The sequence below is a fragment of the Nuphar pumila genome, chromosome 4 (genome assembly GCF_984573655.1).
Source record: "Nuphar pumila chromosome 4, dmNupPumi1.hap1.1, whole genome shotgun sequence".
Taxonomy (NCBI): Eukaryota; Viridiplantae; Streptophyta; class Magnoliopsida; order Nymphaeales; family Nymphaeaceae; genus Nuphar; species Nuphar pumila.
The window spans coordinates 117027181-117088128 of NC_143252.1; the positions used below are offsets into that span (position 1 = coordinate 117027181).

General features: G+C 37.1%; 2 protein-coding genes and 2 pseudogenes across 4 annotated transcripts; 1 reads left to right on the top strand and 3 right to left on the bottom strand.

Annotated features, from left to right (window-relative positions):
• Positions 1–2249: 2249 nt before the first annotated feature.
• Positions 2250–3157, bottom strand: LOC149840762 (cytochrome P450 CYP72A616-like; annotated as a pseudogene).
• Positions 3158–16744: 13587 nt separating this feature from the next.
• Positions 16745–24326, bottom strand: LOC149840763 (protein NBR1 homolog). Of its 2 annotated transcripts, none has more exons than XM_090003304.1 (7): positions 24037–24326; positions 18903–20140; positions 18691–18811; positions 18362–18601; positions 18031–18189; positions 17153–17941; positions 16745–17025 (listed from the first exon to the last, which is right to left on the bottom strand). In XM_090003304.1, the coding sequence occupies exons 1-7, from the start codon at positions 24058–24060 to the stop codon at positions 16930–16932; spliced, it is 2667 nt and encodes an 888-aa protein (XP_089859430.1). In that variant the 5' UTR covers positions 24061–24326; the 3' UTR covers positions 16745–16929. The 2 variants fall into 2 exon arrangements, with proteins under 2 accessions (XP_089859430.1, XP_089859429.1); XM_090003303.1 differs by having other exon boundaries at positions 17153–17950.
• A 13106-nt stretch (positions 24327–37432) lies between these two features.
• On the top strand, positions 37433–39007 carry LOC149840764 (pentatricopeptide repeat-containing protein CRR2, chloroplastic pseudogene; annotated as a pseudogene).
• A 983-nt stretch (positions 39008–39990) lies between these two features.
• LOC149840765 (plant intracellular Ras-group-related LRR protein 3-like) lies at positions 39991–45454 on the bottom strand. 2 transcript variants are annotated; one of them, XM_090003306.1, is made up of 5 exons: positions 44965–45454; positions 44401–44736; positions 41032–41198; positions 40849–40939; positions 40649–40739 (listed from the first exon to the last, which is right to left on the bottom strand). In XM_090003306.1, the coding sequence occupies exons 1-5, from the start codon at positions 45349–45351 to the stop codon at positions 40731–40733; spliced, it is 990 nt and encodes a 329-aa protein (XP_089859432.1). In that variant the 5' UTR covers positions 45352–45454; the 3' UTR covers positions 40649–40730. The 2 variants fall into 2 exon arrangements, with proteins under 2 accessions (XP_089859431.1, XP_089859432.1); XM_090003305.1 differs by having other exon boundaries at positions 39991–40939.
• Between the last annotated feature and the right edge of the window lie 15494 nt (positions 45455–60948).

The window sequence follows — 60948 nt, forward strand, 5'->3', positions numbered from 1 at the left end:
GGAACCCCTACCTGCCTCAATTTTAATGTCCACCACTGATGCTAGCGTAAAATTTAGTGGGACCTCCATTTTAACTCTCGCATAATTGAGCCTTTCCTTGTTTCAGGTATAGACATCCACTCCAACGTATTTACCCTCCTAGGGAGTCTATAATTCCCTCAAAGACGTCCTCCGACCATAGCTCTGCCGACAGTTTGGGGATTCTTTATCCATATTAGGGTCATCACGCTTTCTTCCAGACGGAGTGCCTATTGAAAAAGTTTTAAAATGTAGCATATTTGTAAAGTTTTTTGTGATTTGTGCCCACCAAAAGTACTTTAAAAATGTTTAGTCTCATATCTAAGAGGGAGAAATTTTTCGGTTGGTTTAAATAAAGTGTTTGTTCTCTATTCTTTACTTTTATAAACCTTGTGTGTTAGGGTGACTTGCGAACATTAATGCACTTTGCACAGGAATGGATGCATTGTTCGCACACACACGCGTGTATGCAAGGGTGCTTGAGGCGCAATGTGGCATTTTGACCAAGCCATTTTTTGACTTTTCATTTTTCGAATGGTCTCGCCGTTTGAAAGATTTTAAAAATGCATTTATATAGTGTTTATGGGCATTGTGACACTTAAACGATTTTGAAGGTCCTTGATCTCTAGTCAAAGGTGGATGACCGTTTAGGATCACTTTTATCTAATTTTCAAACCGTTGGATTTATGGCATTTAATTTTATTTATCACAAAAATGTCTTGGCCTTCCTAAAGTCTATAAATTTCTTCATTTTTTCGTCTTTTGGCTCATCAGATTTTCTAATTTTCAAGCTTTCTCTTTCTATTCTTTTGTTCTCGATTTGGCTTGCCAAGTTAAGTGTGGGAGAGGTCACTTGATCTTGCGAGGCAGTGATCGTTGAAGTTCAAGCCTAGTTGTATCCTGAAAATTCAGTTATAACAAACCCTTTTCGCATCTTCAGAATTCTCGAAGTGGGGCGATTGAAGTTCTAAAGATAGCGATTTTAAGAACGAGCCTCTAGGCTTGGGATCTCAATTTTCCTAAATTCTGTTTTTGATCACCAATTGTTTCAAGAGAGGCTTTCATTGCATGGCTACCATAGTCCTCCCAGTCACCTTCCTAGCTCCCTTCCTCATCACCATTTTTATATGGTATTGGCATTGGAGGCCATTGAGACCTCAGAGCTTCAAACATGAAGCTATACTCCATGTTTTTCGCGGTGAGACCTCCAGGAAATCCTGCTAGCATCGATTATTGCATCGGGGCCATCATGTTCATACCTTCTTATCGGAATGCAGACTTTCAGCTGATCTGATGCTTGTTCCTTTAGTTTAGTAGTGATTGGGTACTTCTCTCTCCAGGATCTTCCACTAACCACCTGGGCCCATGAGGATTGAGTCGACCCAATGTTCTCTCGAATGGGATGTCCTTATCGTGGGCTCTGGCCCATTAGCATTACCCTTGCCTTCAACTGGTGAGCGACTGAGTTCTCAGGCTTTGTTGGGTGGCCATTAGACTCCTGCTTGGAAGCCCCTGGAACTTGCATCACCTGGGCCTCCCATTCAGACGATGATTCTACCTTGTCTCCCTGCGTTTCTACCTTCATTCCACTCTATTTAAGATGGTAAACTCCCCATTGAAAGGTAAATACCATTGTTTCTGGTTTAACTCAATCTCGACCTACACCTAATCTGATAGGATCCAGGTTTGGTAATAAATAAGTTCAATCAAGAATTCAGGTCAGATTCATTGGCTCCGCTTAGTATACAAAGCTGACTATGGTCTATGAAAGTTCATACAAGACCTAGGTCCAAGATCCAATTAAGATCAGCAATTTTTCAATGTTAAAAAACATAAGAAATATGAATTTGCCAGGGTTTACTGTATACGTAATCCTTACTAGAAAAACGGCCCATCCTCACGGACGGGTCACAAATTTCTGCATTAAGAAAGCAAACCTTATTACAAAGTTATATGATGAATCATGTCCTCACCGAAGCCAATTTTGTTCCTTCTGCACTTCATTTTTCTGATCAGATATGCACTCCAAGTTATCATGAAGAATAACTTGGCTATCAGTTATTACAGTTGGCCTTCCTTGAACTGGAGTGATCTTTGTATCCTTCACTTCCATGATAAGATCTGCAGTAGGTAAAGACCCAAACTGTTGGGCCACAATGATGACTGTCTTCGAACTGCAAGTAAACAGAGCTGAATAGTGCCAGCATAGACCAATTTGTCTTATAGAAACAGTGGACTACATTGCTTCCTATTTGCAATAAACCATGTACATATATTTGTTGGTCCTTGGCATACTATTGTCCAGAAAAACTGAGGAATTTATGATAGTTTTCTCAAACAGCATGCAAGATTATTGGAGCTCCATACTCTGGATGCAGTGTTATGACTGTATGTGGAACATCAGTGTAAGATGGCAAGAGCTCGAAGGAGAAGTGCTGCAGGATCATGGCAAGTGCTGTCTTAGCGTCGATTAATGCAAATGTCTGACCAATGCAAATTTGAGGATCTCAACTAAATGGAAAGAAGGCCAGTTGATGCTTCAATGCATTTGAAGCGCCTGCTGAGAACCGCTCTAGATTGAATTCATCTGTGTCGTCGACCCAAAACTAATGATTGTGATAGATCTGGAGTATTGGCAACACCTAACTGGCTCATGCTGTGAGAGTATGACACCTCCCACTTTCATTTTTTTGTGTGTCTAATCTTAAAGGTTGCAGGTGGGTATAGCCTCGGAACTTCATATAGGATCATAGTGACCTGTATTGCAGATGAACACTGTCAAAATATCAAGATAGCAGAAAGTTATTGTGTGCTTAGTTAGTCACATGGACTTATTCAAGACAGGGCTCATCTAATTCAAATCATAGCATAGTTTACTGCATGCTTTGGCTTTTTTTACCATTTTGTTTCCACAAACAAAACTTCACAAGAAAAGAGAACATGCAGTCTTTAGGTGGTTTATTAAACCATCAAAAGAGGGAGTGTTCTTCCCACAAACTTGAAGAACCCCATCTTTCACACGCATCTGCCAGCTTGGATGCATGGAAAGCAGGATCATGGTCCATCTTAGAAGCACTGCAGTTGTCTCCTGGCCAGCAAAGTAGAACTGTTTTCATTCCTCTATGGCATCTCTTTTCATCCCCTTGCTTCCATACTCATGGTGGTTCTTATTTTATTCCAATAATATGCCCAACAAATCATTATTTTTGGCGATCCCTAACATTTCATAAACCATACCTGGTTCTGTGTGCATACTCAGAAACATCATAGTTCTAGACCGAATAGCTAATCTGGCTTGTTTCATCATTGCTGAACCAAGGACTCATCAGATTTGATTTGGGTCAGAATTGATTCATACCCAACCCCTTAACATGCCTACTCATGAAATTAGCAATGAGTCAAGAAATCATGCTTGCATATTCACAGGGTGGGATAAGGTGGAATAGAGGTGTCTTATGTCTTTTAAAAGCAATAATTTCATCCTCCACCTATAAATGAAGTGTTGTTAGCTGTCATAATCCCATATTTTCAAATCAAACTATAGTGATAGCTGTTAAAATACATGTAATCTATATATATTTATATATATAGTCTAATATACCAAATAGGGGTATTTTCAGTCATTTCACAAGTACCCGATAGGGGTACTTGTTATTTTCCTCTTTTTTGTATTTACTTTTTGCAATTTTTTTTTCTTTTTTCTTTTGTTTTTTACCCACATAAGGGGCCCCACCATTGAGTCGATGGGGCCCCCAACGGTCACATTTGTGACCGTTGGGGGCTCCCAACGACTCCATGGGGAGCCCCCTTTGTGGCTCTTCTTTTAAGGCCATAAGGCCACCCCTCACTCTCTTTCTTTTTGTATATATAGGGGTGAACCCCTCTTGTATTCTTCACTCTAGAGAGCTCTCTCTCTTTTCAATAAGAGACATTTATATTTTTATGTTGTGTTGTCCCTTCGTGGATTTGGGTGTCATCTCTTTTGTTTGTCCATTGGTGGACATTGTAAGTGCTTATAGCACTCTTTGTTTTTCCGCATATCTCATTACAATAGCCCCAATAGAATTTGAACTCGTTAGGACAAAAACATCAAAGGCTCGAACTTTGACCTGGACTAAACTTGAAATTAGGACATGATCATATATATATATATATATATATATATATATATATATATATATATATATATATATATATAGATAGATAGATAGATAGATAGATAGATAGATAGACGAGAAAAAAAAAACACAAAACAAACATCATTAGGCATAAAACAACTCTCAAAAGGGGCCCCACCATTGAGTCAATGGGGCCCCCTTTGTGGCTCTTCTTTTAAGGCCATAAGGCCACCCCTCACTCTCTTTCTTTTTGTATATATAGGGGTGAACCCCTCTTGTATTCTTCACTCTAGAGAGTTCTCTCTCTTTTCAATAAGAGACATTTATATTTTTATGTTGTGTTGGTCCCTTTGTGGATTTGGGTGTCATCTCTTTTGTTTGTCCATTGGTGGACATTGTAAGTGCTTATAACACTCTTTGTTTTTCTGCATATCTCATTACATGGTATCAGAGCCTTGTGTATGCTCTTGATTCCTAATATAGCTAGTTAAGTAGTTATATATTGTTTATTTTGTATCTTTCTTTGTTTGTCTTCTTGTGAGAGATTAAATGGAAGAAGAACAAAAGATTGATCTCTCCTTCAAGCTTAATGGCTCCAACTACATGATGTGGGCCGCCGCCATGGAGGACAACCTCAAAGGTAAAAAGCTTTGGGGATACGTTATGGGCACCATTCCGGAACCACAACTCAACTCACCAAGATGGATGGTGATCAAGAAAAAACTCTTGAAGGAAATGCCCGCATGAAGGCCATTGAAGATCACCAATCTAAAGTGAAAGATTGAGAAAGTAAGCATGCAAAGATTCGTGCTTGGTTCATGAACAATGTAGAGCTCAAAATTTGCGCCAACATTGCTAAATTTCAGATGGCTAATGAAGCATGATTCTTTATGAAAGGTATGTTTACTCAAAAAGACCTTGCTCGTCAATTCTTCCTCCAAGAAAAAATCTGGACTATCAAGCAAGGAGAAATGAGTGTAAGGGATTACTTTAGTACTCTTGGACCCTTATGGGATGAACTATCTTTACTAAAACCAAAGTGGGTTTCTAGTGTAGATATTGAACTAAAAAGAGAACAAATGAAAAAAGAACATTTTTTCCAATTTCTACATGGGCTTAGGCCCGAATATAAACAAGTTAGATCTTCCCTTCTTCGTAGATCTAAGTATCTTCCCTTGGAAGATGCCATAGCCGAAATATTCCAAGAAGAAACTCGTCTTGGCATGATTAAAGGAGGAGATAACGTTTTGGCCGTGTCTAAACCTGACAACTATGTAAAATCCTATAAGCCTCCACACTTTGGGAGGCAAAATAACTATAATGACAACTATAGAAAAGCCATTTTCCATCATTGCCAAGAACCGGGTCATATAAAACCTAATTGCCCTAAGTTGAATGAAGCACCGAAGAATAAGGTTGCCTCCGTTGAAAAAGCTACTCAAAAGGAGGAAACTATCAAAGAGAATGAGTCTTTTTCTCTTGCTCAACTATCGGAAGCACTACAAATTCCAAGGTTTTAAAACCCCTGACTCAGAACTTGACTCGTTCTTTATTGACTCGGCGGGTCAACTCGGTGACTCGGACCAGGTTTTGTTAACTTTTGATTTAAAAAAAAAATATATATAATTTGTCTCAAACCATGTTTTTCAGTAAACATATAGTCTAAAGAGTTGACAATAAAAAATTGCAAGTTCAGAGTAGAAAAAGTACAAACTTCTTCATAACAAGGTCACATGGAAAGATCAAGTTACATGAAGAAACTTCTTCATAACAAGCATGTCTTTGGTATTCAATGAAGGCCCCATGTAACTGAGTCTAGAAAGTTAGAAACATACTTAAACTCAAGTTTCTAAATAGAATGGTTTAGGAATTTCAGCTAAACTTCTCCAGAAGATACCCTAGCTTTTGCTAGCTTTCCTTTCTAGTTATCTCACCTCATTGAGAACAACAACACATCATCTTGCATAAAAAGCCAGATTGAATTAGTTGCAACAAGGTAAAACAACAATAAGAGAATGAATCACCAGAAGAAATTCCAATTATGACCAAGGGAAATGCTGTCACATGGATACATGTACAAGCATACTGTACAAGATCAGCACAACTGGTATCATATGGGTGTTTCAGTCAAAAAATAAGGATGACAAGGTACAGATTGTTATGCACAGGTGTGATACAGACTTTGTACAAAAATGTATTTTTATATACAATGAAGGATATGATATGTGTTCATAAAACAACACTCAAAGGCACCCAACACCAGAACATGAAGTACAGGCATCGATACGTGTATGCTTCACTTTTTTGTTAGATCTTTGAATCATTTTTTTGCCAATATGTTTAATCAACACATAAAGATTGATAGATTATTGTATCTTTGAACTGGTTTGTCTTGTAATTTATTGTTTATTATTAAACTGTTGTTTTGAAATACCCAAAAAATCAAATTTCAAATATCCCAGAACTCGGCCGAGTCAGACCGAGTCAAGGCCGAGTCAAGGCCGAGTAAAGGCAAGCCGAGTTTACCCTGCTGGGTTGACTCGCTGGAGGGCCGAGCTGAGCCGAGTCACCGAGTTGACTCGGCGAGTTTTAAAACCATGACAAATTCTACTCAAGTCACCATCAACCTCGGGTGCCACCATAGCTTCTTCCTCTCCTCCAGGTATGTCCTCTTGGATCATTGATTTTGGAGCTTCCTTTCATATGACCCCTATTGAAAATGGGTTTTTCGATTTGTGTAATAACTCTAAAAACTCCTATGTTTCAACCGCCGATGGTACATCTTTACAAGAGTAAAAAGTTTTGGAACTTTAAATTTTTTCAAAGATTTCTTTGTGTCAAACGTAAAAGTGGTACCTCAACTTAATTTAAATCTCCTCTCTGTTGCTCAAATATGTGATTATGGATGTGAAATCTCCTTCTCAACTAAGGATTGCTCTATACAGGATCTCCAGTCCGGGAAGCAAATTGGGCAAGGCCATAGGAGGGGAGATCTCTATTACATGAGCAACTTGAAACTTTCCACTAACTCTTTTTGTAACCATGTCCAAGATAAAAATATTGAAACTTGGCATCAAAGACTTGGACATCCAAGTTTCTCAAAAATGTATTCCTTTCCTTTTGGAAAGAAATTTTGTAATGAGAAACATTTTGTTTGCAAGAATTGTATTTTTGGCAAAATGAAATCCACTCTTTTTTCAAATCGAACTTTTGTATCCAAAATACCTTTTGAGTTAGTCCATTCGGACGTTTGGGGCCCTTCTCTGGTCATGTTTAAAGGAGGATACTCCTATTATGTTACTTTCATTGATGACTACACTAGATATGTGTGGATCTACTTTCTTAATTTAAAATCCAAAGTCTTTGACTTCAAGAAATTTCATATGATAGTCAAAAATCAATTTTCAAGTAATATCTCTACTCTTAGATCCGATTCAGGTGGAGAGTATCTATCAAATGAATTTCAAAATTATTTAGAAACAAATGAAATTTGTCATCAAAGATCATGTCCTAGGACTCCTCAACAAAATGGTTTAGCCGAAAGAAAGCATAGACACATCTTGAAAACCACTAGGACACTTCTTATCTCCAAAGAAATTCCAAAAAGTTTTTAGGCCGAAGCTGCCTTAACCTCAACTTACTTGATAAATAGAATGATATCTTCATCCTTACAAAATACATCTCCATATGAAAAACTATTTGAAAGAACACCCAATTTCAATAGATTAAGAATTTTTGGATGTAAATGTTTTGTCCTTACACATAAAAGAGACAAATTATCTCCTAAATCTATTAAATGTATTTTCTTAGGATATGGAGAAAATCAAAAGGGTTTTAGATGTTTTGACCTTAAAAATAACAAGCTCTATGTAACCTTTTTGGAAAATGAAAATGGTTTTGAGAAAACTAAAAATATTGACGAAAGCGAATATGCTTTTTTATTTGATCTTCTCTCTCAAGAAGATGAGACTCCTCAAGAAGAGGAAATCTCTAATGATTTGTTGAATGATCTAGAGGATATTCCTCTTAACAATGTTGAAAATGAAAGTGATAGATCCATCCAAACCAATGTTGGGCGTGGTCAACAAGCTCAAATGAGTGCCTTAGAAAAATACTCTCAAGGTTCCAACATAGAAGAAACCTCTTTAAGGAGATCCGGCCGAATCTCCAATCATCCTAATAGGTTTGTTTCCTATGAGTCTCTAACTCCAAGGTATAGAGCATGTCTAATTGTGTTACACTCATTTCATGAACCTTCACATTATAATGAAGCCAAAAACATTCCCTAATGGGTTGAAGCCATGAACTTAGAACTTAGTGCCCTTGAAAAGGCAAAAACTTGGAAAATAATTTCATTACCCACTGGAAAGAGATCGATTGAATGTAGATGGGTCTTCAAAATTAAAACTAAAAGTGATGGTTCATTAGAACACTATAAAGCCCGATTAATAGCAAAAGGATATGCTCAAGAATACGGTATAGACTATGAAGAAACTTTTGCACCCGTAGCTAGGATGACTAGTGTTAGGACTCTTATTGCCGTTGCGTCAATTAAAAAATGGCATATTTATCAATTAGATGTTAAGAATGCATTCCTAAATGAGGAATTAAATGAAGAGGTTTACATGGATCCTCTACAGGGAGTATGTATTGGTAAAAATAAAATTCTCAAACTTAAAAAGGCATTATATGGTTTAAAGCAAGCCCCAAAGGCTTGGCATGATAGATTTAGCAATATAATGACAAGTTTGAATTTTCATTCATGCTATACTGACACTGCTTTGTTTGTGAAAAGTGCAAGGCCTTCAGTAGTTATTCTACTACTTTATGTTGATGATATGATCATCACTGGAAGTGATGAGCAAGGAATTAATGATATTAAGAAAGTTTTAAAAGAACATTTTGACATGTCTGACCTTGGTTTCTTAAGATATTTTCTAGGAATTGAAGTAGCGTACTCTCCTCTGGGGTACATTCTCTCTCAGATGAAACTTGTTGTTGACATTTGTTCCAAGTCTTGTATCTCCGATGATAATAAGACAGAAACCCCTGAAGTTATCAATGCAAAGTTAAGGTTGGAAGATGGAACACTCCTCGAGGATCCTACTCCCTACCGCCAACTTGTTGTGTCTCTGACCTACTTATCCATCACTAGGCCTGACATAGCTCATGCCATGCACTCAGTCAGTCAGTTTCAACATGCACCTACAACTGTGCACATGAGTGCAGTCTTAAGAATCGTTAGATACATCAAAAACACCATAACTATGAGAGTTTTTCTTTCCTCTTCTTCATCACTTGATTTAATTGCCTATACTGACGCTGATTGGGGAGGAAATCCCAATGATAGAGTCTCAACTACGGGTTTTTGTGTTTTCTTAGGTGACTCTATGATTTCATGTAGATGCAAAAAGCAACACAAAGTATCATTGTCCTCAATAGAAGTGGAATATCGTGCTATGACCACTACAACCATGGAGCTTGTATGGCTAAGAAGTCTCCTCAGTGATATAGGCATTGTCATCTCTACTCTTTCGAAGATGTGTTGTGACAACAAAAGCGCAATCTATATCGCAAGCAATCACACCTTCCATGAACGTACTAAGCACATCGAGATGGACTGCCATTACGCGTGTGATGAATACCTAAGAGGAACCATAGCACTACCTTACGTCACATCCGAGTACCAGTTGACGGACTTCTTCACTAAAGCCCTTGCCGCTCATTTTATATTTCTCTTTAACATGCTTTCGGTTATATCCCTGTAAAGCTTGAGGGAGGGTGTTAAAATACATATAATCTATATATATTTATATATATAGTCTAATATACCCAATAGGGGTATTTTCGTCATTTCACAAGTACCCGATAGGGGTACTTGTTATTTTCCTCTTTTTTGTATTTACTTTTTGCAATTTTTTTCTCTTTTTTATTTTGTTTTTTACCCACATAAGGGGCCCCACCATTGAGTCGATGGGGCCCCCAACGGTCACATTTGTGACCGTTGGGGGCTCCCAACGACTCCATGGGGAGCCCCCTTTGTGGCTCTTCTTTTAAGGCCATAAGGCCACCCCTCACTCTCTTTCTTTTTGTATATATAGGGGTGAACCCCTCTTGTATTCTTCACTCTAGAGAGCTCTCTCTCTTTTCAATAAGAGACATTTATATTTTTATGTTGTGTTGTCCCTTCGTGGATTTGGGTGTCATCTCTTTTGTTTGTCCATTGGTGGACATTGTAAGTGCTTATAGCACTCTTTGTTTTTCCGCATATCTCATTACAATAGCCCCAATAGAATTTGAACTCGTTAGGACAAAAACATCAAAGGCTCGAACTTTGACCTGGACTAAACTTGAAATTAGGACATGATCATATATATATATATATATATAGATAGATAGATAGATAGATAGATAGACGAGAAAAAAAACACAAAACAAACATCATTAGGCATAAAACAGCTCTCAAAAGACAAACAGAACAGTATAAACCATAGGTTTAAATGAACAAACACAAAAAAATAGCTACTCTAGTGAAAAACACAAGAAAAGATTAGAAAAAACACAATATAATAGAAAACATATAAGAAAATATTAAAAAAGCAACATAATAGGAAGAACAAACCTCAAAAGCCAACATCAAATATGTTCTTTAACTCCTGTCCATATGTACCAGCCTGTCCGTTCCTATATATTGCACCTCAGCAGTAGAAAAACACAGAAGAAAAGACAAAAAACAACATGATAGGAAGAACAAACCTCAAAAGCCAACGTCAAATATGTTCTTTAACTCTTGTCCAAAGGTACCAGCCAAAAGAGCCACCAAAGAAGAAAACTGAAAACAAACCTGTTCGTTCCTATACCTCAGCAGTAGAAATTAAGGAGCCTTTCAAAATAGATTTGGCAACCTTTGGCCTCTATTTTCTTGTATTTAGTTATATAAAGTAGTATAGAAAAAAAGGTAACTTACTAATAGAAAACCAAAAGATGCAGGGGCAAGTTCTTCCAAGAGTTATACATAAATCAAAGGCGAGTCTTTCCAAATAGATTTGGTAACTTCTTTATAAAAAGATGATTCTCTAAATAGAAGACCAACAAACTGAGGAGTTCTTAGGAATTTATGAAAATAGAAGATGAATGTTTCTAAAGCGATTACAATTAAAAAAATGCATACAAAAACTTATTTTTCGGCAAAAAAGAAGCCAACAAAAAGGGAAAAAATACCAAATTGATAGTTTTCAAAAGAAATGAATCCACCGAATGAAGTCAGCAAATAAAATTGAAAAAGAAAAAAAGCAAATTCAATTTACCCTAAGAAACCACGACCACAATCATGAAATCTTTCCAATTTGAGACTAAGTATTCCTCTTAAAACAAAAAACAGAAACACCAACAAAGTTTCTGAGATCCACCAAAGTTGGAATCGAACATTAAAACGGATGAGTTACCTTGTGGGTTTTCATCTTGTATCCCTTAGCAGCAACTATGGTGAGTGGCAGGCAACTGAGGAGGCTTGGAAACGAGAGCGAAAGCAAACATATTTGAATTCGAGAGAGAACCGGTTCAACCAATTTTCTGTAAGCAAAATATCCATCCAAGAACAAACCGCTCAACCACCCTTTTGAGAGAGACGGTTCCTTGGGGGTGTTTGATTTCTTGTCCAACGATTGAACGAATATAACAAATAGAACACATGTTATGTAACAAACTGTACTATGTCCAGCATTTGTTTCGACTGGACAAGAAGTGTTCCTTGGGTCCGGCGCATAGTGAAAATATAACGAGGTTTACGAAAATCTCATGATAATATCAAGAGAAATTACTCGAACGTTTTAAACCGCAATTTTTTGTGATATATTCAAAATATCGTGATTTAAACGCGATACTTACGCATTTAATGGCTATTTATCGTGAAAAAACTGTGTGGTTTTTATTTTTTTAAAAATTTATTTATATTTTCTTACAAGTAATTTTTTATATTTTTAATTTATTTTTTGTTATAGAGATTTTGCCATAAACATGAGATTTTAAAAAACCAAAATCTTGTGAGTTTTGAAATGCCTTAAAAAACGTGTTTTTAACTTTTGTCACTATGGTTTGGCGTTTGATTTTTACATTGTACAAACATCTTGAACATATATAGATAATGGGTCTGATAACTTCGTTTTAGATCATACAACTTGATCTACCCCAACCATACGAGTGTTTTAACACGTTTATTATGGATTTTTGCTCCAGATATGGCGGATTAGATCTAAAAACCAAAAAATATTTGAAATTTGAGTATTAAAGGCTTTAATTAGTGTCATATTGGATCTAATTATGAAAGTTTATAAAAAAATTAAGGATTTTAGCCTTAATATGGATCTCAAACCGGATCCAAGTACAAAAAAATGTTTAAATTTTGGATAATTTTAGAAAAATAAGAATTCCTATTTTTTATATACAAATACAAAAATCATAAAACTCTAAAATACAAAAAAAATAAATCATAAATAAACCATAAATAAATAAATAAACTCCTAAACTACAAGAAAAATAAACCATAAAATCAAAGAAACTGTAAATAAATCATAAAATTAAATATAAAAAGCCCTAATTCAAACCCTAATCAAAGAAAACCAAAGAAACAGCTAATCAAATTAACTATAAGAAGCCTAATTAAAGGATTTTGATTTAAATCTCTAATCAAATCAAATAAAAGCTCTAATCAAATTAAATATCAAAAACCTTAATTAATGATATTTGATTCAAAACTCTAATCAATGAAAATAAAAGAAAAAACTCTAATCAAATAAAAAACCCTAATCAAATCAACGAAAAACTTTAATCAAACTAAATATAAAAAACCCTAATTAAAAAATTTTGATTCAAAACCCTAATCAAAAGATTTTTTTATTCAAAACCCTAATTAGATGAGGAAAAAAAGAAAGGAGAGAGAGAAAAATTTAAAGAAGAGAAAATAAGAGAGATAGAAAGAGGGTCTGGGTTAGACCCCCCTTCTGCCCAATTTTTTTTAAGCAATGTTCCCTTTGATCCGTTCTCAGCGTAATTGGGGAAGGGATTAAAACAGTATTTTATTATTTTACGGACCTGGGATCAAACACACCCCGAAAGAACTTGCAGAAAAGATAAACAAAGGCGGGTTACATATTTTGAGAGGTGATTTACGTACAAGTGAAAAAATTGACTTTTTGTTTTTTTACCAATTGAGTTTACGAATTTATCATGGAGTTTATGACGGGGTAATTCCACTAAAAAAACAAATTCATAAAAGACATGTAACCCACACTGTATGGCATTGTCAATTTAAAATTGTTAAAACTTTCATATATTTTTGTCCTTTAATGCCTTTCTTTCTTCCTTTATAAGTATTATAGATAAGAGCCAAGGATGGTCTTTAGTCTCCTGAGATGTTGCACTTTCCAGCAGATGTGCACTCTGTTAAAGGAAAAGGGAATTTGTCCAGCATTGGGTTTACATACGAAGCCTGTTAAAAATTAAATAAGAGATTATGAAGGAGAAATGAAAAAATGTGGTTCGGCCAAAGACTTGAATCCATGAGAAAAAACTTTCACACCTTTTTTTCCCTCTCTTTTTTTTCATTTTATTCAACCTCTCAACTATGCAGGTGTCGTGATTCAGATAAATAATCTTTATCTGCAACTAAATAATGAAGATGGGACAAGGATGAATGATTGCCAACTTCATGTTCCTGCAGATCTTACAGTCATCACGGGTTTCTTTTCATATTGACCATGCTATGTAAATTCATACAATCTCATTTCCCCCCTCACCTTAGTATGCATTTTTCACACATGGGATGGCCTTTCCATCAAGGGATGCCTTTCTCATGAAGTATTTTCTTATTGGTGGGAATGAAACAAACCACCCCTTGATGATTCAATGTCCAGTGGCTGTGCATGTATGAAGAAGGATGGTGCAACTCCTTTTTCTTTTTTTTCATAGGCAACCTGGGGTTAGGCAGACCCCCACCAGTTATACAAAGTACCATTGGGTTTAGAACTTACAACGTTCCAACACAAGGTGACATGCACTCACAGTTCCTACCAAACAAGTGGAGCCCCCATTGGTGATGGTGCAATTCTTTAGTCAAAGTTCCCCACCATGAACCTTAGGGATTCACTAAGCTGGTGGGTAAAACATAGATTCAAAGTAAAAGAGTTGCAAAACGCATGGGTTATAACATTTCAAATACATTAGAAAGTTATAGGAGGTGCAAAATAAGATAATTTTTTAAAATGCTAAGATGATCTCGATTCAGATTGTGACATTTGATTTCAACGAAATTTGTATTAATTTGATGAAGATGTGTAGTGGTTGGAATCATTCTGTTTATAGAAGATGGTTATATGCAGGTAGATGGTGTACTCCTCAAGAGGGATGGCTTAAAATTAACGTTTATAGCATATATTTATAGTCTTGGAGAGGGGTTTACTATGACATCACCAGGACTTGCAGAATGAATGAGTAGGTTGGATGGACATATTGAAGCTCATTCCTTAGAGCGAGGTCATTGTTGAATCGTCAAGAAGGGATATTGTTGGAGCAACGAATAGAATGTTTGAAGGAGCTCCAAAGAGGATGCATAGCGAGGTGGCTAACATGTTATTCAAATTTGAAAGCTTTCGTTGTCATCTAAGGGGCAAGGACGATAACTACACAGCTTAGAGTCTTGCAAGAATGAGTATTGGCTTCAGCCATAGGTTGTGGAAGGATAAACCGCCTGATTTGTTCCCCACCCCTGCTGATATGTGATGGAATTTATTAACTTAACTGGTAGGGATCTGCCTAACCCAGCTTGACTATCAAAGAGAGAGAGAGAGAGAGAGAGAGAGCTTTTAGAAAATAGGATCATCAAGTGCGGCAAAGGGCTCTGCACACCTGGTTAGGTGGCTCAGCTTAAAGCTTTCAAGATGAAAAATGTCAAAAGAGTTTGATACACAGGGTGTGTGTCTTTTGCTATGAGGCTTAAGCTAAATACAAAACGATCTCCTGTGAGCGTGGGGAGTACTCACGGAGTTGTACACTGCAGACAATGATTCAAGTCCATGGTTGGCCGCTAACGGAAGTTGGTGGCTCTTTTTCGGATAAGCCCGGCCAAAGATTAATAGGAAAAAACAAAATCTCCATCCTCAAAAGGATCTTTTCCATAAGTATTCAAAAGTCATTTGGTTGAGGATACACGAGGCTGCTATCCCAACACTCCTGTAGAGACGGTTAATAAATTGTTGGATGTCTCTATTCTTTGATAGTTAGCCTGAGAATTGCTATTGGTAAGAATTATTTGTTTGAAAAGTGACCATCGGAGGTCAACGGAGTGACAAGTGTGAAATCCCCACTTCCAAAACTGTTTGAAAGTTTGAAAAAGAAGAAAAAATAAGAATTGTCATGACCTTTGACAGTTCCAATTCCTCATTTCAGCTACAACTACGGTAAGGTGGTAATTACCAAAAGCTACACCGGCGACCTTTTGGTGAACTTTTGAGTTCATTTATGAAGGTAAAAACCGCATCCCAAAGTGGGGAAACCCTAATGGATTATAAAGACAGATCCCAAATGACTAAGGATTTGCTAAATCAATGACCATTATGGAATCCATTTTTTCAACCCAATAGGCAGTTTCCAAAACTTAATCCACCTGAATTAAGGGTGAAAATGAATCAGATTTGCTCAGACCTCTCATCTGACTCAAATACGACTCATTAATATTGACCTAAATATGTGTCTGGATTTGATCAGGACTTTCTCAATCAGAACATCTTTTGACTTCAGATAAGATTGGGATCAGTATGTAATGCGAGATATATGCTAGGATTCACATCAAATTCAAGTGAAAAGTATAAAGCCTATGGCGTTCCTCTAGAACATCCAGTATTAGCATTTACGTTTGAGAAAATTTGAAAGGAATGCACCTCCGTGCGCCCACCTTAAACCATCCAATCAAATGATCAAATAATAATCATCGGATGGTCAAAAATACAAAGTTCTACCTAGTTCGTTCAATAAAAGAAAGACAAGCTTTAGACCATGTGATTGTGAAGTACAAGACTGGTTTCAAGGGCAAAAAAATCAATCACCTACAATGTTGGGATGGGCCTTGGCTATCATATGGGTTGTCAAGGTTCAATTCCTGTGGACGTCACCTTCCTGCACAAGCCAGACGATCAGCATACCCCCCGGAACCCTGTTTAGATCTATGATCTACCTGCTACCAGGCTTTGGGTTTCTCGATGTAACCAAATCAAAGAAAAAGTTTATATACTAGCAAGCTATTGCTATATAGAACATAACTTGAACAGCTTGAGAAAAATGTTGTTTGAAGTGCACACCAGTGAACGGTTCACACCCACCAATCACGCATACATCTGAAACAATCCCACTTCACTGGATCTCATTCAGAACTGGACCCAGATTCAGAACTAACACATATTTAGCTCATATTCAAGTTTGTGAATCAAGCATGACCCGGCATGTTTCCGTTCAGTTTGCAACCTCAAGTGGTAAACCAGGGTTCTGAATCGGTTCAAAGGGAACCCTATAACACTGCCACATGATGCATGATTAATGTTAAGCAAAATAAGAAAAGATGATCCACATCAATAATTTCACTATATACTAACCATTCACAAACCATAGCAGAGCTAAATACAATCTCAAAGTTCCATCAAACACCAAAGCAAATCAAGGTTCACACTCTCAATTATCGCATCATATCAGTATAGTTCTACCAAAACGTCCAGGAGTACTGGATTATTTATGTAACATCCCAGGCTTAAATCACCCCCGAGATGAGGTCCAGCACAACCCACTTGATGCTTCCACCATTCTTCTTCAGCAACTTCCTGTTGGTTTCTTCATCACAAAACCCCTGGAGATAGTATTGGTGTCAGAACTTATTCACACGTGTGTCAAGCAGGCACGCACACACACACACACACACACACAAGAGAGAGAGAGAGAGAGAGAGAGAGAGAGAGAGACGCATAGCTGCATACCATCTCTTGAAGCTCCTCCAGAATGGTATCCCATTCAGATGCACTGCAAAGATCATTCAAAGACTGCTGCAAATCATACTCGTTCCTCCTCAGAACCTCCTTGTTCAAGTCTATCTGATTGAAACCCATATCGCCCAGCTCCTTCAAGAGCCCATCTTCAGCTTCATTTGTGGTCTCCACGTTGCTTCTTACTTCAGGAGCAGCAGTAGCAGCAGCAGCTGAAGTAGGTGCAACAGCGCCATCGGCAGGAGAACCTTCAGCAGAGACATCAAATAAATCTACAGCAGGGTAAGGCACAAATTGAGCAGTTGGTGGACAAGAAGTGTTCGGGATGGATGCAGTATCTACAGCAGGGTAACGCATAAATACAGTAGTTGGTGGACAAGAAGTGTTCGGGATGGATGCAGTATCTACAGCAGGGTAACGCATAAATACAGCAGTTGGTGGATAAGAAGTGTTCGGGATGGATGCAGTATCTACAGCAGGGTAACGCATAAATACAGCAGTTGGTGGATAAGAAGTGTTAGGTATGGATGCAGTATAAGCATTAGCTTTATTCAACATATGAACCCTATAATCAAGCACGGGTGATTTAGCAGGCTGCACAGGCACAGAGCTGCTGGGCAGATCGATGTCAATCACATCCTTAGGCTGAAGAAGGGCTGGAAGGTACACATCCATTAACTCCTGAACATTTTTCGGCTTGTGGTCTAGGTATTCGGGTGGAGGGGCTGGTAGGTTTAGGTTCAAGGCAGCACCAGAAGCTTCAGGCACAAGTTCTTGAGGGAACTGTTCCACCTGCAGCAGATAAGCATATAAAGGGAATAAGTAAATCTCATATAAATCAAAAACTGATAGAAGAGCTGCTAGAATGCAACCTGTTCCGCCTGAATAAGGACCCAGACTCGCTGTCCAAACCTCTGACCTGTAGGAGAAGCCATTCTCCAATATGAAGTATACCGCCCTATGCGTGATGGCGTCACAAAATCAACTGCAATTTCAAGTTCTTCATCCACAGGAAGCCCATTCTCTGGTATCTGTGAAAGAGTACGATTGGGATAACTAGTGAATCGCTCTAAAACTAATAGACGACAAAACACTAGAAAGCTGCTGGACTGAAAGCCAGCAGACTGTACAAGTTTATTAAAAGAAACAACTGACATAAGGAATAGTTGGGTGTTGAAAGAACATAAAAGCATAAGTGCCAACCTCCAATTCAACAGAAGTCACAGCTCCAAATTGATCGCCACCAATCCATACAAGTTGTGTGCGAGGAGGCCATGGAATTGTACCACTGTTACGCATCCGCCATATCTTAGTGAAAGGAGTATTTGGAGCAACAAGAGTTCCATCTAAGATGGTTACATCTTGAATGAAGCGGCTATCAAGCTTTGGTTTGCAGTGCTTGAAACCAGGAATTTGACCATGATGGCCACCATAACTAGGATGCTGGGTAACATAAAAAATGAAACTGATAAATATTTAGCCAAAAATAGAATACATCAATAAGAAAATGCACATCTATCTGGTTTTCTTACATTTTTATAGAATTCCCTCAATAGTTGTGGTGGTCGGTAGGCAGCACGTTTGATTCTTGTGTACTCAGCCTCATTTCCCATCTGAGAGAAGCATATGCTGCACAAATCATAATCTTCCTTCCTGCATGGATGATTTGAGACAGGCAGTTGTTCCATGAGTTGCAAAAATTGGAGGTAAAAAAAAAGGATGAATAAAAAACTCAGTTCCTTACACTTTGGATTTGAATCTATTGCCTACTATTGGGTGCATGCCACAACCATCACATATAACACCCCTGTGGAAACTTCGAAGCATGCCATCACACTGAATCAAGTCATTAGTCAACAGAGGTCCATGATCGGGACCAAAAACCTGAGAAGGTTGGCCATCAGAAGCATCTAACTTCATGTTACTGAAAGGACAAACAGACACAGTAGCAGGGGATGGTTGAGATACGGGCAATCCTGCAACAGGTTGAAGTGTAACACCTTTTTGACCTTTTTCATTCCTATTGTTTCCCACAGAGTGAGATTCATTAGGTAGCAGAACAGGCACTGCAGGACCAACTGCTTGTGGAGCACTTGGAAGTTCCACATCAAGATACATCAGAAGATCAGGAGGGGGCGCAATGGTCACAGGCACTGCATCCTTTCTAACAGGTCTCAAATTAGGAGCACCACATAATATTTCAACATCCATGGCTTTTGCACCAGATGAAGAGCCAGTTGCTTGTTTGAACTTTGGTAGAGAGGAACTGAGGCCAGAGACATTTCGAGCAGCATGAGGAGCAACAGGTGCTGAAGAAGAACCCACCATATTCTCACCATGTTGTATACCTTGACTAGTTAAATTAACAATAGCAGGGAAGGTAGAAGGAGCATCCAGATTCTTTGCAGCATCAACTTGGACAGAAACAGGAGTTGGGATACAAGGATCGACCACTGCTGCACCATCTCTTGCCTGAGAAGGTGATCCCAGATGACTCTGCCCAATTTTTGAGATATGCTCAATAAGCTCATTAATTACTAAAGCAGATGCTGAAGCTTTTGTTACCAGATGGTGGGATAAGTTAGCAATGGCACCAGAAAAAGGCTCTGGGATAGACTTAAGGTATTCCTCCAAACTAGACACAACTATAGAAGATGGATCTCTCTGAAGCCTTGGAGACCTCAAAGGAGTTGAGGTCTCGCTATGTGTTCTTGGCTCTGATCGTCCTAACTTGGAGGTATTTAGTGTCACTTCCAATCGTAAAGGATTAAGCCTCTGCTTTATGGCATCAGAAAGATCATCATCATTGACCAGTGTCACAACATCTCCATCTTCATCTACATAAGTAGTATTCAGATTGGCATCAGGATTGAATTTGAAGAGACTAGTGATCTTAGCCTTAAGCCCATCCATGTCCATGTCCATTGTGTCATTTTCATTCACATAAGCATTAAACCGCCTGAGAGTGTCCCCATATTTGACCTGCAAATAATCAAACCACAGGAGAAAGAAAAAAGGAATAAAAGTTGTAAGTCATAACAGGCCCAACCAGCTCATAGAAATGAACAATAATTAAGACCTCCCAACAACGGCTATCACTAATTAGCCAGGGTTACACAACATAATCATAAATTACTTCATTCGCAAATAAACTATCAACTTTAGATCTTGTGCTCGCCAGTAAACTATCAAAAGGAGAAAATATCATGTACCCTGCACGACATTCTAAGCAACAAGAAATTTAAATATAGACAACAGATTCATGCTTAAATTGGTTGACCCAGAGAATGTGCACACTGAAAATCTATGCAACAAATATTGGTGATATCTAGAAAATATTGTGATTTTTTATTGTGATGGCTTGACATTACCAAAAAATGACATTTTTGAAATCATCTGTTTTAAAATATTGCATTTTTGTCATCATATTAACACAATTAAAACACTTCTATTATTTATATTTTCTATTTAATTACAGTTATATATATACACCTTCAAATTTTATAACAAAACCATATGGAAAAGCAGTAAATCAATGAAACTGCATGAGATACGAGGCATGACAAAGCACCCCAAGATTACCTAGTTTATCATACAGTACATGCCCTTACATGCTATATAGCAGGGTAGGCTAATATATATATATATATATATATATATATATATATATATATATATATATATATATATATATATCAAACTCAAACTCAGTTAGAAATTGCCAATGAGAACAGGCCCAAGGGAAAAAAAATAGCAAAAGAAACTGTATTTCATAATGCATCAACCATGTCACCTGGTGAAAGGCCCTGCAGACACCACTATAAGCTATGCCAGGATTGTCTTAATCAGAATCATTCAAAGACAACTAAAAAACACTGCCAAAGGAACAGGTTGGAGAAAGAATGAAAAAGTATAGAAACGGAAAGAAAAATATACTAGTGAAGATGTATGTTTCAAACTTCTAAAACAGGTGAAAACAGATCCCGAATGGAAACAAATTGTAAAATAGATATCAAAATAAATCTCAAACAAAAGCATATATTTCAAGCAATAGAAACGACTATTCCACCTAAGCTAGGGCTAAGATCTAGATATTATTTCTATTTATAAATTACATCTCAAATTATAACCATTTTCCTACCTGCTTGTGATCATGAGGACGAAATAGACCATCCAAAGACTCAAAACAAACTTGCATAATAGCAACAATGACAAAAGCAAACTACAACATCCCAAAGAAAGACTATAAAAATAAATCCTCCTCTGAAAGAGAAGAAAGCATACGAAGCACCCTATACAAGAAGCTACCTAAAACAACAGAAAGGGAAAAAAAAGGGAGTTGAATAAAAAGTGATGCAAACTTCCATGAATAATAACATATAAAAAGGCAGAAATTTACCAGCCATTGCTTTTCGTGTTACATTATCAATTTGTTTATGTTCGTAGAAACACGGGAAGGGTAGAATGAACAGAAATTTGCCAGCCATTCTACATTATTAAATTCAGATCCTCAACATCTAAAGTACTGTTCCCATGCACACATGCAGTTATTCATAGAAGACATGCCCACTTCTCTTCTTCTATTTCAAAAGGCAGAAAAACCGATGTTGTAAAATTGAAGTCTTCCAGTTTTTCCTGTCACATGGATTATGTAATATATTCATATAGTAGCACACCCAGTTCCAACATGTTGAAGTACCTATGTTCGACAAGCACATTGGGGATATTGAATGATTAATAATAAAGTGTCCTAATTAGGTCACAACATGTTCAATGTGATTACATAAGTTCACCACGGACAAGGCATGGATGGGAATTTACTCTAAACAAATGTTTTATAAAAATCAAAATTAAAAAAAGAAAAATAAAACAGAATATGATACAGCAAAATTGAAGTAAAAGACAGACTCCTATTAGCATATTCCACTTCTGAATTCATAAACGAATGTGCTGAGATAATGCTGCTGTTAATATAAAAAATGAAACTTCCAAATTATTGCAGATTGTTGTCATACTAAAACAAAAGAATACACAGAGTTCTTCCACAGCCAAGAGTTGAAAAAGCTGAAAGAATTGACAAAAATACATGGTAGGTCACTAGTCTAAGTGCAGAACTTTGAATCAAAGTCAAACAAAATTTCCAAAAGGGCGTGTTAATTTTACTAAGATGGTACAAGCTGAACAGAAGTGGAAATATTCTGAATTTGCAAAATAGACAAGTTCAAAATTTCAAGATTTATTTGAGAGAGAAAGAGATCACTTTTAGCACTTTTTCATTTATACAATCAACTTCATTTTTCATTGCCAAAAGGAAATAATCAAATCTATATAGTCCACACCAGCAATAAACTTTTTAAGACCCTCAACAACCAAATCAACAGAAATGGTAATCAAGTAATAAAAGGAGATTTCATAGAACTTGGGAGAAAATCGGAGCATGTTTGACATTACTTGTAACTGGGGTCAAAAATGTGCAAAGAGCAACAAAACATGTTTGAAAAGCAGTAACCAAAAAAGTGTAATGATTTAATGTTGTGTGGACAAAGTGATGCACCAGAACTCAACTTTTTGATAAGAAAAAGAAAAAGAAGCATAGCGAATGATTAACAAAAAAAGTCAATCTTACCCTTGCTGGAAAGGGTGCAATTGCATCTTCAATCTTAATTTTTGGTTTTCTCAAGATTTTTTTTCTTTTAATTATCACATTTAAGCTTCTGTCATCTATTTTTCCCAAACAAAAATTAAAGGTGTCGATGTCCTGGTTAAATAGGCATAACATGACAATGCCGACCAAAACGGTACCATTCAATTGCATTGCAATTTCCAAGTCTTTATCTGACCATGAAATAGAGAAGCAGAAGTGACATGAATTATCCAAGAATTGAAGTAGATATAATATCAATGAATTTTCTACAGAACAGTTTCACAGGGTTCAGTCCATTGTCAGGGTTGTCGCTATCTCAATATTATAGTTGCATATCATAAAATTTAAACACCTTGTTACGCTACACCGATAGTTACAAGTATCATTCTGGGCAATTTCTTGCCTAGGATTTTCTCAGTTTTTTTTTAAAGTTTTTTCTCAGGAATATCTTGGGAAAGTTACAGAATTCTAAAAATAAAAAATATAAAGAATAATAAAAGATCTCGCTAAAATATAAATAAAAAAATAGAAAAGGTTTTAGAAAACAATACACACACATAGGCTAAAAACATATAAAATAAGAAAAAACTTCAAAAATATCATGCAAATATCAAAACTGATATCGCAATATTTTTTATGATGTTTTGAAAATATCGCAATATTTTTAAGATACATTATTGGCTGAATAGAAAAACCGATCGGTGACAAAAGCTAAACCTAATGCCTACGGATAATCAGACAGAAATGATGAATGACGCAGCGATCGTCAACACACAAATCGTGATTCAATATTACTCACAACAACAATTCAGTCCCATCATACGCTCGTCCACGCATGCCTCAAGAAATTCAATTGAACCGAGAGAGAGAGAGAGCATAATCGATTGAAACCCTAGGCTTTCTCCACTAAATATCGTGATTAACACAAATCAAGAGCAAAATAAAACATCAATATTCAGGCAAAGAGCAAAGAGCACAATCATAAGGAGAGAAAGAAGGGACATGATCATCTAAAACCCTAGCTTTTCCCCTATAACTATCGCAATTAAGAACAAATTAACAGCAAAAGGAACATAATCATCATACGTAGCGCATAATCATAGTAGGAAACACCAACAAAAGAGAAACTAAACCTAAAAAAAGAACTACCATAGCAAAAAAAAAAAGAAGAAGAGAAATTCAAGTAATGAAACAGAAACCGCAGAAGCTGAAGAAAAAGAAAAAGACGTCTGACCTTGATGACCAGTTCCTTCGGCATGTCTGCTCGTCAAAAAAACAACCTCAAAAGGAACGAAAATAAAAAGAAGAAGGAACTACAAAGTCGAGCGTTCCAGTGAGCCGCAGGAGAAACCAAGGCGATCAATCAAACACGATCGATCGACGAGGAGGAAAGAAACGAGCCTCAGAGAGAGCGGATTATCCCACGGGGATTGAAACTTTCAGCAACCGTGCACGCGAGATACGCGCGATACGCGCGAAACGAAAGAGAGGAGAGAGAGAGAGTGCGTCCCGGTAAGCCGCTCTGAAGGTCAAGGAGAGGGAGACGGTATTTATAGTGATGCCCCCCCCCCCCTTGTTATCTCACTCGCGAAGGATTCTAGGTATTTTTACCCACGAAAGCTTTCCTAATACGGTGTGAACTCATCGATTGGAGAGGGAGTATATACGTACATATACGTATAAAATATATAATTTATAATTATCTAAATATATATGAACTGTATGGTTCTTATTCTTACCCTACCGAAATAAGTGTTTTATGTGTATTTTAAGTAAAAGTAAACTTTTAAAATTATGCAGATCCGGGTTTGGAATTTCATTTTTGTGACCTGGCAAAACTCAACCCAAACATTTTATTATTTGGATAGGTTCGGGTCAAGTACTCAACCGGTTGACAACCCTAGTTCTATCTAATATATATCCAAGCCAAATGGAACTGAATCCAGTTTCTACCAACTCGTTTCATACCTGACCCGTTTTATAACCAACCCAAATGGTTCCCTACAATTTGTATACAAAATCGAAGTCGATTTTTTCTCAACCACTTTTCATAACCGGCCCAAGCCTATTTGTGCCCCAAACTAACCTTAGTTCCAAACCTGACGCAACCCCAATATGGGTTAGGATCTATCTAATCAAAAGCTTAATGTATGTTTTCTTCATATGCTCTTTATTGATAGCATGTTTTGGGAATTGCATGGTTCAAATGAATAACGAGTATGAGGAAAAATTGTTCAAGAACTTGTTGATCGCGAAATTTTTTGAATATCATAAAATATTGGTGTCTTTTTCATTATATGTTGATATAATTCCTTGCATGTTTAAACTTTTGCATACTTTAGCATAGTGATCATTAGCAAAACCAAGTTTCTAAGTAATAACTCAAAAACATAAAAAAAAAAATATAAAAAAATTTATTTAAAAGAATATACCCACTTTTTTTTAATAATTTAGTTTCATACTCGAAATAATTGGTAATTTAAATGCACACCTCATTTCATTTTATGTTTAATCAAAATAACACTCGAAGTTGGTTCCTAAATTGGCGATCCAAATATTTACTACAAATCTTTGTAATTTGAAAACTCTTTCCTTATTCTGGCATCTCCTTTGTCCTATTTTTTCCAACTTTGGATCGTATGATCTTAAATATTCAGTGCATGAGCTTCCATGTTCCACAATAAGGTCAGAGGCACCTCCTGCGCAATCCGAAGCTTGGCGACTCCATGGGTCGAAGGGTAAGCCATCGGAGTTTTACATTGCTACGACAATGACCGTAACTAGGGCAGGCAGAGTCATCGCGACTAGGTCTCTGTTCTTGGAGTGGTTTCTTAAGTAAAAATAAAAAAATTATTAGTATAAAAACTCATTTAAGAATGTCTTCACCTAATCTCATTTCATTTCATGAACCCGTTAGTATGGATGTAAACGGTTCCAATCCAGATCGGATGTGGTCAATACCAGATCTGATTAATTGGATGTCGTTGGATTCGATTCGGACTCGATTGGTGAAACGCTCATACCAAATCTGCTTTTTTACATGCACTCGGATTCGGATATCCATCAAATCCACATACCCATCAGATTCTGCAGCAAAAAACCAAAACCAAAATCATATTCACATCCGGTCATATTCGAATATGGTTCATCTGACTAAACAAACTCAGATTCGATAAGATATTGGATAAAATCTGATCCATTGACATCCCTGCCCGTTAGCTATTTCTTATGCAAAACAAAATGTTTTGCATGCATTGAACAGATTCAAAGCTAATGAGAGTAAGTTGGGTCAAGATTCTTAGCACTAGATTCGAATAATTTCAAAATGGGTCTGGCTCTAGTTCCAGATTTAGTATGGATATCATAGACTCCCATAATCAAATGTGATTTTGTAGGTTGGACTTGTGAAAAATTGGTCAAATTATATTGATTTTCATGTAGAATAGGCAAAATAAGTTAGTTAAGACTCATCCCTGACCTAGTTCCAAACAAGTTAGTTAAGTTTTTTTATTTATTTTGCATTACTTTTCCTACGTCTTTCTCTCTTCCAAACGTGCCCTTAGAGTATATTCACAGGAAAGTATACCCCGCTCATCAACTCGGTGATATTCATAAGTCGCCTTTACTGGATGCGCAAAGCCCTCTGAGCATTTTTCTGAGGCAAGGCTTGTCCAAGTTATTATAGGTGAACTTTCATAAGAATTGAAGTCATGTAGGGGGAAGTGTGTCATTAAATCCCATGAAAGTCTCTTTAATTGGGATCCATTTTCCCATTGACTTGGGATAATGGATCCCATATTTGATTTGTACTTGTTACATGAGAAAGTAGTCATTTTCATACAAAAATGGATACTTCCCATTTGGAGAGGGAATGCATTTCTTCTTTGATTTAAAGAGTTGAAATCCCACTTCTTACAAGTTCAGGCCGTTCACTTCTCTACAAAAGAAAAAATTAACTTTGATATATCAACTTGGATTTCCATAAAAGTTTAGGATTTAAGGCAAGTGTAGCCCTTAGATCTGGCTCGATTCCACCAAGTCTCAATTGTTGGTAACAATTGTTGAGGATATATCTCAAAATTAAGGTGGAATATTGACATCCCTTGATTATAGGGATAGAAAAACAAAAAGGAGTTATAAAATGATTAATGTACAACAAGGTAAGTAACAAACTTTTCAAATGACCACTAAGAGATTTTATGGGTTTATATGCTATTATGCGTCATCCTTATCTCTTTGACACTCCCTCTCAAGCTGAGAGTGTAGGTCCATGACTCCCAGGTTGTGTATAAGAAATTGAAATTGATCTCTTGGAATGCTCTTTATGAACACATCTTCAAGTTGTAATTTTGTTCAAACATATTTAGTGCATATGGTCCCTGGTTGCACTTTTTCACAAACAAGATGACAATCAAACTCAATATGCTTAGTTCAATCGTGAAATACTCGATTTTCTGTAATGTAAATGGCAGATTGGTTATCACAATGAGGTATCATTGGATCTTCATGAATAATTCAAAAATCTGCTAGAGGCGTTTTTTCCAAATGACCACTATGAGGTTTATCTACTATTATGTGTCATCCTTATCTCTTTGACACCTTCATTTTTCCAAGTTTTTTGGTGGAAAATCATTCACTTTTCAAAATGTTAAAAGGACTTTACATGAGTTTATATAAGGTAGAGTCATTTGAGACATGTCCATCGAACCTTGAACTTTAGCCTTGATTTTGAACTTGGATTTGGGTTTGGGTTTTGCCCTAGCTAGGCTCGGCTTGGATTTGTACTTGTTCATATGAATCTAGCTCGACCCTAAAGAGAGGGCATACAGGAATAGATAAAAGGGTGATTTTCAATTATAAATTACTTAATCATGCCAATGACAAAAGTACTAATCTCCCATCAACCAAGCACCAGGTAATTTAAATTTCAACCAACCATCTAAACCATTATACAGCCTTCGGGTTAGTAGGACCCACACGAGAGAAAGAGAGAGTCCCAAAAAATCCCCATCTTCCTAGCAGCCAAGACCAATGTCACAAGCCTCTTTATTTGGATTTACTTGGCAAAAAACAAAATCTGGTGATAAATTAAAAAAAAAAATAGTTTTCTTGAGAGAATCTTATAACTTAATGATATACTTAAATTGTAAAAATATAAAAAAAAAACATATAAATATATAAATTATAACAAAACACGATATTTTCAAAATAAGAAAGTATCCCATTTTTCAATATTATATCGGTTTTTGTAAATCTTGCCATAAAATCAGCAAACTTTCAAAAAACAGTCAATTTTTGTGAGCATGGTCAAGGCAAAGCTGCTCAAGATGGCACAAGCGGCAGCAACAATGTTACCTTCCATGAGCATGATTTTGAAGGCCCTTGAGTATGAGCAAGCGGCAAGGTCTCTAGAACCAAAAAGTGACCGACCATCCAAGAGCTAGCCTTCTCTTCGCCCCTCTTTGGATTTGGATGGTTGCTTTTGGTTTTTGGCAATTCGGTCTTTGGGGTTTTTATAACTGAATAAAGACTAGATCATGCATAGAGATGGTAGTGGACCAGGGCGGGTGCAGGGGGCAATCTCTCCACCCCTGCCCCGGTAGGAAGTAGAAACTTAGGGTTAAGTATATGTATAATATTTAACTGATATTCTATAATATAATAAGGGTATATTAGTAATTTCATTAACGAAGATGAGGGATGGGTTTGGGTGGGGTGGAGGAAAGAGTAAGTCCATCCCCGCATGGTTTTTTATTTTCACCTCCATCCCCTGTTCATTCTCTGTTTTATGTTCTCCATCCCTGCCCCAAATGGGGGCGGGTTCGGACGGATCCCCATTTCCCACTGGCCCATTGTCATCCTTAATCATGTTGTGATGTGGACCTTTTTTTTTTCTTTTTCGATGACGAGAAATCCTCGTCAAGAACTGGGTCACTTAATGAGTTGCCTTTATGTGAGTTATATCCCGGGTGAGGTCACCAACACCCAAGCCCTTACCAAGCCCACCAGTTAAAGACACTTACACACTTGATAGGAGTCAACCTGGGATGAGGGGTCAACAACTTAGGCCCCAGACCCTAGGCTTACTGCTACTCTAAAAAAAATGCCAAATTACCTTCATTTTCCACTGGTATACAATGAAATCTTTCCTCCAAAACACTATCAATTAATGACAGTCTTTCTTATAAGACGACTCGAGAGTCACTTTATGCCTCCATCTATTATATGCATTCTTACCTTCCTAAAACAAAGAAAGAGATTAATGCCCTACCACCTAGGAAAAACTAGGTTTTGGCAATCCTAGTTTGCCCAAAACCTAGATAATAAGGTGTTTGGCAATCAAAAACCTAGTTTTTCATGTTTTCTATTTGTAATATTTAAAAGAAAAAAAAAAAGGTGTATAACAAACCATTTTTCCACACCAACCATTGGCTGAAAAATGGTTGGGATGGTTTTTCCCTTAGTCAAAATGAACCATCCCAACCAGGGGCACAACCAGAAATCCAAGTTAGGGTGGATACACACACATATATATATAGCGTAACTAAAATATGAACTAAGATTTTCATAGGTTTTTTTATGTTTTTTTTTTATTTCATTGTATGGATGTGATCTAGATGTTTGACTTTATAGAAATAGACTCTTGGATCATCCAATTATGATGCATAAGGATCTTTTAATGGTATATATATAGTAATGGGTTTGTGCTAAACTACATTGGTGCTAAATTAGAGCTAAAGCGCATTGATTGTCCATTGTGTGTGTTGATGGACGGTTAGTGCGAAAAAAATGCAAAAATCACGTCAACAACGCAATTTTTTGTCCAAAAAAACTTTAGTGGCACACTAAAAGTGCCAGTAAAGGTCTCACTAAAGGTCTATGATATTTGTTGGTGCTTTTAGTGCACCACTAAAAGTCGAGCACATTTTTGAAAAAGTTCTTTAGTAGCACACTGAAAGCGCCAGTAAAGGTCTCAAACCTTTAGCGGGACCTTTATTGGGGCTTTTAGTGCACCAGTAAAGGGTTTATTACACAATTTTCTTTTGTGCGTTGACCGTCCATAAACGCACACAATGAACAGTCAATAAGCTTTAGCTTTGGTTTAGCACCAAATGGGTTTAGCATAGATCCATTATATATATATATATATATATATATATATATATATAGAGAGAGAGAGAGAGGGGGGGGGGGGAAGGGCACCCATGACCCAAACCCCAGGATGAGCACTTTCCCACCCTGGTTAGAGCTCCACCCTTAATCCCAGCCATTTCTAACCAATGAGTGCCCAAAAAAATAGTTTAAATGCACTTTTTTAACAATTTAAAAATTTTTGGTACAATCATTTCTTGACCACCTACCGGCCCGAAAATGACTGAAATGGTTTAGCTAGGGGTGGCAATCGGGTCGGGTTGGCGGGTTAGCATACCTCAATACAAACACAATAATTTATTAAACGGGTCAGATGTGGCAAACACAAACATGACCCATTTATTAAACGGGTAACCCGACACGACACGGTTAACCCGCTTAATAAATGGGTCTCAGGCAGAGATTCTGCCGCCGAGCTCTGCATGAGCCTCGCAACTGCCTTCAATGTCGGTCCCTCTGTCCGCCTCTCATACCGCCCCAACGACCCCTCCAATGCCTTTCGCCTTGTTGTCAAGACCGGCATCGGCCCCTTTGGCTCCCCCGCTGCCTCCCCACTCTCCATGAGTGTCGAATTCGACCTCCTCTGCAGCGGACGTGACCTCAAGTTCTTCATCTGGTTCAACCCCTGGGCCGGTGATTTCTCCATCAAGAAGACGGTCAAATCACTGCCAATCGGATTCTTCAATGATCCTGGCGCCTTCTTTGACAGAAAGATGGGCGGGGGTTTGAAGGTAAATGGCCTCTTAGAGGAGAACGGCGGCAGAGGATCGACCGATCATCTCTGGCTAGGGTTCGGCAAGAACGGAGCAGTGGTTGCGGCCTAGCAGCTCGACCGATTGGCGATGGCATCGAGATCGTTTGCCAGGGTGATCAATGGCCTATTCTCTGGTGTCGAGATCCGTGCGAGGAGCACCTTTCTGGTGAGGAAGCACGTCGTTGTCAGCTTCAGGTGGGGGATTAGGGTTCTGACGGGGCTGTCATCGGCCGAAATCTCGCTCAGAAACCTATTGGTCTTGGTGATGGGACTCGATTACCATAATAGGATTCATGTTCGTGTATTTGGCAGGACTCAGGTTGTGGGTTGACGGGTTCGTGTAAACGGGTTGACCCGCCCGCCTAACCCATTTATTAAACGGGTCAAACAGGTTGGCGGGTTGGCATACCCCTAACACGAGCATGACCCGTTTAATAAACAGGTTAGGCGGGTTGACCCGTTTACGACATGAACTCGTTTAAGCCAAACCCTAACCTGGCTAAGAAGCGGGTTGGCGGGTCAGGTCAGATTTTGCCACCCCTAGGTTTAGCCCTTGCCAAATGGAACTCTCCTAGCCATTGGGCTAAAAATGGCTAACTTCTAGGGTTTCTAAAAAAAAGTGTAATCATTTTCAACCAATTTTGGACCATTATCCGATCAGAACAATGGTCGTGATGGCTTCTAGCTCCTGGCCATTTATCAACTATCAAGATTAAAAAAAAACTATGCTAGAATCCAGCCATTTCATGAAACAACTGTGGGAGAGGGAAGGTCGTGGTGGTATGGAGACCCCCCACCCCTTCCCACTAAACCAAGTTTTGCAAACTTAGTTAATTGAAGAAATTGGGCTAGGTTAGTTTTTTCACAAACCTGGTTTTGGTTCAAAGTCAGGTTTGTGAAAACCTGGTTTTATCACCCAAACTAATAGAAAACTATGTTTTAGCCCAAAAACCGGTTTCCACAAAAAACTAGGTTTTCGGTAGCATCCAAATGGTATTTAAGTCATTAAATTTTTTTTGGCCACCCCTCTACCTACTAGGGAAACTGCTATTTATGCCCTAAAGGCAAGGAAACATGCAAGTTTTGACATCCTCCAACTTTGAACATATTAAAAAATAGAAAATAATCATATTATATGTAAAAAATAACATGTTTCCAAAAATGCCCCATAATTTACCAAATTTTTCGAATGGTAGGTTCTTAATTTTTATTGACATTTTTACCCCTCATAGGTGTAATTTTTAGATTTTCGCATGTCATGACGCTAAAATAATATACCCACAAAACTTGTCAACAAAATTGCATCTAAAGTTGTGATTTTCAAAAAAGATTATGAAATTACAAACAATTTATGAAACTTGTGTCGAGTTTCGTGCGATCACCTGCAAAAATCATAAAATTTGTGGAAGTCTGATAATTATGAAATTGTAGACGACTATCTCATAAAGTATTGTGAGATTCTAAAATATTTGGAAAAGGTTGATATTGTGAATTTCTTTTTTTTTTGCAAAATTTTATCCTATATAAATGTGCTTTTAGGTTTTTTGCTTCTTCTTGTTTGTATTTGGAAAAAATGGTAACCCCAATCCTCCTCTTTCTAGAACCCCAACCCTTTCAACGATTCTCGTGGAAGTTGTTCACTCCACTTTGTGCAAGGTTGTAGTATCATTCTTCTCAACTTCTCTAGTTAGTTATTAAGGTTGCATTATTTTTTTCTTTTCTTGTTTACCATTTAGGGTTTACGATCTTTAGAGATTTTTACATATAGTTACTTATTTTGGTCTATTGCTTGTGAATATTCAATGATTTTGTCAATATTTATCTTTGTATGATTGGGGCTAGGGTTGACTCTGTAGAAGCATCCAATTAGTTAGATATGGTTGGGGGTTGATTGTGCACAAGCATTGAATAGGGGTTAGTTGTGGGGGTATTGTGGGTTGTTGGTTGTTGGTTTTCAGAGCTGTTAACTGAGTGATATGTTATGCGGTTGGTGTAGGCATTTATGATGACTACTAAAATGGTATTTGTAAATTATTGTAACACTGAATAACCCCTTTGGAGATCTATAATGGTTTATAAAACTGCAGCTATAAGGAATTTGTAGCATTATTAATATCTCGTAAAACCAGATATATAGAAGAGTTAATGGTCCTCCAGTATAAGTGTACTCCAAAATTAAATGGTGAAGATATATAAATACATCTCTTAGACGACGATGATGTACAATCAATGTTATATAGGGGCAACATTTACTTAATTGCTAGTAAAACTACACTAATTGACAATATTTGTGAAGTTAAACAAGAAGTTCGATGATGCATAGTTAAATATCAAGTGGCAGTCCAAAGTAAATATGTAAGTATTCGATGTCACCAGCTTGGCCACAATAAGCGAAAACACAATTAGGAAGTAATGTGTGAGTATTCGATGCATTTTGAAAGTAGTCTATGACATGCTTTTTTATAATTTACATAATATTTTTTTAATTAAATGCTCATTTTGTTTAAGTACTCATTTGGTTTAATGTTGTATTGTAGGTTCATTTTTTTAGTATGGATTGGTTACATTATTTATATTGAATCGTCAACCACTATTGTGTAAGACATTCCTAAACAATCAAACTGGTAATTACTTTTGTTCATATTTGTTAACTTATTTTGTACATGTTTGTTCACTTAGTATATGAATGTTACAGGTAAGATTGTAGAATATATCTTATTTTGTACATGCAATGCTTGAGATTAAGTGAACCAGAAAATGAAGGTTGAGCTTGCAGTAATGAAAGTTGATGAAGAGTCCAAGCCAGAGGATGCACTTGCACTTGTGAATGAAAGCTGATGAAGGCGACCATTATGCTTGCTGCAATGTCAACTGATGATGAGTTTTATCATGTATATGCATTTGTTTATAAATGAATTATGTATATAATAGCGAATGTAGTTGTCTAATTCTCATTTTTTGAGGAGAATAAATTATGTATATAATAGGGAATGAAGTTTTTTCATTCTTGTTTTTTTAATAGAATGAATTGTTTATATAATAGGTGATTGATTTGTTTATGATAATGAATTGTGTATATAACATGGAATGGAGTTTTTTCATTCTTGCGTTTTTAGTAGAATGAATTATTTATATAATAGGTGATTGATTTGTTTATGAGAATGAATTGTGTATATAAAAAGGAATGAAGTAGTTTGACCTTGTTTTTTGTTTGATATATGTTGAGAATGTAACAAGTAATTGATTTAATTATGAGAATTAATTGTGTATAATATATATAATAGAGAATAAACATATGTTTCGCAAGGTATATGCAAATTTCAGTTTATTCGTTTTAAACCAGAAAGGAATTTCGCAAGGTGTGTGTGATTTTTTGTTCATTCTTTTTAAATCAGAAAAGAATTTCACAAAGTGTGTGCGAATTTTTGTTCATTCTTTTTAAATCAGAAAAGAATTTCACAAGGTACGTGTGAAAATTTGCAAAAGATTGATATTGTAAAATTTCTTATTAGCATCGCACTAGTATTACAAAATGCTCTTTTCTTGCAAAATTTCTTATTCGCCTCCACCATTCGCAGGGAATTCGTAGGAAAAATCATTAAAGGGGGGTCAATTTTTTGGGGTTTGCAAAAATAGAGCATTTGGATGCAAAAAAGGGGTTGAGAAATAAAGTGTCATTCTTTCACAAAATGAAGTCGCTCATACATTTTATTCTTTTACAAAATGAAGATTCTCATACATTGCATTCATTTAATTCTTTCACAAAATAAAGTCGCTCATACATTGCATTCAATTCATTTTTTCACAAGAATGTTGCTTCTTGCTACCTCTTTGATAGGGAGAAAACAGAGTATGTACATAGGTACTTTATCTCTTTCACCTCAATAATGTTGTATATCATTGCATCTTTGATTGAGAGAAAACACTACACTCTGTGTTGTTTTCCTTATTTTTTTTTATCTCACCTATACCATGTAATCGAATGCTAACTCTGAGATACATCGACTTTGTGTTGATGAGGAGAAAATACATCTATCTTGTTATCACAGTTCGTTAAAGTGGAGGTCTCTCATCGATTCCACATCATCATCGTTTATGATGAGAATGGGTTTCCAGATGATAACTTGCAGACTTTAGGTTTTTTGTTTCACCCACACCATAAGATGCACTTACCGAAAAAACTCACAGTTTGTTCAAGCGGAGACCTCAAGAATGCTGCATATCTCACCCATACCACGTGATCGAACGCTGACTATGAGATACGCCAACTCTATGTTGATAGAAAAATATATCATCATTGTTCTCGTTCTCTATGATGAAAATGGGTTTCTAATTTCATTTCTTATCTCACCCATACCATAAGGTGCCCTTATCAAAAAAACTCACTGTCGATGAAGCATCGTCGATCTTCTCACTGCCAATTCTTGGCCTTGAGAAAATGATCATAATTTCCCAATGTTTGGAGACCACCAAAAACCTAGTTTCTATGAAACCCTAACTTTGCTTTTATACTATGCTCATCCATAATTTTGCAAGAAAAAAGAATTTTGAATACTTCATGTGATACTTGTATGCAATTTTGCAATTATCGGACTTCCGCAAATTCTATGATTTTCATAGGTGATCACGTGAAACTCGTTTCACAAATTGTTTGAAATTTTGTAATCTTTTTTTAAAAATCACAACCTCAAATGCGATTTTATTAGCATCATGACGTGCGAAAAAAAAAATTTGCACTTACAAGAGGTAAAAGCGTAAAGAAAAAATTGACAACCTGTGATATTGTCCATTCGATGAATTTGGTAAATTATGGGTTGTTTTTTAAAATGCGACATTTTTACGTACAGGTCATTTTCCGTTAAAAAACTCACCTGACTAAGTGTACGAAACTGCCGTGAACCAAAACAAAAAGTTTTCCTATAAAGAACTTTGATTAAAATTTTAGTAAAGTAAAATGGGCTCATTGAACTAAGCTCTTCACGTATAATTTTTGAGCCAAAAAACACAAAAGTCCTTGTCATAGATGAAAAACATGAAACAAATAAGGTCGTGGGCTTATTGGTTTGAGCTTTCGCTTGATGTTTCTCAGTTCTTGTTTGTCGGAATGGCTTATTAATTATCTTTAAACTAAGAAAATCATATGGACAACCTAAACTCAATTACACACATGCACTTCAAGTAATCAAATTTGTCAGGCAATATGGAGTGGTTGCATGATTAAGGGCTTGTGCAATATCTCAATTTTATGAGTGATTGAGAAACAACTCAAGTCTATAGAAGGGAATCTACGTCTTCACATGCATATAGGTGAGTTTGTCAGAGGTGATAAATTTGCTTGAAACATTAGACAAGATGACCTACAGATCTCATGAAGAATTTTAAATCCCATCCTTTTAATCATAGGTCTTTAGCACTTGCATCAGAATGAGATATGAAGATGCTAGCACATTTTCATTTTTTTTATGTAAATAAAAACCAGTTTCTCTAACTATGACATCTATATGGGGAAGAAAACACTGTTTCCATGTGCTATCAAAATATGGTTTTACCAAAATAAGGTGTTAAAAGTTATAGTTGCCAAAAACATCTTTTAGGCCCTGTTTGGAAACTAGGAGGTAGAATAGTAGTTAATGCTTTTGGCAGAGACTTGGTCAAACTATCTTGTAGTGGTCATTTGAAAACTGGTAGCTGGGATGGGTGTTTATGCATTTGGGATGGGAAGTGAGGTCTTCTTACCTTTGTATTTACACTAAAGAATGGAATCCACAGCTACCACCTCTGCCAAATCCAGGATTTGGTGGTTCCCACTTCCTCAAATGGCACTTCCTATCTCAGCCACTAGTTTCCAAACTGAGCCTTAGTGAATGGTGTTGAAATGTGGTGTTGGGGTTGCCAATTTCATCCGGTCAAGAATCTTTTGGCAAGACCATTGCTCTCAAACTAGGGCTGTCAACAGTTTGGGTATCCATCCCATCAGGGACCCCGCCCAAGTAACTAATTAGTCGTTAAATTTGAGTTAAGCTTGGGGTTTGTGGGGTCAAGAAAGTGAAATCCAAAACCCATATCATTATAATTTAAAGAGTTTATATTCATAAAAAATACATATAAAAAACTCAAGTCAATCCAGTTTGGTTCAGATATTCGATAAAAATCATAACCAAACCCGACCCGCATATTTCTCGGGTCAAGATTGGTCAACCCAACTACTATCCAGGGTCAGCAGTTTTCATGTCCATACCCGAGTATTTGGGTCAAGTGCCCGATACAAACCCAATCCATTGATAGCCCTAAAACAAAAGAGGATACTGGGGAAAATGCAACGTGCCCCCAATTCAAAGCTCCCAAGCATAGCCTTACCTTGATGGTTGGATATAATCTTCTTTAACCGTACATGAGAAAGCCCCCCGAGCGTATGAGAGGCTTAGCTGGTCTTCAGCACATACATGCCCTGTCAAAACATCTATGCGTCTCACCTCTCATCCCACAATGTTCAAATTTGATCTTTTTTCTTGATAAAAAGAAACTCCATGACCCCCCGTCATGCCACCAATCCACTCTCCCTCTAACACCATCTATACCAACTTCCTTGATTCCTTCACTTTTCCAAGGGTGCACCAATTTGAGTGATCTCAAGCAAACTCATGTAAGGGTAGTGGTACATGGACTCCAACATAACATGTTTCTTGTAACCAAATTAGTACTTCTATACTCTTCCTTTGGTGATATGGTGTCTTCCCAAATGGTTTTTGACAGAATGTACAACCCATCTAGTTTCTTATGGAATGTGACCATTAGGGGCTATGCCACTCATGACCAGTTTGAACAGGCCATCTTGGTGTACATTGACATGAAGCAGAGTCGTGTGGTTCCTGATAAATTTACATTCCCTTTTGTGCTCAAATCTTGTGGGGGGCTGTCAGATTTGGAAAGGGGCAAGCTAATCCATCAGCATGTAGTGGTTCATGGTTGCTCCAATGATGTGTTTGTGGAGGCTGCTCTGGTCGACATGTATGCCAAATGTGGATCAGTGGATGATGCACGCCAAGTGTTTGATAAAATGGTCGTAAGAGACTTAGTTTCATGGACCAGCATGATCTCTGGGTATGTTCACAATGGTTACAACTGTGAGACATTGGAGTTCTTCGCCCTAATGCAAAGTGCAGACGTGAATCCAACCAGAGTGAGCTTGTTGAGTGTGCTATTGGCCTGTGGTCATCTTGGAGCTTTGAGGAAGGGAGAATGGTTTCACAGCTACATTATTCAGACTGGGTTTGATTCTGATATTTCAGTCATAACAGCCCTGATTGATATGTATGCTAACTGCGGGAGTCTTGACGTGGCTCGGTTTTTATTCGATCGAACTGTTGGAAAGGATGTTGTTTGCTGGTGTGCGATGATAACAAGCTATGGAATGCATGGTCATGGCAAAGATGCAATCAGTGTCTTTAATATGATGATCGATGAAGGCACCAGACCAAACCATGTTGCATTTACATGTATTCTCTCCGCTTGCAGCCATTCAGGCCTGTTACAAGAAGGCCAACAATATTTTAGATCAATGGTAGATGAATATGGAATTACACAAAGGGTAAACCACTATGCTTGCATGGTAGATCTTCTCGGCCGTGCTGGTAGATTGAATGAAGCAGAAAAGCTTGTTGAAACAATGCCTATACCGCCTGATACTAGTGTTTTTGGAGCTTTACTAGGTGCCTGCAGAATCCATGGTAATCTAGAATTAGCAGAAAGGACTGCTGCAAAACTTTTCCAGGTAAAATCCAAGCATCCTGGATACTATGTTCTGCTTTCAAATATATATGCTGCCAAGTCAAGATGGACCGACGTGGAGAGGGTGAGAAAGATGATGGTTGAAAGAGGACTGAGGAAGACTCAAGGATGCACCTTTGTGGAGTTCAACAACCAGGTTTACCGATTCGGAGTTGAAGATAGATGGCATCCACAATGGCAGCAAATCCATTCTCTTCTAGAGGAATTGATGGCACGAATGAGAATTATGGGCTATGTTCCTCTAACAGACTTCGTGCTTCATGACATTGAAGATGAGATGAAGGAAACTGCACTTTCTTATCACAGCGAAAGGCTAGCTATTGCATTTGGGCTTCTGAACACGAGCAAAGGTACTCCTGTTCGGATCACCAAGAACCTCAGAATCTGTGGCGATTGTCACAATGCTACAAAGTTTATCTCAAAGATTGTTGATCGCGTGATCATTGTCAGAGACATGAATCGCTTCCACCATTTCAAAGATGGTCAATGTTCTTGTGAAGACTATTGGTAATACTAGTACAACAATGAACAAAAGCAGCTAGCCTGAGCAGTATACTTTCAAAAAGACTAGTCCATTGAACAAGCATACCAACAAGCAGCGTAAACGTCAGTGATAGCTGACAAGTCTGCAGGAAAAAGATCTCATGATTCTCAAGAGCGATACGCATGCTCATGTATATTTGATGCACATATGTATGTGTTTGTGTGTGTGTGCTGTCTAACCTTGCTGCGAAGATATTCAACTATCTTGTTCTTGTAGAGTTGCAATTGGAATCCCAAGCACTAGATGGATGGACTTTGGTGTTTTGGCAGGTTGTTCGGGATCCTTTTGTTCCATTTGAAAGAAAAAGATCCCAAAGAATCAATCTTTCTTGTAGTTGATGAATCTCTGTTTGATTGATCAATGTGTGATTCCCTGACATCACGATTTAGAGTGCAGACTCCGACCACTTGAATCTCAAGATCAAATCAGGGAGTGGAGCCATAGTGACAAACATTTTTATCTGCAATTTCTCGTTTTTCAAAAACTCGTGAGAAATTGAAAAAAAATCATAAATCTCGCATTTTTTTCAGCAAAATCTCAGCAATAAAAAATAAATTAAAAAATCTAAAAATGATTTTTTATAAGAAAATATTAATAAAATTTATTAAAATGCATTTAAATTGCAATAAATAGCTGTTTAAAACGTAAATATCGCATTTAAATTGCGGTATTTACGTTTTTTCATAAATCTCGCGATATTTTGAAAATCTTGCGAGAAATTGCAGTTTTAAACTTTCAGGCAATTTCTCGTGATATTTGTCACTATGAGTGGAGCACAATTTTGTTACTCCTATTAATTTACTGGCTCTGCAGCTGCTGCTTGATGCTATATCCTCTTGTACGTCAGCCTGCACAAATGCTTCATTTGTTTACATGTGTTTCCACCTCAGGATGTATATTTGCTTCACCCTTTAATGTTTTACTCCCTTTTGTTCTCGTCTAACAAAAACTATTGCTAATTGTCCATGCTTGCATTATCAATCACTACATATGAAACAAAAAAAAATCCAATCCTTGGATGAAAAAACCAGTAAAATAAGGATTAAAAAGTTACAAGATGTGGCTGATGTTTATGATTTTCCTTTGTTAGAGTTTCAGAATAAGAGCACGTAACCAGCAAAAGAAGATGACAATTAACTGTTTACTGCAACTTGCCCATTGACGTTGTGCCACTGCATCAAGGACTCTTCCAGACATCAATGCCTATAGTGCCGTATGTGCAATCCAAACCACCATGTTAGTTAGAAATATCACAACTGCTGATTAAGTAAGGGATCTTTTGGCGATTGCCCTACTGTTGCCAAATAACCGCCAACACTTCCAGCAACCCCGGAAATCCAATTATTCAACCATGAAGTGCTGCGTGCCAGTAAACCAGTTTGAGCTTGGGCATTAGCTTCTAGCACACTCCTATGCTCCTCCTCCACCAAAAGGTCCACCCACCTCTTTGCCATGTACTCCTTCACAGCTTCAGCACCTTTGACCACAACCTCCATAGGTGGGATAATCAAGGGATTCTCGTCCAGATTGAGTTTAATCAAATTCTCGAGTCTACCAAATGTTCCGGGTAGATAGTGAATCTGATTGTTGCTGATGTCAAGTTCCCTGAGATTAGTTAGATCCCCAATAGTCAGAGGCAGCTCTGTTAGATCGCTGAAGTTGCTGCTCAGATTCAGGACCTCAAGGTTTGTCAGCATCCCTATTGAAAGTGGCAGACCACGAAGCTCATTGAAATGGGCATCTAAGTGCCTCAGAGATTTCATTTCACAAACTGAAGAAGGCAAAGAACGTATCTTGTTAAGATGTACCAGGAGTTTTTGCAGGTTCACCAATTCATACCCAATGTTTGTTGGTAGATAAGTGAGCTCATTAAAGCTTGCGTCCAAGTCTACCAATGATCTGATTCAAAAAGGTTAATCATGATTCAGAAGCAATAACTAAAAAGTTTCAAGAGCTCTGAAAACAAGTGCAACATGAGAGCAAAGGTATACCTGCAGCGCGATATGCTATCAGGTAGCACTTTTAGCTTGTTCCCAGAGACATCTAATATCTTTAAATTAAGCAATAGGCCAATTGAATCTGGCAGTGACACTAAAAGATTGGAAGAGAGATACAATTCCTCCATATTTTGAAGCCCTGCTATTGAGTCAGGAATTGCCTGCTTGCATAAGCACATTAAAAGGGTAAATCAGAAAATGTCAATTCCAGCACCAGGAAAGCTAATTTCAACAGCATGCATGCCCCAATAGTAACAAGAAAAGAAATGTCATAACCTTAAAAAAACTAAGATTCAATATATTCCTGAAAAGGTGAGAAATAGGTACAAAAAAATATGTGGATGACATGGAAAGATGTTGCATATAGCATGGGTGTAAATCAAGGAATACTAAACTGCTTCTTAATACAATGGAGAACCTTAGCACGCTAAAAAGAGATATATAATGCAGACAAGAATTCAGACCTTGGCACTAGAATGGCTGTAAATTTATTTACAAAAGCCACAACCTCTGTTTCCAGGATAATTCCCCAAACTAGTCCAAAAACACATGAAAAAAAAGAATTGCTCAAAGCTGCATTTCAATGCCAACTCTTCTTGACCTGGGACTGAATGGAAATCATTCCCATAATAAGGCATTAAACTGGTAAGCCCATCAACAAATGTCGGACCCTCCTCAGGGCTGGCAAGGTAAGGCAAACTTCCCCTTTGTAATCAGCAGGCAAATAAAATTTGGCTAGCAGCATGTCACAGAGCTTCAAAGACCTGTACTGGTTATCTTCAAATACACCAAAGGACCTACAAGTGATGAATATAATGGGAAACATAGCATGATAGGACACGATGAAAGGTTAATAGACATGCATTGGAATCCAACATTCAACAAAAGACCAACGTACATTAGATAATGAAATTAAAAATATGGCATCCTATTATTGGCTGATTTGAAATAAAAGCTAGAAGCACCCAACTGGTTGTAGATGGACAGCCTATCAAAAGAATTTGGTTCTAGATGGATTGTATGAAGCACATAATTTTGAATATCAAATTGCATGATATGTAACCCACTGAAGACCTGACAGCACATACAATCTACATCATTAAAGGAGCAGTATAGCACATACAACACTTTCTTTAGTTTAAAGCAGGAAATCTGTTTTTAGATGATCACAGTGATTCATTTATGATGCTCTGTGTTGATATCGTAAGTTTAGCTTCTGGTTGAAGTTTAACTTCCTATTCTTCAGTTAGTAACAGTTTTTTTTTTAACTTTATATATTTCATGCAGGATTAGTTGTAAATCAATTTAACATGACTTATGGTGTTCTGTTGGTAGGAGCTTTCTTTTTTCTTTTCTAAAATTGAAAGCTGTTTTGTTAAATTTTTCTGGCAATTGCGAGTCATCAACCAATAATTACACTTGAGATAAGTATGTTCATTTTTTAGCTCAGTAGCTTTAGATTTGTAATTAGCACTGTTAATGGCTTAATTAGCATTGTTTTCTCCTCCTTGAATTTCATTATGAATGTTCAGAATTTGCTGTGGTCCACCAGATCATAAAAATGCGTTGAAATATCATTGTTGGTGATTGTTACATTTCTCTAAAATTATTCGGCATAATTTGTAAGAGGACATGCAGTAATTCAATTAGTTTATTGCTTATATTCTTTACAGTATATATATATATATGTATATATATATATATATATATATATATATATAACTCGGTTTCTACAAAACTTGGCCGAGTCATGGGAAAGTTAGCTGAGTCATGCATATATATACATATATAATATATTATATATAATATATTGGTAAAATACTATAAAATATAGATAGTATATACATATATTTATATATTTTATATAAAATATAAAGTTAACATGACCCGGCCGAGTCACGAGTCACTCAAGAACGAGCCAAGTGATGAGTCACCGGGTTTTAAAACCATGGTCACAACAATGTTATCAACATAGGCAGTCATAATACATATTCCCTTGCAATGTTTCACAATTGGAGAATGCATTAGTAAAGACCCATTCTCATTAGGCCCTTCCAGAAAACATAGTTGCAGGTGTTTTTGCTTGATCTAAACCACTGGGTGTGTTTATCATAGTTTACTCAGTAGAGAACATGTATTAGATTAGGTATTTAATGGCCACGAGGGGACAAAGCGAACTCTTCACAAATAGGGTGTGTGGAATAATTGTTATTTCAGAGGAATCTAAATGCAGTGTTCAATTATGTTCTTAGCAATTATTCCAACCCCTGTATAGCTTTATTGGATTTGTACAAACTCACCTCCTTACCCTAAAGCAAAACCTAAAGGTGTCGACATAGAGATTTTTTCATACATAAAGCTATCAATTCAATGTTTAATACAGGAAATTATTTATCAGAACATGGAGCAAGTAATACTCTTGTGAATTCCAGTACAAGGGTTGGAAGTTGGAACAAACAGCTCTTCGCAACCTCTAGCATAGGTTTGTAACCTAAGCCATCAAACTTTCTTTGCAACATTAAATGGATAAATCAAGATTGAGTTCCAAGGTGAAGATCCACTCATATTCCAACACTTCCTTACCTAGAGGCAAGCTTATCAAATACCAAGTATCACTCTACTCAATTGCACCATAATTTCTTTCCAAGTAGGATTCAATACAGTTTCCTCAACATTTTAGAGAATTAGGACTGAATCATTACTAACCATAAAAAGGTTGAAAGAATTGGATAATAAAAGGAGAAAACAAATTCACAGGTTGTGTGAAGCGCAAGTACATATCCATTTGCCCGAGAAACCATATTACCCATTACTCGTGCCGACAATGTAGTTACAACAAAAATCTCTTTTATATGTAATTAATCTTGAAAAAGTGGTCTTGTTTTTTGTCATCAGTGTTCCCGAGCATTCTATAAATGGTGGATATAAAAGCATCCCTCAGTGCAGATTCTGCTAGTGGCAACAATTGAAACACTTCATACAGTGGTGATAAGAATTTAAAAAAAAAAATCAATAACAGAGACCATGTTGGTTTCATTAATAATAATAATAATAATAATAAAGGCCAAGTGCAAGAATGTTCAATATGTGAAGACCATGAGAGAGAGGGAGAGTGCGTGTGGCATTGCAGAACCAACCACAGATGACAACCTATAGAAAACAAAGCGTAAAAAGTAGGCGATCCAAATATTATCAACAGATAGAATTCACTAAATCAGGGTAATCACTGCAACACAAACAGCAGAATAACTAAATTCATTATCACTGAAACATTCACAAGAAGATGCGTCCCAAAAACAGATCAAAATCAGCTGAACAAGATATAATCCTCCCCAAATTAACAGAGAAAGAATGGAGCCGAACCTCAAGCTGATTACTGGAAAGGTTAAGAACGACCAAGCTGTGAAGCCTCCCGAACGCCTCGGGAAGATGCCGCAGCGCACGCCCGGAGAGAACCACGCGTTCCAGCTTCTTCTCCGTTGCTACCCGCAAGATATTCACGACCTCCTCATTGACCTCGTCCCCAACATGCACAAACTCGGAACTCATCCCCTCCGCAGCGTACAGCTTCTCCAATTTCTCCTCGGCCTCCCTCAGAAGCTCCGCGTACGTGCTGTGCATCTCTTCCAACTGAACGACCGCCCTGAAGGGCAATTTCTCCTTCTCCGCTTCCTGCCTGCATTCATTCTCCTTCTCTGCCTTCAAATGCACAGTTTGAAAAGAAAAGGAGAAACCATTCAAGACCCTAAATCTTCGCAACCCAATTCAAATCCATGCAAATATCATCCACGACATTTCAAGAATTCAAACTCAAAACTCAGGATTCGAGCATCCCGAAGAATTCGTTCAAATAGATACCGAATTTTGGCGGGATTTCGTTCAAGAATCGAAGAGGATGAAGCCATAGAACAAAATTGGGGAACGAACCTGGCGATTTCTCCACTCGAGGCGATCTATTTCGCCGGGGCGGGGCGACAAGACGACCTCTTCGAGCTGCTTCGACAGCTTGGCGTCGATCTCCGCGATCCTGCGCCTCGCGAAATCGACGGATTCGTGGTCGGGCTGCTCGCCAAGGCCCTGAAGCACGGATCTTGCCTGAGCCACGCTCGACACAGACAGTTTGATCGAGTCCGAGGCCTCGCGGCTCCTCGGCGTCATCGTCTCGCCCGCGGTTCGGCCTTCGCTTCCTCCTCCTGGTTTGGGGCTCTCGATATCGATGCGAAAGGAGGAGGAAGGCTCGCTGTTTCCGCCAGTGACGGAGTTCTCGTTGATTCGGGGAAGGTGGGGATGGTGGTGGTGATGATCCCGAGCCATGCCCTTTTCTCAGAGAATGAGAGGACGAATCAAGGAGTTCTGTCCTGTTCTTTTTATGGAAATGTCGGTGAGGGCTTCTGTTCTTCCTCGTTGTCTTGTCATCAAACCTGACTTTGTAGATGGATTCAACTCGATTTAATAAGAATCGACCATTGGATCGATGCTTTTTCGATAAAAAAAAATATGATTTTTTCAAATTACAACATTTTGTGTTATGTCAACCGTTAGATTTTTTAAACGCCTAAAACTCTTTAACACAAGTCAGATTTCGGTAGTTTAAATATCGATCTTTACTAAATAAATAAATGTATATCACATTTATGCAGTCTGATTTGATCCAAAACAACTTGCATCAATGAAATGGGAACGAGGGGCATGGAAAGATTGGGGACGGACCGGGGATTAGAGATGGGGGATGGAGTGGGGGCGGGGAAAAGTGTAAGTCCATCCCCGCACAGGTTTTGATTTTAACCTTTATTTCCGCCTTCAACCCTGTTTCATGTCCTACATTATCGACATGGGGCCCTTTATTTTTTCCCAGTCCACTTAGGGATGGCAGTGGACCGAGGGAAAGCGGAGCCCCACCCCGTCTCGCCACGTTTGGACTGGGGACCAAGGGCATGAAACAGGGATGGAGGGGGTGATGAAGGTTAAAATCCATCCCGGTGCGGGAATGGAGGCGGGGATGGACTTATGCTTTCCCCCGCCTTGCCCTACCCCGTCCCCGCCTTGCCCCGCCCTGCTTCATCCTCAATCCTTCTAAAGGCTGACAATAAATCGAGGGGAAATAGGGCCCCGCCTCACCCCCGTTTGGACTAGGGATGGAAGACATGAAATAGGAATGGAGGCGGGGGTGGAGGTGGAGGTTAAAATCCATCCCAGTGCAGGGATGGAGGTTCGGATTTTGAGATGAGGCAGGGGTGGAGACCTTGTCCCCTACGCCCGCCCGGTCCATTGCCATACTTAAATAAGGATAATATCGAGAAACATGGAAATAGTGGAAAACATTTGCAAAAAAATTCAGAGCCATTCATCTTGTAGATGAACAACATCTAGAGCACAGAAAATGAAAGGCTGAAAAAAAAACAAGGAGAAATGATGGCGTTTGGGTTGTTGTTTATCTCATAGAAGAACAGCATCCAAGGCACCTCTACAATACCTCTGACCTGATACGGTCTCTTTATCAAACCTGTCAAGGAGTGACAAAGAGGGACTTGCTGCATCATAGTCACAGATCTTGCTATGAGGCAAACAACGCTAGTCATTAGTTAATTAAAAATAAAATTCTTTGGAAAATCTTGAAAAAATATCAATATACTTAAATATTTATAGTATCTAAAATTATAATAAAAACATTAATAAAATATAAATAACTAAAGAATATAAAATATTGGGATGAAAATGTGATATTCTTAAAATATATGATGTTTTAAAAAAATATAGCATTATAAAATTGTGAGATTTAAAAATAAATAAATAAATGATATATGTGACAATAACATGGAGTCCAATTCCTAATAAAATGAGACTCTCTTACGAAAGAAGAAGACTCCTAATAAAATGTGTCTTTAAACAGGATTGTAATTCATTTGTAGATGAAACTTCATGTACTTGGATAAACTTTCAAAACATGTAACTCTTGAAATTCTATATAAATAAGAGAGCGGCCTTATCTCAGGGGGGTGATAGCCAAAGAGAGAGAGAGAGAGAGAGAGAGATCTCCTACAGTGAATGTAGCTCACGTTGGACCGAACCACTATAAAATTTCTGCATTTTTTCTTGTGTGTGTTTATTTCATGCCTGGCATGAGCTTTGCAAATTTACGTGGTATCATAGTCAGGCTGGCTCCATCAAATTTGCTCCTTTGATCAGTATTGTTTGATAGCTAGTGGCGATGGCATCCAACGTCGTTCCTAATCCAGTTATGTAATGGAACACGTTCGTGTCCCTAGTGTTGATCAAGTTTGATGGAAACAATGGCTTGTTATGGTGCTCGTAAATTGAATCTGTTATGTTCAATCAAGATGGATTACAATCCAACTAGTGTCAATTCAATATATAAGAGAAGGTGAGCTCCTCAAAACTATTCATGAGTATATTGTTTAGAAGTGGGTTGATCAACTCGCGTTGAGTTGGATTAAGCCATCGTTAGCGGTCATGTTGGGGCAAATTATTTGGATCCCTTCTGGCAGGATGCTTGGATTGTTTTGTAACAATACTATGTGTCTCGTTCAAGTCTCGGGATTCTTCAAATAAAATGTGACCTCAAAAACATTGAGGACAAGAGCATGGTAAAATATTCTTTCTCGCATACTCCCTATGTATGATTGATTAACCAATTTTCGAAGAAGATCTAGTTCAATATACGTTTAAATTATTTAACTCAAGAGTATGAGTGTGTCGTTACTACCTCTACTCTTAACAAGCTTTCAAAATTTAGTAAGGTTTTTGATCTCTTACTAAATCAAGAGAAGAGACAGTAAATGGTGAATTCAAAACCCATTAATAAACTGAGACATTCACGATAACCTTCTTCTTTCAAAGAGGGCATGGAGGTCGCGATGGCCATGGAAGATGGGCGGATTGATTTAATCCTTTCTTCAAAAACTATCAAAATATTGGTGCAAGAGAAAATCAGGGACAAGTAAGGATGTCCCAATGTGATGTTGGTTAGAGGGACGACTCGATAGTATGCCAGTTTTGTGGGCGTAGGAACCACACTGCACATATGACATCTTGAAAGCCTTTGTAGCTATCGCCTTAAACCATATGCATGACAATATTTTGCACAATGATGCCCTCCATCCATCTTTAAGAAGTATTAGGCCATATTTATTTTTTCAAATGACAATAAAAACCACAGTATTTCATTAGTCAACGGGGTATATTTTATTTAAGAAAAAAAACTAAACAATTTTAAAATGACATTCAACACATAACAATGAGCCCTGTCATTTTTAAAATGTTAAAACATAAAATAATTTTTGGTATACGAGTATCACCGAGGGACCGTCCGTCTGGCTAGCAGGGTGGTTGTGAGGGTGATGAGATGAAGGCACCAAATCAAATCCCACTGAAGCATGTGTGTGTACATAGCTTTCAGAGGTACTAAGACAAAGGCAGAGTGGTTGTAGGGCCCCCACCTGGGGTTTGCCTCACTTCAATGGGAGTTTTTCATCATAAAAAAAAATGGTACACATTGTCTTCATTTTTCCTTTATATATATATATATATATATATATAATGAGTCTGTGCTAAACTGTATTTTAAATGTATTTTTTAGATTCTCATGTGCTTTTTACGCAATTCTGACCAGTGTTGTTAAAAGCGTTAAGGCGTAGCGAGGCGCTCTACCAAAATCTAAGGCGAGGCATAAGCCTTGATGTGCAAAGCGTAAGCCTCAAAAAAAAATTTAACTTAAAAAAAACTATAACAATTATCTAAAATTATAAATAAATAAGAAATGTTTTATTGATGAAGCACCAACCAATACGAAATAAAAAATCTCAAATAAATATGAAAAAAATATGAGATTAACATGTAAAAGTAACATTAATGTAACAACTTGATCTATGTAAGTATCTAAGAAATTAAATATGAGCATTCATTAAATAAAAAAATAATATTAACAACAATATACATATTAGCACTAACAATATCAGGTCATATTTAGAAAATGCATGTTAACATTAACAACCAAATGTTAATGTATTTGTCCAGAACTCTTCAAAATGAGAGTATTAACATTCACAATTACAATTGAAAGACCTAAAAAACATATAAATGGCCAATAGCTGTATGATATGAATTAGGTCCTGGGCTCTTGTTGTGTCTCGTCATCATCAAAATCTAAGTCTTCAATATCATCATCTGAAGAATCCATATAAACAGGTTCTCCTTCATCTTCATTCTCTAACTCTTCATCATCTACACTTTCTTCATCCATGTCCTCAGTTACTTTTTTTGCTTTTCTTTTTCATTCAATAAAAAATCATGTATTAAATATTTATGTTATGTAATTAAAAAAATACATTTATATTCATAGCTAGGTAAAAGGAATATAACTTTACCTTGATCTCTTGAAGATATGTCTTTCCTAAAACCACTTTGTGAAACATGAGATGAAGTGACTTTTTCAATAGGCACATGCTCAATGGCATTTATGTCGAAGTTTGGATCCAACCATGAATCCTCCAACCAATTGGGATCACTTGGCAACACTGGATCTTTCTTCTCCACAATCCACTCATCTTCTGAGTCTATATGATCTAGACATATAGGGTCTTTGGTAGCCCTCCTCCTCATGTTTCTCTCTCTTAATTTCATATTGTATATTACAAAAATTAATGCATTCATCTTCTCTTGTTCAAGTCTATTTCTTCGTTTTGTATGCACCTATAATTTCAAATCATTGATAATCAATTATAAGATAATTAAACTTATAAAAATGTATTTCAAAAATAAAATACAAAGTCACAAACCAATGAGAAAGTACTCTAATTCCTCTCACAGCCTGATGCACTGCATGTCAAACTTAGAATTCGAATTGCAAAATTCATCAACTCAGGATTTTCGTGCTCAATTGAACTCCACCAATCAGTTGCATTCAAATAAAATTAAAAAAATGATAAAAACATTAAGAATGTCATAATTAACAAAAACATAAAAAAAATATTGACAAATAACAACATAATTGCAAACTTACCAAGACTTTTTAATTTTATTGTTGTAACAGCTGCCTCTCTGCCAAATAACCCATTTGCCTTTTTAAATGCATCGATTTGTGTTGTAATTTTTAACTGAATATTTGCATCAAAAACTATTTTTTTAACATAATCATAAAAGTCACTCATAACTTCTTCATCAGGGTTGAAGTTGTCAGCATAATGAAAATGTGGATTTAAATAATAGGTAGCTGCATGCAAAGGCTTATGAAGTTGCAAGTCTCGTCGTCTATCAATGATATCCCAAATAGGTTTATATTTTCTTTCGACATTGTCAATGTTTGAAGCAATTTCCTTCTTCGCTCTATCCATTGCCTCATACAAAAATCTCATAGCAGGTTCGTCTGAATCAACTAGTCGCACCACTTTCACGAGAGGTAGTGTAGCTTTAATTGCATATGATATGGCAGCCCAAAACTTATGATCATTAAGAACAATATAAGAAATGTTTTAACATCAGATTTCTTATAGTAATTAGATCTAAAATTTGAAGATAAAAACATCGACTTTAACTCTTTCTTATAACATCCAATACTATGAAGTGCAAGATATGTTGTGACAAAATGAGTGACAACTGAATGCAGAAGTTTTTTCTTTTTTGTGAATTTTCTCATTAAATTTAATACTCATACATGACTATAAATGTATCTTGTAATTTTTTTTGTCTTTTACACTGTATCTTTAAAAATTGATATCTTTCTAATATTTTCTAACATAAGATCCAAGTAGTGCGCTTCACATTGTGTCCAAAAACATGTTTTCCTGCTGTTAACATATTCTCAGCTGCCATATAATTTGGTGCATTGTCTATAATGAATTGTACCATATTACTTTCACCAACTTCTTCAAACAACTTACACAAATTTGCACCAGTTTTTTTCATGTCGCTGATGTCAACGAACTTCAAAAATATTGTCTCAGATGAGTTGTTCACGAGAAAATTGATTAAGTTTCTTCATTTTCCATTTGTCCAACCATCTGCCATAATGCTGCAACCAACCTTTGGTCATTCTTTTTTTAACTCTTTTAAAATTTTATGAGTATAATATACTTCGTTCTTCAAAATCCATGCTCTGATCTCGTGATAAGAAGACGATTTGAACCCTCACCCATAATTTACAATAGCTTCTACCATTGCACCAAAATATGGATTGTTGCAAAGATTAAATGATAAGGCATTTGCATAAAAAAATCTACCAATGGCACGACATACACTTTTTCTTTCATTTCTTTTGAAAGTAGTGTTTATTGTGGTTTGTCGTGCTTTTTTGTTCACAAAAAGGTCCATAAGACCACCTGTACTTGTTTTTGCATCACTACATGAGTCACTAGTTTCTTTATTCACATTATCGCTGGTTGATGATCCAAAATAAACACTTCTCCCGATATCCAACTTGTTTTATTCTAACTCTTCTTTCTTTTGCTTCTGATCCTTTAGATGATTTTGAAAAAATCTTTTCATATCAGGTGAAATCGCTTCGCACATGCTTACACCATATTTTGTGCCAGCTAAGTGATGTTTTAGCCTATAGATGCCTCATGTAGTCACTTTATGACAATATTCGTAAATTACATGTCCTACGAGTTTGGGATCTCTAGTGGAATTTGGAACTTTAACTCCATGATCTCATCCTATATCTTTTCTCATTGTTCAACTGCAAAAATACATATAACAAAATATATATTAACATCATGCATTATGTTGACCACATTACATGAAAACAAATGCAAAAAATGTATACCACATTCAAAACTTGTCATGTTTAGTGAGATTTTTAAAGAAATCTAAAAATCATCATACTATATTACACTAAAACTTCAACATAAGTATTAATGTACTGCAACTTTTTTTAACTAGTCTCACAAGTATTAATGTATCTAAAAACAATAATTAATAAATTAACAACTAAATTCTAATCTAAATATAGGAAATAAAATTTTTGAGATTGAAAATAAACTTAACAAGAAAATGATGGCAAATGCAAGCAAAACAATAATACACCTGATGCAGAGAACTATTAGTAGTGATGCAAACATAGATTAGCAACTAAAAGTAAAGATACAAGTAGTTAACTAATCCAAGAGGAACAACGCCAACATTTAGGCAGATTTGATATATGAATCAACGATAAATTACTAACAATGCATATAGAAGTATATTGTACAACCCAACATCCAGTGGCATGACACTTATACCAGCCTAAGCTAATCAAAAGCAGGTTCATGTTCATGGACAGACATATCCAAGGCCTATAGCATTGGCCTGAAACAGGCTAATCCTCGAGGAGAGACGGAACAACTAAAAGTTAAAAATTATGTATGAATTAGAAACATCACTGTGTTTACAAAATGATAGAACAACTAAATAAAATGATAAATGAGGCGACCATCATCAATAGTTTGATTAAATACTGGAACACATCATCAAACATAATAAACTAAGACTTTCTAAAATACATAATATTAAACTAGCATGAAAATCAACACATGCAAAAACATGAAATAAGAAAATCTATAAAGAATTGTATCAATGAAATAACACTTAATATAAACAACCAAATATGTATTAGAAGAAAGAGAATCTAAAAAGACAGTAACAGAGAGGGAGAGATATAAGAGACCAAGCCCTGCAAACAGTTGCAGTTATCAGCTTCCTTCCTCACTACTTATCGACAAGGCAAATGGCAGGAGGGGTGGAGCCCCCTGCCGGCAAAGCAAGGAGGACAGGGGGGAGAAGCTCCCCCCTTGTCGACAAGGCAAATGGCAGGGGGGTGGAGCCCCCTGCCGGCAAAGCAAGGAGGACAGGGGGGAGCAAAGCCCCCCTGTCGACAAGGCAAATGGCAGGGGGGTGGAGCCCCCTGCCGGCAAAGCAAGAAGGGCAGGGGGTGTAGAGCCCTCTGCCTGACGACAAGGTGAGCGACAGAGGGCGGAGCCCCCTACCGAAAAAGAAAGAGACAGTGGGCTTTGCCCCCTGGCCGATCGACCAAGAGAGAAAAGCAGAGGGGGGAACCCCTGCCCACGAGAGGCGATGACAGGAGGCACCGCCCCCCTGTCGGTCGACCCCAAAAGAAAGGCAGGGGGTAACTCCCTGCGGACGAGATGCAACGACATGGGGCTCTGCCCCCCTGTCAGTTGACCAAGAGAGAAAAGCAAAGGGGGGGGACCCCCTGCCCACGAGAAGCGACAACAGGGGGGCACCGCCCCCTGTCGGTCGACCCCAAAAGAAAGACAGGGGGTAACCCCCTGCTGACGAGAGGCGACGACAGGGGACTCCGCCCCCCTGTCGGTCGTCCAAGAGAGAAAAGCAGAGGGGAGAACCCCCTGCCTACGAGAGGCGACGACAGGGGGCACCGCCACTCTGTCGGTCGACCCCAAAAGAAAGGCAGGGGGTAACCCCCTTGCCGACGAGAGGCGACGACAAGGGGCTTCGCCCCCCTATCGATCGACCAAGAGAGAAAAGCAGAGGAGGGGGTAACCCCCTGCCAACAAGAGGCGACAGCCCCCTGTCGATCGACTCCTCACAGAGAAGAAGTAAAAAAGAGGGTTTACCTGGTGACGGTGACTTCGACGTCACCAAAAAACGCAAAGGAAAGGTGGCGTCGGGGATATCGGTCGAGGTCGCCAGAACAGACGGCGGTGGTGATGTGTCATTGGCGCCCTCGCAACAGAGAAAAGAAGACGGCGGTGGCCGACGGGTCGTTGACGCCTTCTCAACAAAGGTAAGAAGAAGGTGGAAGAGGCGATGACCGGCTGCGGGTGGTGGCCAGCGACAGCGGTCACGGAGGACGAGAGGGGACGGAGTGGAGATAGAAAGGGTGAGGGCTTTTGCCCCTCGCCCGAGGCGACTATGTCTTTTTTAAAGACAAAGGTTCTCTCAATCCTTCGAGCATACAGGTCTGGGCCCATCCGATTTTTTAATGCACGCCTCACGGTGAGGCGCGCCTCTAGGCCTTGAGGGTTTTACACTTTTTAAGTGCGCCTCAAGGCAAAAAAGACCAGCGCTTCGAGGCAAGGTGCACATTTTGCGCCTTGAGGCACGTTTTTAACAACACTGGTTCTGACCCTATAAATATGTTGGTCATGGTCCATTTACTAAGAATCCACACTTAGATCATGTATTTTCAATGAAAAAACTGATGTTTAGAGCCTAAAAATTTTACAAAGATTTTAGAGCATTGATTTTTCAAACTTTATAAAAACCCACCCATGTATTGGAATCAAACACTTCAAGAGCTGATCCCTATAAAATAAAGTACATAGATCACACCTGTAGGGTCAGAATTTAAAAATAAGATAAAAAAGAAGCCCAAAAAAATATTTAGCAAGTGGTTTATTACCAAATGGGTTTAGCACCGACCCATTACTCTCTCTCTCTCTCTCTCTCTCTCTCTCTCTCTCTCTCTATATATATATATATATATATATATATATATATATATATATAGAGAGAGAGAGAGAGAGAGAGAGAGAGAGAGAGAGAGATTGGTGTGAATGTCCACGGTTGATGGAGTTTCTGCTAACATCTAAACCAAATTTACTTTTTTTTTAACTAATAGTTTTGGATAACCTGAAAAACTACCTCACCCACTTGTGAGTTCATTATTGTAACGACCATAGATCTCCTTCCTGATCAAGGAGTACACCAGCCCTCAGCTTTTAAACAAACAAAGTCACAAAGAGGAAAATCATCTGGTAGCCCACGCTTTGTGATAACAGGTGTGAGATTGGGATAAGGAGATAGTGTAGACCTACCCTGCGATCTTATCAAATTCCTAAAATAAATGTAAACCAATCACAAAAGATATGCAACCGCTGGACTCAACCCAGAGGAGTGACGTGGATACATTCGTTTGCCACCTTGCAAGTGGGTCCATCATTCATAAGCATAGTGGGTGCCACGTCTTGGAGTACAAGCAGGCCCATGATCCTACTTATTTTTGTCTATTTTATCCATACCTTAGTTGGTCCCCCACGTGAGCTGCAGGGTGGATGTGAGGGTGTTGAGATGAAGGCACCGGATCAAACTCTGCTGACGTACTGATGTGTACATATTTTTAGAAGGTGGGTCACGTAAGGCTCCGCCAAGGTTTTTTTTTTTTTTAGCTTTGGTTAGAATTTTTGGTCATCATTGAAAAAAACAGATGATTTATTAAAAAGGAAATACAGTTCTTTTTTTTTTCTGCCGAGGAAACATAAAGAGTTAAGAAATAACTCAATCAGAATTTATAGCTTAGACCTAATTGTTGGACGAGGGCCCTCACCATCTCTGATTCTCTTCTAGGGAGATTGTAAGGGGGTTTTCAATCCCGGGCATAGTGACAAATATCGCAAGATTTATGAAATTCTTGTGATAATATCGCAAGAAATTGCCTGAAAGATTAAAACGACAATTTCTTGTGAGATTTTCAAAATATTGCAAGATTTATGAAAAAAACATAAATACCACGATTTAAACATGATATTTACATTTTAAACGGCTATTTATTGTGATTTAAACGTGATATTAATGAATTTTATTAATATTTTCTTATAAAAAAACATTTTTATATTTTTAAATTTATTTTTATTGCCGAGATTTTGCCAAAAAATGCGAGATTTATGGATTTTTTTCAATTTCTCGCAAGTTTTTGAAAAACGAGAAATTGCCTATAAAAACTTTTGTCACTATGATCCCGGGTAGGTTGTTGCCTATTTTTTAGGGGATTGACCTATGCAATTTATCATACTACATCTCCCCGCAGTCCAAAAAAGAAGAGGGAGGGGTAACAAAAGTGTTGCTGGCTTTTTCCTTATACAGGTCAACCTCGCTCCCGTTAAACTAAAGTTGACCCTTCTTTGACTATGCAGGTATTTTCAAAATGACGTTATATTTTTAAAATGCAAACATTTTAAAATCTTGTGAGTTTTGAAAATATCATGTTTTTATCACTATATGAACTTTTATTTATATTTAGCGGCAATGGCTCTGCCTGCTGTACTTACAATAGCCTTTGGAGAGCGTAAAACTCTGTGCTCTCTTAGGATCAAAGACCTTGCCCTCGTGGAGTCGTCACGCTTAGTTTTTTTATTTATATTTTATGTTTCACATATTTTATATTTTTTATATGTAACATTTTCTCAAAAATCTCAAACTTTTCAAAATATTACATATTTTTTTCATTGATATTTACTCCAAAAAAGATATCTAAGGTGTGTCAATAGGTTGACAAGACACAACTCTAACCCTTACCACGTTGAGTTGTTTCCGAGTTTGGTAATAAAAAAGAGGTTCAAAACAGTCCTTCGGGGTCTGATTAATTAGCATATTGAGCTCTAAGCTCTAAGTATGGTTTATAAAATTATATAGCAAACTTTAATCCAACCCTAGTTCTGATTAAGCCTTAAGATATGCACTTTTTTATTCTAAAACTTAAAAAACTTATTGGTTAATTGACTGGTCCGATCTGGTTTATGTCATCCTTGTAAGATCTGAAATAGTTTATATGATAAGTTTGGTTCGAGCCAAACCCGGGCTCAATACCAGCATTTCAGAGTTACATCCACATCAAAAACCATTTGAATATGAGGAAGATATGATGCATTAGGTGAGTCGAATGAGCCAAGCTTAGCCGGTTCAGGCTTGGCTCGTTAAGATTAGGCCTCTGCTTAGGTACACACTACAAGAAAACAAGTCATTACCGACCAAAAACCTAATGACAATAAATTATCATCATCAATAATAATTTAATCCTGATAATATTTTATGTCATAATAAAAACATCTATTGCTGAAGATATTTTATCGTCTCTCTTATGACGTTGGTAATATGAATAGGAAGACGTGGAAGATGGACGAAAAGAGATATTGCCTATGATATTATCATCGAGTTTAAATTATGACAATAATTAATTATTCATTTATAATTATGATGATAATTAATCGTTGCCAATAATAACACAACGATAGTTATAGTCGATTTTAATCAATAACCGACAATAATTATTGTCAGCTTAAATCATATAGCAGACGATATTTATCATTGGTTTTAAACTAACATAACCAATGATATTTTATCGTCGGTATAAGGCATATAGCTGCAATTTTTATCATTGGCTATGTTTATTTTTTTTAATTTTGAAACTCACATAGTCGATGATAAATTGTGGTCGGTATAAGAAATATATCCGGTGATTTTTATCATCAGCTATGTCCAAAAATGGTTTTTTTTTATTTTGAAACTAATATAACCCACATTAAATTATCGTCGATAGAAGAAATATAGCCGACATTTTTTATCATCGGCTATATTCATTTTTTTTATTTTTTTTATTTTAAAACTCACATAGCCGACGATAAATTATTGTCAATATAAGAAATATAGACGACAATATTTATCTTCAGTTTTAAACTAATATAACCGACAGTAATTTATTGTCGGTATAAGACACATAGCCTACTATTTTTATCATTGGTCAGCTTATTATTGGATGTGCAAGTGAAAGTGCAACTCTTACTATTAGATGTAGTTATTCATTTAAAATGATTTGGCAAATTAATAGAATCGTACAGAATAGCACCATAAGCATTTGTTCTAATGTTGATGATACTTGATAGACATTCCCATTTTCTTGTGAGGAAGATATTGAGATGATTTAAATTGGGAATGCCTTGTTTCAGTAATCATATAATCTTGTTTCATGGTGAAAGCTCTCTTTTGTCACTAGTATGCTAATATTGATATATAATAACATATGTATATATCTTTTCTCGTTTAGAAACCTCCTTTCAACATGCTTGATGCACATGAAGAAATATCAGATGCTGCACTGAAGTTTTCTTTTTAAAGTTTTTCCAGTCATTCATGTAATATGATTGCAGTTTCAAGCAGCAATAAACAAATTGTTTTTTGCCGTTTCACACACTCTTTACAGAATTTGGGGTTTGATGATTATGAGGATTATTTGGATAGCGAGGATACTGATTGTAATAACCTCAAAAATTTTTATTATTTACTTAAATTTATCTTAAAATAATGTGTATTTTTCTAAATTGGGCCGAGAATCCGCGTTTCGGATTCAGAATCCACAAAGGAACCATATATATATATATATATATATATATATATATATATATATATATATATATATATATATATATATATATATATAACATAAAATAAACATAATGTGTGGATCCACAGTTTGATCCATTTGGATCTGACCTTCGGATCTACTCCACAAACTTGTCATGGATCCACACCGCTGGAGACCTACGGATCCAAATCACGAACCCTAATAAGCAAAGGATCTGTTGATCCAGATCGCAGCAGGTTCGCGGATCTCAGACCCGGGCCGCTCTACATGTAACGAACCAGGTTAAAAATGAAAAACCCAAAACAGGCAGCCCGATAAAAATGAGTGTTAGGGTTCGTTTCTGAACCCTAACACAACATAGAGGTGAGAAGGTTGAGGAAGGGGGATGCGCAGCCACCAGGTGAAGGGGAGGATAACGGAATCTTTCCAATTTTCATGGCTCCCTTCTATATCTCGCCTCCTCCCCTTCCCTTTTAGTTGAACCCACTCTCTCTCTCTCTCTCTCTCTCTCTCTCTCTCTCTATATATATATATATATATATATATATATATATATATATATATATATATATATATATCCCTCGGCTTCTCGTGCTCCCTCTCAAATCTCTTGCTCGGCAGCAAAGCAACCGAAGCCCGGGACCTCTCCTCTCGCGGCGGCAACCACCATCACGCCAGAAGAGGTAGGTTTACTGTTTTTCTTCTTTAAGTGTAGCACATGTTGAGCATGTTGTGTGGGGTTTCCTCAAATCCTTAATAAAAAGAGGGTTTTGGGGGTTTGAGGTGCCGGAAACCCCAAATTGACATATTTGGAGATTTCGGATCATCGATAGTAGGGTTTATGTGCTTTTGCATATGTATTGATTTCAAGTATGCCTTGTGTTGCTGCTCGAAATCTTTTTTTGAGGATTTTTTATTTTAATATAGGATCTGTTGAGATTTCATAGCCTACCTGTTTAAATAGGTGAAATCATTGAGCATGACCACTATGAGTGGGTTTAAGTTGTGCAAAAATGCAGAATCATGATTCTGCGTTTGAGTTGCACACACGGGAACCCTTCGTTTGGTCCTTTGTTTACCATATCAGCAAATGGTGAGTGTGTACTCACAGAAAATACTAAATTCGATGTGATAAATCTCGAAGAGATTAGATACCAACTGTTAAAAAAAAGGTGGGGGGTAGCGGGATTTTCGTAGGGCATTATTATTAACCATGACTAAGATAGATTGTTGAAATTATATATATATATATATATACATATATATATATATATATATATATATATATATATATATATATATATTGCATATAGTTGAATATGCATCATGTACTTGTGAATGTTGTTAATATGAATTGGAAGTTAAGTCCATGGAATGTTGTGGATCGAAGCATGTCTATTTTTTTTCTAAACTTATATTTCTGAATTCTGTGAGCAATGGACAAAAACTAAAATCATGATGAGCATAGATTTTATGGTTATATGCGATTACAACTTATTTTTTTGTCATGATCCATGCCTTTATGTTGTATCGAATATAGATTTTCACTGTTCTCATAGATTTGTACTTCACTGAACTTGTACAAGCATAAGGTTCACTGTTTACATGCATCACTGAGTGTGTATTGTGTCAGGATCATGCCTAATGGTATTTCAATATTTGTATCAATATGCATATGAAGGATTTCATGTCTCATTAGGCACATAATTGTCAACTGTGTTGTTTTTGAACCCCGTAGCTATGTTATTTCGAATCACATTTTTGAACCACATATCCATATTGTTCTTGAGACACCATTGTGTTGTTTTTACCCACATATTTGTGTTGCTTTGAGCCACATGAATGTGTTATTTTGTAGCCACACCCAGAAGCAATTTTGGCTATGTGATTAAATGGTTTAAGTATATGTGTACAATTTGAGCAATGTATATGCTTACATAATATTATAGGACAATGTATATATATATATATATACTTAATGACTCAGTGTTTTTCTTTGTTTTAAAATATGGACATTTAGCATGTTAAATTTAGAAAAAAAATGTCTGAACAGTTGTCCTATAACCCATTCGCATGTTCCAGAATTTTGATACTCAGATTGATTGAATATAAAGCATTAAGTATGTCATGATTAATTTTTTTTTTGTTAAACTATAATGGATTTCTCGTATTGGAATGTTCAAGTTATGACCTGGTCGGGGTATGAATCCATGGTTACATTACCACGTGTTCTAAATTGTTTATACTCAGGTTATAGCATATCCAAAAAAAAAAATTGTGGTTTGCATATGTACAGGGTATAGAATGGGTTAATTCAATGTTAATATGTGTCGATTAAGCTGGATACTTTTTGAATTGTTAAATACTAATGTGCTGGAGAAAAGTGTATATATTGTTGCAATCCTGAATCTCTGAGCCTGCACTGTGTGCTCTCTAAATGAACAAATTGAGACTTCACTTGTCTTGGTAAGAGTTGATAGTTCACGGCACACACCAAATGTCTAATACCGATAATGTTTGTATGCATCACACATGAACATGGTTGCATCCATTTTTGTGGGTAAGATGTGAATCATCCATAGAACATTTGTAGAACAATCTTGACATGTGCATCATACTAGTAATGGCAGATGTTGGTTAAATTTTAATGGCAACATAAAAATGACATAATGGCAGTTATACATGCTTTGTGACATTTTGTTAACGGAGTGATAAATATAGATGCATGCTTAAATTCAGTGTTTTCATTCGATGCATTTTTTACGGTACCGACCCTGCTCGAGTTTTATTCATGCTTTTTG

What these genes read in the sequence shown, in the direction of transcription:
- LOC149840763 (XM_090003303.1), bottom strand. Translation starts at nt 24,060, where the DNA reads ATGCCGAAGGAACTGGTCATCAAG. An exon ending in CGAAGGAACTGGTCATCAAG is followed by an intron (nt 20,141 to 24,036) that starts GTCAGACGTCTT and finishes GATTATTTGCAG; the next exon opens with GTCAAATATGGGGACACTCT. An exon ending in AATAGATTCAAATCCAAAGT is followed by an intron (nt 18,812 to 18,902) that starts GTAAGGAACTGA and finishes TCATCCATGCAG; the next exon opens with GAAGGAAGATTATGATTTGT.
- LOC149840765 (XM_090003305.1), bottom strand. Translation starts at nt 45,351, where the DNA reads ATGGCTCGGGATCATCACCACCACCATCCCCACCTTCCCCGAATCAAC. An exon ending in TTTCCAGTAATCAGCTTGAG is followed by an intron (nt 41,199 to 44,400) that starts GTTCGGCTCCAT and finishes TTATGCAAGCAG; the next exon opens with GCAATTCCTGACTCAATAGC. An exon ending in GATAGCATATCGCGCTGCAG is followed by an intron (nt 40,940 to 41,031) that starts GTATACCTTTGC and finishes TTTTTGAATCAG; the next exon opens with ATCATTGGTAGACTTGGACG.